We start from the raw sequence: 60,948 nt of genomic DNA, 5'->3' as shown, positions 1-60,948 counted from the left end.
AATATCTAACAGATAAGCAAAAGTACTAGAAATAAATCCTCAGACTGTGTTTAGAGGCTGCAGATCCTCAGTTTCCATGACTCAGCTGTATTTCTGGACTAACAGTCTTGTAGGAGAATGAACTATTTTCTTCTTTCAGCTTGCTGCACATTTCATACTTTACAATGCACTCTAGGAACAGAATGTGTGCTGCTGAACTGCCATATGGTATCCTGGAAACACAAGATATAAACTTGAATAAAGACAAGGCCAAAAGAAAACTGTCAAATTACACTTTATTTGTATTGACAAGATAGGCAAAAGAAAGACTTTGTGTTCAGAGATACAAATCCATTATTTGCTGACAAAATGCCAATATACCCACATTGGGTATTTCCACTTTCAAGACAATACTGAAGGGATCTTTACCAAGCAAATCTTTTATCCTTGGAGAAGGAAAATGAATGCCTGTGAAAATAGTTTCATATGAAAATTTGTTACCTGCTTGTGGCTCAAATTTTACTGTTAAGTTAATGATTGGCAGCAAATAATTACACTTGGCCTCAAAGAAAAACATATGTAAAACTGTAAGATCATTAAATAATAAGCATTAGCAGCATACCCAAAATACTTCTTGTACAAAGAACATTGCACTTGAACATACACAAGCATTTACCCTTATTTACACATTAGAATTTGTATAGAACAGCAAGACTGATATATACAGAAAAATAGTGGAAACCTTAACAGCCCCAGACGACAAAATATCTAGTGTTGACTCCTTAAATTTTCCATACAGTTTCCCAGGATGTCTCATGTGGTTTTTTTCACTATATACTATTGCATAAAAATAGACTGTACAAGAAGGTCAGTCCCCAGTTAACACTTCAGAATATTTCTATGTACTATTACATGTTCACTGCACCAGGGAACAAAGGAGTCCAGGTCAGCTCCTCATGAAAACAAAGAGAACTTGACAGGTGCTATCTACTTACTCACTGTGCTTTACCTTGTAATACAGACTGAAATCACTTGGCTGTGCAGTAACTACCCAGTGAGCTCCAGAGGCAATTCCCTACCACACAGGATCTCCCACTGTCTTGCAAGCAATGAAATTAATTTCTCCCTGCTTTCTGCACTTGGGATAAAAATGTACCACTGGATCTCTCTGTTCCTGCTTCCCTCTTGTTTGGAATTTCCCTTTGGGACACTATCAGTTTCTCCAAAGTGATCCAGTGTTAAATTCTGCATCAGATCCTGATTCTGAACATCATCAAACACAAATGTAAGGGCCTGTGGATATGTCTGATACCCCATGAGCACTCTGTCTAAATCCCGGATTCGTCTTCCATCTGCAAGCTGGTACTTGTCTCTCTTTGGTGGCTCCTTAGCAAATTCAGGTAGTGGGTAACTGATATAATCTTCATCAAAGAGGAACAAATCAGAGCTGGTCAAGATCAGTGTTTTAGGTTGAAGTGAACTAGTGTTCTGAGCAGATCCTTCAAAGTGATTTACTTGAAATGCCAACACATACAGAAGGATGTTGAGGGATGGAAGATTGGTCAAACCATCCATCTTCTCTGCCACTAGAAAAGCAAGGTCCCCAATTTCCTCTTCATTTGGATAAATAAATTTTACTCTGCTAGAGTGAATCAGTTCATAATTCTCCATTTTTCCTGCAAGAAACATACATTATTACATCTCTATTTAGTGCTATACAATAATTTCTCAATGTACTAGGATAAACAACAACCAGCTTGATAGCTGGCTGTAGCTGGAAGAATTTAAGTTTTGTATCTATTGATACATGGCTTTTGCTTAAAAACAATACTGGAATAATTGTATTTGGATTGCAGGTCTCTGCCAGAGCCCTTCTTGCATTACCAACACACTTTTCTGCAAATTTCTAACCATGTAAGTCCAGGGTGAATGCAAGAAGCCATCAGTAACTTCACTTGTGCAAGACTCTTACATACTTTTAACAATCCTGCTCACATAAGGCACATCTAAGATAATTAAATCAGGGAGTTTAGTTGAAGTATCAAATAGGAAATGACTGATGCATAAATCTCCCTCAAAAGTGTTTTTAATCAGTACAGTTTAGGTGAAGCCTAAAGTATGATGCCTAAATAAGTCATGGCATGTAGAAAAGACTCACCTGTGTTTTTACTCCCAAATTCAGAGTAGAAATCCTTGTCTACTGGTTCAGGTGAAGGAGTGCGTGCAAGCAGTGACAGGACTGCCATAAGCTGCTGGATGAAGGTGTGAGTGTTGTAACTGTCTCTTGTCAGGCAGGTGACAATGTGATCTGCAGAATGCCCTGAGGAGAACACAGAACATAATTCACTCACTGTGGCATTACCATTTCTTGAACCAACAGGCAACTGTCATCAGAAAAGATTTTTTTTTAAATTATTGTTTCTCCTGAAAACATGCATTATTATTCAGAAATCTTTCAAATTCTTGAAAACAACAATAGATTACTTACAAATCCCTCAAAAAATACATAATTTCTCTTCATTTAAAATACAATGTATACTTATGATTCAAATCTTGCTCCAGGGATTCAAGAAAATAAAGCAACAGAAAACCTCTCTTCCATCTCACTAATAAAGACATGGATCCATCTAAAAAAGACTAGAACAAAATGGAACTGGAAAAGCTTAAAGCACAAGTTGTACTCACCAGTAATTCGGAAGTATTGGTCAAACAGGCCAACATTTACTGACTGCAGGTCATTAAGTTTTAGCACAAAGCAGCAAGAGAGGTGGAAAGAGCTGTTTTCACAGTCTGAGTTTTCTTTGTTCCAAAAATCTGTTAAAGAAGTACACACGATAAAAAGGTCAAAAGAAAAAGATTGTTCTGTCCATAAGCATAATTTTTATATTACTATCTAACACTTATCTCACACTTGAAGAAAGAAATTAAGAAAAAAACTAGGTAGAGTGAGTAAACATTTCTCAAGCAAAATACAAGCAATTTTTATTAGGAGCATTTTAAAAAATAATTGTCCCATACCTGATTTAAATCAGCACATGCACTGATAACACACTTTAACTGAATGACCACCATGAGGTTCATTACCCTTCACTTTCCATTTTCATCATGAGAGAGACCATGAAATAACATCAGAGAACAGCATGGATCCCATGGCAGCTAAAAGGGTCTGAGAAGCAGACATGACTCAAGACTCTGTTTTTTTGAACATAAAAGCCTTATGCAAATAGTGACCCTTTTAACTAGGAGGTCTAATTAAAAATATTGACCAAAATTGGTTCTTAGACTGAGGACAAACACAGAGAGAGGGATTACACTGGTAACATGATTAAAGGATCAAAGTAACTATTTTACCTGATTGGTGCTCATCTGCATGAATGAAAGAATCATCCAACAGAAAGTAAATCGCTTTTGTTGAGAGAAGCACACAAGCCATCACTTCCACACTGGGAGTCTTGTAAAACAGAACTGAAGACCACATGAGGTGTCTCAACTCTTCATTTTCCACCTAAGATGTAAATTTTATTTCATAAACACATGAACTTTGATATTTCAGACAGTTTCATCACCTTAGGCCCTCAGAGAAACAACTTCAAAATCTTTAGCATCTGAACATGCTCTGGTTAAAGAGAGGTAGTGGCAAATGAGGCCACAATGGCAGCTACTGAAAATATCTTGTGTTTGTGTAAGAAAATTATTTTTCTGTTATAAGCAAATTATTCCTTGCTTTCCAACCGAAATTAGAAAAATACAGAAAAACATCTCATTTATAAGAAAGACTTTTTAGGGCAAACACTGCAGGCAGAACTTTAATCATCAGCTGAGCAGTGGCCTCCCAAACCTCAAGTCTGCTGAGGCTTTAAGTGTTTCTGAGGGTTGGATTCAAAGACCCTGGAGAGAGCACAGGAGCACAGCTTGCCACTGCAGCTGCTGCTCCAACTCAGCATCTTCCCAGCTTTCAACTTGGTGGGCTTACTGTGAACCCTTAAATGAGTCACCTGCTTTTTTATCAGCTTTTCCTGATATAAAAAGAGAAGTACAGCTTGTAACTGTGCTTACTTAAAACATTTGGAAAAGAGGTAAGGGAATAAGAAAAATGTATCTATGTCTCAAGCTTTTCAATTTGTACTCAGATCACAGTGATTTGTCACTCAAAAAGCCACATCATAAATTTTGGGTAATGTTTTTACTTTTCAATCTGATGTTCCCCACATACACTTAAATGTTTTTCAGAATCAGGTTTATCTGTTCATGTTTCTGGAGTACCTGCAGCCATGTACATGTGTTGCAGTCATGCACAGTACTACAAAAACAAGTCAGAACACTTATTTACTGATGTAGCCGAGAACCATTCCAAAATAATTTCATTCTTGTGACTTTCTTTCCTTTTTCCACTTTAAAGAAAATAGAGGAACATTCTTGGAGCAATCACATCTTCAGACATAATTAGTGTACTCTCCTGTTCAGCACCACAGATCCTGAAGGCAAAATATGCTTTGCAGGATCCCAGTTGTTGTAGCAGGGAACCCAAAATGGAATAACACACAGATTCTTGATGAAAATGTTTTCAGGTTTCCCAGAGCCTAATTCTCGTGGCTAAATTTGCTCAGGAAAGTTTTTATGGATACTGTGTAGTACAGAAAGGTCACAAAGCATGTTTTTGTACACTTGATCTATAGACCATGATACCTCTGCAATGTTGCTATGGAAAAATTCAACCAGGGCTCTTCCCTTCAGCCCAGCCACATACTGCAGAGACACAGAAACATGAATGTGAACAGGAATCTGGTTGTCTTCTGTTATCTTCTGCATAAGAAGCTCAGATGGGTATAAGGATGACAATGTCAGATGAGGCTTGCAGAAACTAGAAAAGATCCAGAATATAAATAGTCAAAATGTAAAGATCTGCACAGCTTTTTCCCTTCAAAAATATTTGTATTTAATTCAAAAATTAAAACTAGATAACTTCCATTTTTAGTAGTTTAAATTATTTATATCTTGACCATAGCTGTCAATTTGCTGTAACTTCAGCCTGCAGGGACATGAAATAGGAAGTTTCCTTCCATCAGAAATTACGTTGCAGCAACAAAACACAAAAAAAAAGGTGGACTGCTACAGTCCAGGATAACCACACTTACACCAGACTAGTACAATGCAGAAGTATTTCATCAATACTACAGTCCAAACCCAACCACAATGACAGCAGCAAACACAGGGGTCAGGCCACATCAAGCACTGTGCCAGAGACCTTTCACAGGAACCATTACCTGGCTGCCTGACTGTGTCTGTTTGCCTCCACAGCATGATTTCTTACAGCATCCAATTTGCTTGAAGCTTTGAAAATAATAATAGTCTTAACATCCTGGAGCAGTGTCCTTAGAAGGCTGTAGATTCTTAGAAAGTGGAATTTCTCATGAGGTAGAACAAACACTGCTGTAACAAATCTGTATCCAACAAGCAACTCCAGCACGTGTCCATCCAAAAATGAACCCTTCTGCTGTGTGGCACCATGAGTTGGATGCAGCACAAGTGATGCCAATGGAATTCTGTTCAGCTTAAATACACTTCCCAACTCCTCTGTGCCTGCCCATTTACCTGGCAGTAAGCTGAAATCCACCTTTACAATGTACAAATGCTGGGGCGTTAGAAATATCCAACACGGATGGACCACACAGGGACTCTGGTCAGAAGATTTATAAACTGAAGAATAAAGTGCAGAACACAAAGTATTCTTTGACCATTCCTTGTTATTGCCAGCTGACTCTGGTTGATGCAAGACTTTCTGAACATTGGTTTTATTCCCATAAACAAGATATGTTGGGAAACAACCTTTTATTTCAACATCTTCAGCTGAAATGCAATTCAATTCCATGAGCTGACAGAGAAATTCTTGGAGATTTGCTTTTCTACAGTACCATGTGGAGCTTGGTAACACTGATGTATAGTGTTGAGAGCAACACGTTTGTAAACAGGAATAAAAGTCTTGAAGATTCTGGGAGTCTGAAACAATAAACAAGCAGTGGTCACTGTTTTTCAGCTTCAGAGTTAAACAGATTTCTGGCAGGAGAAAGCCAAATTCTATTAGATCAGTGTAAGGAAAAAACAGTGTTAGTTTCAAGGCAGAAGGGATGTGCTGGCAATTTTCTCTCAATTCCTGATGAGGAATCTCAAACACAGCTAGCATCTCATCGGTCAAAACCAAACAGGAAGCAAACTGTCTGAGTCCTTTATGAATGTGAATTGAAAAGCTCCAGAGAATTTTGACTATGTCAACACTCTCCACTGCTATGTTGTCAGATGATTGAGCATCCAAAGTAGTGCTGAACTCAAAAGTCTGATCTCCTTCATGAAGTCCCATTTCAAAATATCCATCTGCTTTGTCTGTGGCTGTGGAAGTACCCACAGGGCTTCCTTTATTCTCTGTGGGAGAGGGGGCAGATTTCTGCACAGCCTGCACTATCGAGGCAGAAAGGTGCTGGATAAAGTCTTGGTTGGTGGCAGTGTAGGACATACAATTAAAAGGCAAGATGATGGTGTTAGAGGGGTCAGGCACCGCACAGTGTTCTCTCTCCAAACTTCAAAAGAGAGAAGAAGCCACAATAAGTACAAACTTGAGTTTAAAAACAGTTATGGCTACCTACAATTCAGGGTGCTGCTTTTCAGAACTTTGATATTTGCTCTTGCTAATACAGTTAAATCAGTGTAATTTTGTAGAACATCTTTGTACTGCATAGCCATTGATTTTAAAGGCTGGTAGTGTGTAATTCTATAGAAAGTAAATACTAAAATGTTGAACTCCTCTTTCCTTTCCCATCCCCAGTAAGCACAACCTCATGACCTAAAGGACTAGACAATGCAGCTATTGCTGGTTTTGAAACCACCAGCTGCATTCCAGGGTTCAAAGGTTAAAAACATATTTTTGGTTCAAAAACCCAGAGGCAGAATACAATGAAAGAGACTGTTTTGACTTAAAGGCTGTGTTTAAGAAAACAGTTATCACCCAAAAGCTAACAAGGATTTAAAGTAGAATTTATTTATGTAGCTTACCACACATGATGACCACCACCATACTCTTTGCATGAAGCCAATGAAGAGGCAGGTGCCTAAGGAGAAGAGAGCAACATCAGGAAGCTGTAAACTACTTAAGAGTTCAGCACACATGAGAAGCAAAGTTAAAGCTGGCTTATGCTTTTTAAACTGGCCAAGTCCTGCTGTTTTCACAGGGAGTTTAACAGCCACCCTTTGAGGACCCAAAAATAATGTTTGCTTTAGGCTGGGCATTCAACTAAGGCAGAAGAAGAATGAACTCTGCTGCTGACCTGAGAACAGATCCAGCCTGTGACCCAGGCATTTCAGCATTCTACAAACTTTTAGTGAATTAGTGTAACATGAAGCCAAACACTAAGGGAACCTGACAAACACCAACTACACTGGTAGCAAAGGAAGAGACACCAAGTCTTCCTGTCTTATTCCTTGAAGCCATGCATATGAAGAGTGCTTCCAATACCACAAATGAAATCACAAACCAGAAGTTATCAGATAGGAGGAGATTGAAGAAGACAAATTAAGGCCATTGCCTATTGACAGAGAGAAGATTCTTCTGCTCTACCAGCAAGAGAATAGCCTTTCAAGAACTGATACTGTAATATGATAAGACACAATTATTACACTCAGCATCTAAATGGCTGTTAAATGATGTTATAGTAGTACTGGGTAAACATCTCAAAGCCACAGTAGCAACAGTTCTCTGCAACTCTGGTAAACTTGGATTCTGCATTTAATTTACAACCTGGACTGAACACCCTTGAATCAAATTTGGGGCTGCCTCCTTTTCCATAAAATAGCTCTGAGAAGCAAAAAAACCTTTGCTACGGATTACTATGATAATATAAGTTTAACATCAGAAATAAGTGTGCAAAAGCTTTTAAAAATGCTATAATATAAACAAAAGTGTGGCAATTACCTGAATTTTACATCTGGAGTCTGGTATTTCAAAGCATCTCTGGGGAACTGTATGGTCTGTAGGAGTCGAATCACTGGATTGCAAAAAACTGTTGGCTAGGACTGTATCTTCACAAATTATTTCTAGAACAAACATAAACAACTCTTTAAATCACTGAAGCAAAGCAAAAATAAATATCTTATAGTATCTGCCAATCAAGTGGGATTAAAATTGTATAATCAAGATCTAATCATAAATCAGTAAAGCTAAAGCATACCTTCACACAATAGCCAGGATAAAAAAGCAAGCAGAATTTTAGTTTAATTGAAAAAGACTGCTACAGCTTCTTTCTCAAACTAAAAATCAATTTCAATCTCAAATTCTGGTGTAAGAAATCTTGACACAGCTCAGTTTTAACAGAACTAGTCAGCTGCTAGGCTGGCAGAGTGCTCTTCATGAACTTTATAGCACACTCACAAATTTCTGCAAGCTTCAATCAAACAATATCTGTAATATCTCTGTACATCCTTCAACCAGACAGAGAAGCTCTGATCTCAAATGCCACTTAAGATATTATCTCACCTTATTTGGAACCTTTTTCAAGGGTTCAAAGCTGAATCATCAGTAAAAACTTATAATGAGTGAATACAAGGCAACATTCTCAGGGACGTTTGACTTTTTGCCAGTTTGATATTCACAGCATCAAACTGGCTCAACAGAGCAAATCAATTTTCAGCATTGCCACTGAACCAGCCAGCTCAAGTATTTAAATATGAAAATGACAACAAAATTACAGTGTGGACATGTTTCTGGCTTGAGCATAAAAAATCTGTATGTTATCTTTCTGGATTGATGGTAAAGTTCAGCAGATTACACCAAGACATCTCATGGTCAGAGGAAACACAAGAGGTATTTATTACTTGAACAAAATACTGTGTTAGCAAGAAGGAAACTCAAATTGACAGGAAAACCAGAACATGACAGCATTATTTTTGATTTTCTGTTTCCTATATAAATATTTAATCTTTTTCCACAAGCCATTTCCCAATGACATTAACTATGAATAATATGTTACGGAAACAGATGGTGTCTAGAAAATACAGAGAAAACAATGCATAGAAACAGCACATCAGGAAATTAATTCCATTATTCATGACTTAAGGTCTATCAGTGAAATCAATTGCTCAGCATATTTCATTTTCTTTAAAATAGATTTCTCAAAACTGGTATTTTGAAAACAACCCTTCATACTTAGATATGTAGCAAATAATAAATTTTTATTGTTGAAGCTGAGAAATAGCCTGCACAGCCCTCATTTTCCCATTATTTATAAAAGCCTTCCCCAAAATTCTGCTGAAGGAATCTTATGGAAAAGGACTACAGTAAATAAGCCTTGACCCTTATACCACTCCATAGAACTCCTAAGTCCTTTAGAAAGATCTATATTTTCTTTTATCTCAAGATTTGTTTGCTCCTAAACATTTACTGTAGTAGAAAACAAATTGTTGATAAATAATTTAAACAGTCCCAGGGGTTGCTGACAGCAAGCCATATTTTTACAGCAAGTCCTGTATAAAACTGCAGGTTGTTACATATTTACAGAACTGAGACAGTTTGTCAAGTGCTTAATATTTTAAAGCAAGCATTTACTTGATTTTGGAAAAACTGGCATTTTTTCTGCAGATGAAAAGTTAGCTAGAAGGGCTACAAAAGCAAAGTACACAAATAGCAACAAATGTGTATCAAGGTGTCTGCGCCCTCATCAAATGCTGTCAGAACAGTTTCATTTTTCTAGAGTGAACAAAGAAACCTCTGCTGATTCTGCAGAAGTCACAGCAATGGATTTTTTCCAAAAATCAAGCTCCTCAGGGATGCTTCTCTCCCTTATCCACCAATCCACTGATTAATGGTAAGAGGAAGCTGTGCCCCCCCTGCCCCATGCCAAGAAATTGAGAAGATAATCCCAGCTCTTTTAGATGGGTATGAAGTTTTCTCTCACTGTGCATATTCTACTGCACTATTCAATCAGACAAAAGCCAAAACCAGCAAGTATTTATTTTTCTCAGTCACAAGTGAATATTCACATAAGTCAGTCCTATGGGCTAAAGAAGAAAGTTAAGTCATTCTTCTAAGTTCCTAATGCAGCAGGCACATTCATTTGAAACACAGAGTAAAAAAACTTGAGGTGAGGTCAGCAGGTACTATAGAGCACAACAGATGTGCTGAAATCACCAGCTCAGCCAGAACACTAATCCCACAGGTGTCTTTTACTCATCTCTTTTCTCTATCTTCCCCCTGGTGTGACAGAAATGCAGCTCTTGCAAAAAGCACTAATGGAACATATGCTGCTTGAGCTCACATTTTGCAGACCAAGAATGAGTAGTGAAGCAATTTTAAAATATTTCTCTCTATGCCACAGTTTTCCATTAAGGCATGACTCTAAAACTGGAAGTGGCATCTAGTCCTCTGCAGGATGATGCAGTAAAAAGTCCTGTACCCAAATTCTCACTCCAGATATTTAACCACTACTGGGAACTACAGGTAGGTTTTGCTGAGTCACATTCCATACAACTTTCACTTTCAAAGCCAATTCTACCATGTCTTTGTGCTTGTCTTGAAAGCCCTAAATCCATGCACATAATATTCATGTATATCAATGCAGCTTAGAAAAGCAGAACCAAGAGGCTCAGCCCAGCAGCACGATACATACATGATTACCTTGGCTGGAGCTGACAGGACGAGGCAGAGAGGGAGAGGAAGGACGAACAGTAAGAGAAGAACAGTTTGATTTGGAGCTGGCAGCAGTGAGCCTGGAGTCCTCACTGATCTAATAAAGAAAGTACGCAGCAATTAAAGAAAAAAAACTAAATACACAGGACACATGAGATCCTGAACTAAAATAAGCCCACACAACCTTTCTCAATTTTAGTAAAAGGAAAGTTAGTGCCAGCTTTTTTATTTTTCTTTTTTGGTTTTTTGGTGGGGGGTGGTGGTGGTGGTCACCTCCTCTAAGTCTCAATTTTCACACTAGGTGGAATTCCACTAAGAATCCTTTTAGAGAAGTCATTCTGATCACTGACTAATCACTGTATTGACAGAATTGGCAGCGTCACAAGTTGAAAGAATCAAACTGGATTTCCACATTGTATGGACAGAACCTCTTCTGTCCCTACACTGACTTCCAAACCAAGACTAACCAAGTACACAGCACACAGCCAGGTATGAGGGAAGGCAAGGAGAACTCAGATTTCTGATTCTCTCCCACTGCTGAATACCCACAGGAAGAAAGTTTGGGGAAGTAATTTCAGTACTCTGCAATGCAAGCAGTAAAATCACAGCTCTGAAACACTTGTGTAAGATACAAAATATGGCTGTTAAGGTCAACTGTGAATTCACTGTGTACACCATTAAGTAATTTTATCTTCTCCTCCTACTTCCTCTCTCCTGAGCCAGCCCACAAATAGAGGTCAGATAACTACCAAAAATACATTGAAAACTACATAGGAAAAAGAGGCAACATTAAAAGTTCATATCACATTAAAACACAAAGCATAAAAATTTTAATGCTAAGGAAAATTCACTGCATTCTGCTTACATCTAACCTGTAGAAGTAATTTTGTAAGCTGCACATTCTACTTTTCTCACAGCACCAGACTCACCTTTTTATCAGAGTTGCTGAGTTTGTATTTCACCTCCTTTGCTTTTTGAATAGCTTTTAGCACTTCTACTGTGTCCAGTTCCTTTTCTGTGGTAACAATGTTATCCAAACAAACCTAAAAAAAAAGTTAAAATATCTAAAAGTATTGCAAATGAGGCATTCTCCAATTTTTACTAATGGAATAATCAAAAATTGCCATGGCTCAATGCAAACCATGTAACTATTACACAGAAACAATTACCACATTAGACCTTGAGCTAACATCACTTTACTGCAAACTCAGCAACATTTGGTAAGTGTAACACCATTCCAGCACAACAGTGTTTCAATATTAACAGACTGTTACCCAATGAGGCAGGGTAAAATCTCATTTGGATCCGGGAGCACTGCTGAATAACATTAATAAGGTTTCGCTCTCTAAACACTTTCTCCAATGCACACAAAAAACTCCTCAGGTTTTCAGAGCATTTGCAGCACTTCCCTGCCCAGGCTGAAGGGAGGGTGAGAAGGGCAGCCCTGGGCTCACCTCTGAGGCCCTGTCTCCAAACTGAGCCAGGACTTTGGTGCGGTAGTCAGGGATGATGCTCAGCGGGTTGCTGGATAACATCACCTTCTCCAAGCATGGCAGGCCGCCGATATTTTTTACTTCATCAATCTGAAAGTATTTGAGAATAAAAGCATGAATACACACTGGCAAAATGAAAATGAGCACACAGACTGAGCATTTCTTCCATAGATTACATACAAACAACAATCAGGAAAAATCACTACAGCCACTTTTATTTATTTGAAGTTTGATCCACTAAAATAAATGGCTTCTGATCTAACACACATTTTGACACCAAAAGTCAACAGTTACCTGTTCTATTTTGTTGTTGCTCAGATCCAAGTTGACTAATGAGTACAGTTTGTTAAGACCACACAGCCTTTCCAGCTGATTTCCTGCTAAATTCAGAGTTTTGATGTTTCCCAGTTTTGTGTGAACACCTTCCAGTGATGTAAGTTTGTTGTAGGATAAGTCCAGGTGAACAAGGTTGTACAGATGCTACAACAGCACAGAAAATTCACCAATTAAAACTGAACAAAGATGCTATCTTATGTCTGGCTCATTGTATTGTGCAACAGTGTTTTCATGCTGGACACTACATAGCATGAAAGACACGACCTGAAACTGTTCATTACAAAGGTTAAAGCTTGTAGAAATCTAATTTCCTCCTCTGCATTTTTACCAACCCACGCATACAGCTGGTAGTGAATGAATTTAGTTAAGAACTAAATGTATGTCGATATTGGCAAAGAAAATAAAATATCCAGGAGCAGTTAAGAAATGCATCACTAAAAGAGTACTTGATGTTACAAAGAAGCAGCTGTTTGGGCTGAAACTACTCTCCATGAAGATGAGCAACAAAATTCTGAAGTATGAAAATCTGTGTTCTAAGCTCTTGGGCACTTGGGTAAAAAATTCACCTTCAAATGCATCGCTTACCTGTAAATTTTCCACCAGAGACACCCCATTGTGACTCAAATCCAGGAACTCAATCTTTGGAATTAATTTCTAGAAGGGAAAAAAACCCACATGTGTTAAATGCACTTTAGTTTTAAGTCAGACCACACTTCCTTCAGTATCTGTTGACCAACAAAAGCAATGGAAAGGTCTTATCCAACACAGTCTCTCTTCCCAGCTTCTGGCATTAAGAAAACATTCTGTGTGATTAGGGTCAAAAAAGGGCTGACTCCTGCTCTTAAGAAAACCAGGTTACTCTGAGGAGCACCATTCAGTTTTAATCTAAAACCTGGTTTCTTACTGAAGACAAATAATTTCTCCTAGCTTATCCCCACTAATTATAGATAAAACTCACTAATGCTGCTTTGGTCTTATCAAACAGATAAACCAGGGGATTTATGCTACACACAAACCTGGATAAAGACAGTAGTACCAAAACCCAGAGTAAATCCATTCCTGATTATACCAGCCAAGAACTACAAGGTCAGGTCACACAAACTTGTAGAAAATGCATTTTAACTTAGAAATTAATTTATTTTGGAGGTCTCAAACCTTGAACTTGATGCTGAATTCTGACATCAGTGTTTTGCATCTGCTTTAATTTGGTTGTATCTCAGAATTGATTTGCCTTGACAGGCCAGTTAAGACCTGCACACAGACTTGAAGCATCTTAAATCTACATCACAAAAAATTATGAACAAGATAATTATGCTCCAAGTCTATGATGTCTGGTTGAGCTACACATGTAATTATTTCCTGCTTCACAAGAGTAGCTCAAGTAAAAAGCTTCTTCATATTTTACCATGCTCTTGTGATGAATGTTGATTTTTTCTTAACCGCTGATTTACAAAACAAAATTCTAAAGTACTGGCAAAATACTCCAAAATTTTGTTTTCATGCTTTTCATATTGTTTTGATGTCAAGAAAGCCGCCAGCAAGTCATAGGTTTTTAAATATGCAGGAAACTCCAGCCTTGATAACCACTCCAAATTGAGCCATGAGGTATTTTTTCTTTAAAAAAAAATTTTAAAAATTCTGATTGGCTCCTACAGCCAAGGCAAACAGTAAAAGCATATTTCAAAAAGTGAGAATTCATGGAAATGCCTACAGAACACAAAATGACAAAAGTACTCTCCTTCAGCAAAGGAAATTAAGTTCTTATAGAACAAACCTCCTAAGCACTAACTTGGGTAGATAATCAACATAAAGTGCAACTGAAAATTCTCCAGAAAAAGCAGTAGAGCAAATCCAAAATCCTTGCTGTGTATAATATGCCACAGATAAGTAATATTTTTTCCACAAATTAAAAATACTTCTTACCACTGAGTCATCAATTTCAGGGATGCTGTTGTGACTCATGTCCAAAGTTGTTAAAGTTCTCCAGGTTGGAATAATTGCTGTCACTGGACAATTTGAATCCAGTGCATCCTCTGGCTCCCACTGATCAAACTCAGAGGCCTCAGGCACCAGGATTTCCTGTTTAAGAGAGGGACACCAACATTTGGCTTACATCTTCAGGGAGAGCTAATGGTTTTGGAAACTATGCCAACAATCCCATGTAAGCAAGCATCAAAAGTGTCCCTGTGAAGGGACACATCCCAACACTTCCCTCACAGAAACTTGAGATTCTGTAAGATTAGAAAACCCTTAGAGTTCCATGGTTTTAAAAACAGAACCTGCAATTAAGCAGTACAGAAAACCCCATGAACTCCAAATGGATATTTCCCCACTGTGCATGTTGGTTTTGCACATGCTTTGAACACTCACCAGAAGGAGGAACTGGCTCTTACCTTCATTGATGTTGCTGAAAACCGAACACTCAGTGTGGCCAGAGCATGCTTTGATGAAGTCAGCCCTTTGATAAGCTTTCCCCCACAATGACTGATCTATTTAAAAAAATTACATTACAAAGTCAGAAATGTTAGGACAGACAAATGAGACACAAAAGTGGTAGCTGAAAGCTTCAACAGCAGATTCTACAGCGATCTGCAAAGTAGTTACAGCACTTCCTTAAAATCTCCTGAGATTATCAGGTCAGAAACACTGACACTTGGCAAAGCTAAAGCAAGAGATTAGAGTCATAACTGGAGAAAAATGAAATTCAAACATATATTTAAACAAAGCTTCTCCACTGACCTTACACCTGGCCCACATATTCAAGGTGAAACTACCCAGGTGATTTAACAGCTCACAGCATTTTTACTGTTACCAAAAACAGATTTATTTCAAGTTATGACTCTACCTGCAGACACATTGATTTGGATATCAGATGTCTTTTTTATTATAAGAAAAAATAAATGCCTAGAAAGTGAGGACGCTAATCTAATGACCTGTAGTCAGCTAATTACAAAGACTAAGTTTAAGATTACAAAGTCTCTTTTTCTGTAGCTCAATTTGAAACAACATTACTGAAAATTGGCTACAGTCTGTCCAGGTCCTTCTCTATAGACAGTCACACACATTGTGCAACCACGAGAGCTGGCACATTTGCTGGTGTATGAGGAAAACCACAATGAACCTACAGAGATTGAAAAATCTCTGCCATTCTTGAAAAAATTCTTCCCAGATTATCACTGTTGCTTTTTGGACAGTGCTTACTTTGGGATGAAAGTGTTCATCTAGTGTCAGTCAATCCAAAACCTTTCATGAACATACAATTTCAAAAGTCTTCAAGACCTAAAATCACTTTTCCTCACATTTATGCTCACAGAAAAGGGGAAAATTGATACAATTCTGCACTATCCTCTCTGCTGTGTTAGACTCTCTCCCTCTATCGTAGCTTCTTTCCCATATGAGAATGACAATAAATCACTGACTTCAGAAATACACTTCAGTTCTCAATCAACAACTGTCTCATATCAGTGAGATAATAACATTCATGTACTAGAAAAAGTACAGCATCCACCAAAAGTGCACAGAATGCATGACAGAATTGGATAGTCTTTCTCTCTGAAAAGATCTGAAGTGGTCAAGCAGGTATTTGAAAAAATATCCATTGAAAACTGCTAGAAACCCTGGTATTTATATTGCAAGCAGAGCAATGAAAAACATCTGTAAATTATCAAGCAAGCAGCACTACACCCAAAAAAATTAATGTCAGGGTATTTTCACAAATACTTGACATACTTTTTTTTCCAAATAAAAAGCATTTTGTAATAGAGGATCCTACTATTACCACTTGGTAATTCTTTATGGCAGTGGAAAGGCACTCATCATAGGTTTTGTGTGAATACTGAAAAGTGATTTTTTGGAAAAACACACAGTGAAAGGTCTTCTAATTTAAATGCTGTGTCCTTATTTCCAAAACTTGTGAGAAAACATTGTTTCACAAATTAAACAGTCCTGCTAAACTCTGCATTTCCCAATTCCAGGGGCAAATCAAAGCAGAGAATCACCAATTCTGAGATACAGGCAGCAGACCTGGCATTTGCAGAGCACATATGAGCAGTATCTCAGCCCTACCTCTATTTGATGAAGTGATTTGAAAATAGACAGATCAAAAGGCAAGAGATGCTCCTGAATGTTACTGGTTCCAAAAGGTCCCCCTGTTCCAGTGACCTGGCATTTAAGACATTAAAGAACTGAGTTAGTGCACACAATCCAACTTGTTCACATTCCAGTCTTACACAGGCAATGGCCCAAGGGCAGTGGCTTGGAAAGACAGCCAAAGTTCCAAGCAATTTTTGAAATATGAAATGATTCATGACACTTGCAGGCTAACTCTTCAGGAAAACAAATACTAATTGCTCCAGCTAAGTGCACTGAACTTGAAGTGCCACCTTGTGCTTGCATTCTGTAGCACATGGGGCATGCAAAAAGCAACATCGTAAGCAAAGCTGACCAAGGCTCCATTCTTAGCTGAAAATCAGAGAAAATTCACTGAAAGTCACTTCCATGAAACCTCTGAACCCTCCAAGTCAGTGTTGTCTTTAATTCCACTACAAGGGATGAAGTTCAAGATGGGTTTGAAGAAAATAAGCATTACACTGATACATCAATAAAAATGCATCTGGTATTTCCATATGGTCATAGGATTCTGGCCCCAGAGCATGTCAGCAGCATAAAAAGCAGGTGGCTTCATTATGTTTGCTGTGAATAGAATTTTGAGAGAAAACTCAAAGGGTTTTCTCTGGTTTTATGTATCTTACAAGTTCTGAATGTGCCCACTCACAGGCATTCAGAAGGGCTAGAAATTCTGCAGATGCCCATTTGTCTGAACAATAAGCTCCTCTCCAGCCAGAAAATCCTCCCTTTAGAGGATTCTATACAGACAGAGATGACAAAGGCAACTGAGGAGGCCCAGGAACACCAGCACAGCTGTGGTTTTGCTTCCCTGATCCACCATTTGACTTCAGCTTTGAACACACGACACAGTTAAAAGGCAGCTCCTCATGCAATAAAGGGGCTAAAATGAGTTTTTGAGTCATAGCAAGCAATGTTAAAAAATTTACTTTAGGGAAAGTCTAATTCATTTATTTGGTAGAAAAAAAAAGTCAAATTGTCTCCTGACAAAAACTATCTGTTCTGAGGCCATTTTACATTTATTCTGAAATGGCATTTTAGCAAGAAATTCAGGGTCACCTATGAAACTGAGGCACTTTTTAGGGTTTTATTTTTAACTTTCAGATGCAGTGAGACAGTGGGAAAGGGGGCAAGATTTATATAGATGCATATATATTCATATACAGTGGCCTGCCCATAGTGCTTGCAAAGAAAGCAAGGTTGGAGAGGTCAATATTTATTTCTTTACCCATCCCTACTGGCACTCAGCAAGGTTTTGTGGCTGCATCTATACAGAGGGCACTGCTGAAAAGACCACAACATTACACAGCAAACACCTTGGCTAGAGGACAGCATGGACTGAAGGTTGGCAGCATAAACACCTATTTAACATTGACCTCACCTTTAGATACTTGAGTCTACAAGTGAAGTCCAGAATATGCCCCAGATCTGTTTTGGCATCTCCATTAGCACAGGTAGGTTTGCCCTGCAGCAGCTGCTGAGTGACAGCATACAACTGCAAGGGCCTGATGGTGAAGACTTCTCCAGCCATTAAGAGCTGCTCTCCTGAAAAACAGAGTAGCTGATCAAACACAATGTTGCAAGGCTCACACAGGAATAAATGGTACAAAGAAAATGTAGTGATACACATTTGTCATTTGTACTCTAAGATGAAAATTGAGGTAGCAAAATAATTTTTTTAACACCAAAATAATTCAGGTATTCAAGTGGGCACTCATGATACAGGCCTGAAGTTCCTAATGCAATTAATGGCAAATTTCCCTCAGTATTAACAGGACTGGAATCAAAGTTCCTTCACATAATGCAAGAGTTGTGAAACTTTTTCTGAGATATCTCTAAGTTTATAGCAGTTAGGTTTTTTCTATTAAGAAAACACAGCACTTGCTATCTAAAATACAGACCTCAGATCTTTTGCTATGCTAAATGCAGAACTGTAGTGAACAATATGTATTTTTGAAAGTATGGGGATTTTCTCCATGCTAGTACCAAAGCAAATGCCCAGAACAGAAAATGCCTTATCTAATTATAATTTCACAATCCAATTTAACAGCAGGATCAGCAGGAAGCAGCACATAAAAGCCTCTCTGAAGGCACCATTAGCTCGATGTAGGGTACAGCAGCTGGAACACACACATGGAATGAATATTGAAAGCTCCATTTTAGGGACACCAGTTTGACTTCATGGACAAAAAAGCATCAGCTTTTGTGATAAGCAGAGTTCTCAGAAATGCTCTGAGGAGTAAAATTCCCTACAGCCTCAGTGGGATCAAGTCCAAGAGTCCAGCTACACATACATTAGTGGAAGATTACACTAATACAGAGCAGCCAGTGACACATCAATTCTCGTGTGAGAATTGTGCCAGTGAGACTGCAGGCACTAGAAAGCCAGCAAAGATTTCTTCACAAGCTTTAGATATTCCAAAATTCACTGAATGGACTCTCTGAGGTGGCTTCACCTAAAGGTAACTTTCTGACAGAAAATCTGAAATGGCATTGCTGAAACATGCTTCACCTTTCATGCCTACCACACCTCAGCCAACTGGAATTATAAAGTAGCATCTTGCATGTCCTTCAAAACAAAAATAGCAGGGATTAATCCTTTCACATGCCTCCTGCTGTTAATGGAGCAGCTGGAGCTGTTGTAGTTACAGTTAAGAACATTTCATTTTCATCTGCCAGCCTCAGAAAAGCCACCCTTAAATTAACTGACCAGAAGGTCTCCTGTTTCCTGAATTCTGGAAGAATAATATTTAGGTATCCAAAGTGATCTCTTGCATTTAGTACACAGACTGTCAGGACTCACTGACAGACCAAGCTTCCTTACAAGTTACACACTGAGACAGAGCTTAGCTCCTGATCACCACTGCCACATGCTGTCCCTTAAGGACACAGACTAAGAGGCCCTTTGCAAAACATACATTTACTAATTTCTTGTTTCCAACAGTGGCTGCAAGACTGTTGCAGCTCCTCACAAAACACAGCTTGAATTAAAGTGCAAGCAGCAAAAAAAAAAAAGACAAAAAGAAAGAAGGAGGAGAAAAAGTATCAGTTGGATATGGAAGAGCAGATCTCTCATTGTCTGGAGGTAAAATATGAAAGATATGTGAATGCATGAACAGAGAGGAAAACATTCCTGGAATGAATGCTGCAAGTTCCTTACCTTTGTGAAAGAGCTCTTCAGCCAATGCAGCAGTGATTCCATTGATCTCCTGCAAACAATAAACCATTGCAATAAGTGTTATTTACATACTTATGGTTCCAATTTTTAATTTGGACCTTTAGTGAAATATCCTTTATTTGCTGTGGTAGAGGACAGTTTTTTGGGGTTTTTTTAACTGAAATCAGGGGTGACGTTTTTATAGATTTCTTTGTAACTTGAAAATTATTCCTAGAAATTACTCGACATTGTTTTATTTCATAGGATTTTCACTTCCAAGATGAAAGAAAGTGAATTACATTTAAAAAATTCATTCTGCACACATTAATAAAAGGGCAGCAGCAACTATAACAAGTTATTACTAGCCATCATTAGCCCAACTTGGAAGAAAGCTCTTTTTGAAGAAAATATTACAAGTCTAGTGCTCTTCACATTTTAACATTAAGACCAATCTAATGCCTCAAACACTCAACATTTCCTCAGAACATCACTACCACAGAGAATGCTTTAGATTAACATGTCTACAGAAAAAAAGAGATGTAAAAAGTAAGTAGTCTTCTGGACTTCAACTCTGCTATGCTTGCTGCAAGGTAAAGCAAACCCCTCCTCTCCTCATCACCCCTCTTCCCCTCCTGGACCCACCTGGGTGCTCAACCTCCATTCCTGGCACTGATGGCTCCAGCATGAAAGACTGAAAACTCAGTGCAGGGATCTGTACTTCCTGAATCTGCAGGTGCACAAAGATCAGTACAAGTATTTCCCACCTGGGCACACCTCTCTTCACAAAAAGTAAACTCTCTGTGCAAGTCCAGAAATAGTTCTGAGCACTTCCAACAGCTCCCTTTCAAAGGCCCACAAAAAGAACAAAATAAAACTGTGAGGGTGAAGCTTCCCCTAGTGAAACATCTCATTTTAAGGTAGCTGCAAAGTATGAACAGATATTGTGGATCATTGCCACATGAATATTTCATGAGTTTACTTTGCTGACAAATACCTCATGATTCATACCAAGGGAATACATCCACAGGACATCTGCAGCAGACAGCTCAGTTCATTTGATGAGACAAGGATTTTAGAACATCACATTCTTAGTGCAACTGAAACCCCATTCACTGAGGATGAACAAAGCCTCCACGCCATAGTTTGAGAACAGCAAGCTCAAAGCTGTATTCCAAACAAAATTAAACAATTCTGATTCACGTCTGAATAAGCCAGTTACACTCATCTGGCAAGCACAGACTTAATTGAAAACTCTACTCTGTATCTCTTTTGTCATCGGGGACACAGAGCCAAAATTTTTTTCCTACATTTATAATTGGAACAAGATTATGACTTACACTGTTCAGTGACTAGCAGGCAAAAAAAAAAGGAACTCTATTCCTCTGTCAGATCTACAAGAGACTTCTGTCTTAGCTGTAACTACTTGAATGCATCACACCCACAGAAGTCCATTGTTTGCAGATGTCTGAACAGCAGTTTGTGGGTACTCAATGCTTTTCCTGCAAAACCTTCTACATGTAAGTTAACAAACCCAAACTTCTAAGATGACAAAGACCATGCAACAAAATAAGCATCCCCATGTCACTGCAGAAATCCTTTTCAATGTCAAAGTAACAGTAAAGTTCTATATTGCTGTCACATGCAACTGTTTCTCTTTGCTGGGCTGTATCCAAGAACAACAAAAGGTTTCAAAGTGACTTCAATGTATCAATGGCTGGTATTGCACCTCCATTTAGTTCTATTAACCTGGGAAATGAAATTAAATAATCCTTACTGGAAATATTGCAAAAAAGAATAGACAAAAATATTGTAGCCTTCCTACATAAATTAATGAGGCAATATCAGGCATTATAATAGCTCCAGTATGTACATGGGTTGTCTGGTAATGAAGACATTTTAAAAGAACAAAGTTCTGCAGAAAGGTAATTTTTTTCCAGTAGAATTACTGTGGTAAATATTTAGCTTTTCTCCTGAATAATTAACACATTTTTGGTAAATATTTAAAAGTATTCTAAAGTTCCAAGCAAAAAACAATAGAGTTTACAACCAAGTCAGATCCCCCGAAAGCAAAGAAATGCAGATTGAACAACATCTTTGCCCTTAATATCCAAGAGCATTTAGAAACAGGGAAGCATTCATATCCAAATACTGCTAGCTCTATGGAAAAGCAAAAAAAGATTACATTACAAGAGATAAACAATAGTCCTGAGAAATAAGTCAGGGGCAAGGAAGAACTGCTTGCATAAAAACCATGTGGAAGTTACAACGCTGAAACTTTAATGAAACAGACATCATCTACAAGATAGAGCACAGAACAGAAAAATTATGCAATTTGCTGGTGACCACTGGAATTTTGGTTTATTTGAACAGAATTCTCCCTACATTGTCAGACATTTTGAATAAATTTAAAACCTCAAATCCATTTCAGAGGGCTTGATAGTTACAAATCTGTGCTTCTCTCTCAAGTCTGCAAGGCAATAGCAACAGTGTGGAATAAACCTTCAACTATTTTTATCTAAGAAACTCTGAAGTCTCACCAGGATAATTATGTTCATGTAACATAACTAAACCAGGCTTTCTTTTGTTGCTAAAACTTAATTAACACCTAATGGATCACTGATGACTAATTTCTGAAGCTATGAAACCCTGAAGGGCCTTCTCAAGACATCCCACCCCAAAGCAGTTACTGCTCCTTCTTTCCACTCAGTTCTCCAGTGCTTTTTCCTCTTGATGAAATTCCTTCTCCCCCTTACAACATGATGCCATATTGCAAAAAAAACCTAACTATACACAAGAGATGAGCAAATTGCAATCTGAACATGAAATCAAGTAATTGCTTCTTGCTTCAAGTATCCTTTACCGTAACATTCTGTCTGCTGGAGCTATTTCTCCAAAGGCCACTCCATCACTGTGCTTCCACAGAGAAGCATCATTTCTCTTCACTTGGGCTACTGGAAACTGTTTCAGTGTGAACCACAGCTCCAACCATTAGCCACTAAGTAGGAGGGTGTGGATCCATTATGCAATGTTCATTTGAGAGCCAGCACTCTTGACTTCAGCCTAACCAATTCAGCCTCACATTTATTCACAGCTTCCAACTCTCCTGCCAGCATTTATTTTTTTCTTTTTAGAGTCCCTGCCCACACTACTTCCCAGCACAGTGTCTACTGCAATAAAAAGCTGTGTCAAAAATCTTAAAAATATGCTTTGTTATATTGTGCAAAATGTTGAAAAAGAACCATTTCAGCAAACTCATGAAGATTCCACAGAATTCTCCCCAAGTCAGAGAATTAGGAAAAGAGACTCAGGCCTCTATTCAGACACTAAAAACATAAACTTACATATAAATGGAAGTGTAGGAAGTGTGACAAAACTTTTGGAGCAGTAACAGGGAACTTGAGCAGCAGAGTTTGTAGGTAGATCTCCAGTTCCTTTTGTCTTTTCTCCACAAGGCTTTTGGAATTTTTTCCAATCATCTTCTTTGGAGGTAACAGATTTTTATCTATTTTCTTCTCTGAAACAAGCTGAAAGACAAAGACCAGAGCTAATACCTGACACACCACCTGAACTTGCACAAAAGATGCAATGGAACACAATAAGTGCATGTTGCCTGATGCTGGGAAGATCCAAAAATAAATTACTTCAGTAAATTTGTCTACTGCCTTCAAAGTATTAGGTATTTTCAGAAAGAGCATTTTGTCATGGAATGATCAGAGTAATAACAGTGTCAGCTCAAAGAATCACTCTCAGTACCAGGGAAGAATGCAACAAATATGATAAAACAACAAAATAACCAGTGCATTTCTGAGAAAGCAGAACACTCATGACCAAAGTAGACTTTTCCTCATTTTTGTTTTTTATCAGCACTGGCTGGTAAATATCCCATGCTACTTTAAGGATGTTTTTATCATCCACTGTGATGAGACTTTGGCCACCAAATCAGCTGATCATAAACATCCTTAGCAAAAAGTTCACTGACTCCAGCCTGAACTCTCCTCTCTGACACAGCTTCCACCCAAGGCTGAAGCTGTCCAGGTCAACCTCCCCCAGTTCAAGAGGGGAGTGTAACAGGGGCAAATAACAATGTTCTCACAAAAAGGACTGAGTCTGCAGTTCAGATGGCATCTGGCAGATATTCTCTCTTTATTGAAGAAAGAAATTATGTAAATCACTCTGTAAAACAGAACTACAAGAACTGTACAAAGTTTTGTAAGATACCAAGGTCACAGTTTTAACATTCTTACCTTTTCATGCAGGTCATGGAAATCACTGTAACGATGTTTGACTGTCCACTGATGATTGCCAACACTGACCTGAATAATGTACACCTGAAAGGATGAAATTCAAGTAAGGGCACTGCAAAGCATTAAAGAGAAGCTGCCTGTGAGTCCTGCTGATTGATGGAGCACTGAAGGTGGGTAGATATTCTGCAAGGATCAGAGCTAAGGAAATGCTAACCCCAGGTGTGAGGGGGCTTTGCTGATGGGGGATACCTGATCTCACTACAAAGGTGCTCCACAACAAGAACATGCAGATGTCTCAGTGTAAAGCAATGGCTTTTTTTTGCAACCCAAAGGTTGATGGACCAAGAGCTCTAAGCTACTTCTTTTCCCAAAAATTTCTGCTGAGGTTGGTCCTCATAGCTACCCACAAGCCTGACACAGCAGCATCCCTTCTTCCATCTACCAAGTTCCACAATGGGCAGAGGAACTTGGCAAGCATCCTGCTGTCACTTCAGTTAAGCAGAAATCTGGAGCTTAACCCTTGAGAAAACAGAACAAATCCTTTGGCTGGGTGGATGCTGTTTTATTCTTTTTGGGGTAAAGCACACAAGACATCTCCCGGAAGAGTTACTGAGCCCAAAGAATTATTGCAATTATCTAAAGCAACTAAACATCTAATACAAAAGTAAGTATTTTTAGCCATGCATGTACTAAACAAAGATTTTCATTCTAGGTGACTTTCTGGACTGAACAGTACTGGTTTTGCAGAAAACTCAGCCTACCTTTCAATATGCCAGAAAAAAGCCATCCCAAAGACATTTTAGAGGTACAAGCTAAAACACAAGCTGAAAACAAACAAGGCTCTGCAAAACCAGTTCCACAGCTACTTGAATACAACAAATTAAATAAACTATCTTATCCAGTCCAACTGTACTCTTTGGGGAAAACACCAACTTGTAATCAAATCTTGAAAGCATTTAATACAGTTAAGAACTTGCTTACTACCACAGATCACCCAGAGCTGACTCATAGCTGCTATGAGGATGATACATATCTAGTTGCTAAACCCACATGAGAAAACAAAAATCAGTAACAGCTTCAATCTGTTACATAAAAGACCAGTTTTCACTTACTGCCAGTACAGAGCAGCACAATGTCAAGCATTAAATAGAATGCCACCTGTATTTTAGAAGATGAACTAGAGTTGATGCCAGTTTTATTTTTGTAAGCATCTGACACTGGCTCATGAGCAAACCCCAAACCAAGATGTCTGACTCGAGCACGCAGTGAGTGACACAGCAGAGCTGGGATGAGCACTGAAAACACAGAAGAATGCCCACACAGAATTCTGGACTCAATTAGGGCCTGTGCCTGTTCTCCTGTCATGTTGTGTTGGGAAACAGCAGATCAGGATTAATCACTGTGCTGGTGACAAACCAGAACAGAAATAACACCAGCGTTCAAAAGCACCTCACAATGCCGAGGAAAGCAAGGAGAAACTCCAAGAAATGAAACTTAGAAGTAAAGAAGTACTACATTTATAAGCCATAATAAAAATACCAATTGTTTTGAAAAGATGACTGTGCTAAACTATGGCAGAGCAAGCAGCACATCTAAAAGCAATGCACAGTGAGTACACAAGGCATGAAACCTAAGATTAGACACTGGAAATTCAGTAACTTCACATGTCCCAACTGACACTCACCAGGTGAGCAAGCAAACCCCTCCTCCCTGCATAAAACACAGAGTGAATTTGTAATAAAGGTTTAATATCCTTTTGCTGAAATGGCAAGCACTGACCACTTCTAGAAACACAGCACTTAGTGAAATGGACAGTCTGGTGGGGAAATTAACTGTTCAAGTGAGTGTTTGCACGCACTGATACAATTCCTTAGGTTAAGTCTTTAAAAAGCTGTAGCATTTCCCATCTAGAAGGCAGCCAGAGCAGGCAGTACATATTCACCCCCCAAACAGCATCAGCATGCAGAGACAGCAACTGATTTCACATCAATCCACAAGCTGCCCTTATCTTGAAGAATAAATATATAAACGCAATAGGCTGATGTGTGTATTAGACTTGTCTTAATATAGAAATAAATCATTTTGAAGCAAAAAATCCCCTTAGATATGTCACTGTTTTAGGAGTTTAAGTTCAACACCAACAAATTTTGAGTGCACTAATACAACAAGGCTGACAGCTGAAGTTAAGGTCCTCCAAGGGCTGCCTGTCACACCAAGTGCTAAAGGAATACAGGGATAGATGGTGACATCCCCACTCTGCACTTTCTTGCAGACATAAATAAATACACCATGTGAAATCCCCACCCATCCTTACACCACAAACCACACTTCTATTGAGCTAAAACACAAAACCCTTTATGTTCACAGGATTTCCTCCTCCACCTGTCTCTACCAAACCCTTCTGCATTAAAAGTTTTGTCCATCTTTCTATAAATCAGCTCTTTTGGTTATGTTCTACTTTGCAAAGTGTTTGACATATTTGCAATGCTATATATATTTTTTTTTTTGTTTTCTAGCAAGCCATTTCAAGTTCTTTGCAGTTAAGAGCCCACATCACCAAAACAGCATCCCTTCATCTTGTTAAATACTGAGGGCTGAAAGACCTACTAAACATTTTAAAGCAGATATTAAATGAGTAACAGTGACTCCAGACTGCTTTTTGTTCACTTCCTATACAAAACCTGCCTGCCTTGCTTTACATGGAGAACTGGCATTTCTACATTGTGTCTCATCCCACTGCACATGCTTCAGTACTGTAAAAAAACCAAATAACAACCCAACACTTAAATGACAGAGCTCTCCACAGGAAGGCTGGGACACAGGTGTGACTACAGCCAGCAGGTCCCAAATTCCAGAGCAGTGATGCAGCCACATCTCCTCCTCCTGCCTCATCATGTAGGCAGTTTACAGCCATTCAAGGAAGCAACAGCATTTCCTTAAATATCAAAGTTAGTATTTATGTTAAAAACAGCTGCAAAAACCAGGAAAAGCAGGAAGGGATTTTTAGGCCAAACAAATGCATAGCAGGAAACAAATGAAGCACTGACAGCCCTGAGGCCTTCTACTCAAACCCAGTCCTCAGTCAGCATCAGCTGCACCAGCACACCCAGGAGAAACCCTGGAGAAATGCTCACAGCTCAGTAACCCAACAGCAAACACATCAACCAGGGCAGCATTTTCCCTGCTGGATTTACCCATACCTTGCCTTTCATGCCAAACACTCCAAGGAGAATCATATTTTTAAAAGTACCTTCAACATCACACAGAACTGTGGGGCTCCCTGATGTATTCTACAGGATCTGATACCACAACTGTCAAACAGATGTCATGACAGCCCCCTTCTATTGAGAGTGAGCTCTGAAACACAGAGTGCAACAGGAAGCTCATCTGCCACAAGAAAAACAATCTTTTAAAAACAAGGATGTAAACAGGATCACTGCCACCTGAGCACATGGTAATGGATGAAGATGCAGGTTGCTACAGCTGTATTTCCTCTCTTATCTTGACCAAATTTGACTGACTTTTACACCATTTAAAAGTCTCTATCCTGGTGCAGGTCTTTGTCATGCCCTTAAGCTCCACTCACCTAATTATGAACACTAAACACATGCCTTTTTTTAAAAAAAAAAACTTTTCAGCTTGTGACAAATTTTGTAAAACTTCTGCTTTTATTTAAAGATCTAGTCCCACATTTCTAATGGCTTGGGCCTGTGTCACAAAAGCTGACAAGCAGCCTTGGAGTCCTGCTAACAGCTTCAGGAGGTTTACACACAGGCAAGCTTAGTGCAAACACGTCTTCAAAAATGCAGCAAGAGAATCAAAGCAGGACCAAATACTGGTAAATCCTGTCTTTCATACACTGTACTTTTAAAGCTCCCAAGAAAAATGGCATTAAAGTAGCATGGTATTTCCATAACCACTAAAGAAAGAAATCTGGTCTGGAAAAAATAAACTTCTTTAGGCTTAGCTGCAGCAGCTTAAAATGTTATCCTCAACTATCAGCCAATCAGATGAACACCACCTGCAGAGTTACACACCTGAACTCCAGCTCAATCCAGAACATGAATGGTGTCACCCAAGGGTGGCCCTACCACAGCACTTGTCTGCAGGCTGAAGCAGCAAAGGAGCTCCTTTCAGCTCCTGCACCATAACTTCCAGAGGGATAAGGGGGCAGATGACACTGGCATTTTGTCACCTGAATACACCTGATTTTCTCATTCACTGGTATTGCATAATACTGATTGAAATTTTCAACACCAGCACTGCTGAGTCTTGGTTCACACCTGCCATGGAAGTTTCCAGTCCCCAGCCACAGGTCTCACTGTGCCTCTCAGTGACTGAGGGCTGAACCACATCCTAACACACCCTCAGTAATACCTCAGCAGCAGTGGTACCATTTCTGAGAACACACACCATACAACTAAGAGAATGAGCTCAGGCACTTCTCAAAAATTCATTTCAAGCTTGCAGTCAACTCCTTCACCAAATGCTCCACACGTTTCTGCCTGTAAATTTGGCATCTCACCACCTGAAAGTCATTCCCACAATCGTGTTCCAATAGGCATCACCTGGGAAGGAGTTAGGCTCTTCATGTGCCCCAGCTGTGTAAGCTCTGTCCTATTAACAACTCAGAGACCACTCTCCTGTTGCTCTGTGTTCCCTGGATACCTTTACAGAGGCAGGAGCATGAAGCATTACTTGTATCCATCACACAACTTTCCAAATACTGTCTTTCTAAACCATTGCTCCCCTTTCCCTTTTCTTTCTCACAGCAGGAAGCCTGTCATCCGTGAGCATTCTACCGAAAAAAGGTCTTTCAAATCACGCTAAAATAAGGCAGAAGGAGAAAACATTTTTTAGTTATATAACTAAAGGGTGGTGTGCTCGGGGCATTTTCCATGTGCAATTACACTGAGGTTTGCTTTAGGATGAGCTTCTTCCTGAAAAACAGACCAATTAACTCTTGGTAGAATGCGACCAGATGAAAAACAAGTTATATATCAAAAGCTTCATTCCTTCCCCAAATTAAACACTGCTGGCAATTTTGTTTTTTTTTTGTGGGATAAAAGAAAAACTGTCTATCCTAAATCATCTGATTTCCTCTGGAAATAAGATCAGAGGGGTTTTTTAATGATAATTGCATGCAAAGGAAAGATTTTCTGCTTTGTTTAGTCCAGCTTTGAAAGCTATGTTTACTCGACAGCCATCTCCCATAAACATACGCACATACACAGAGATATATACGGGCAAGAACGCGACACTTGCCCGCGGAGCCGCCGCCTCTCCCGAAGGACCGAGGCTACGCGGAGCTCGGGGCCGTTTCTCCCGGCGGAGCCCGGCTCCCCACGCGGCTCCTCTCCCCGAAGCCCCTCGGAAACTTGTACCAAATGCCTCGCTCCATCCCCAGCGTGGGCACAGCTCCGGCCGGGCACAGCTGCCGGCGGCAGCCCGGCCCCGAGCCCGGCCTCACCCGCTCCCTGGCAGCGCTGAGGCGGCGGGGCCGCTGCCCCATCCCCGCACGTCCTCCCCGCTCCGCACCGTGTACGTCTCCACCAGCTCAGAGCCCAGGACTCGGGCCTCCCGCGGGGGCTCCTCGCCGTCCTCGCCTCCCGCAGCCGCCTCCATGTCGCTGGGAGAAGCGCCGGGGCGCAGCCGCTCAGGCCGTCACGGCTCCCCCGCGGCCGCCGCCACCCGCACCCGCTGCCCGCCCGGCCCGCACTGCCGCCGCCGCCATCTTGGCTCGACCCCCTCAGGGCGCGGCGCGCTCCGCCCGCGCCCCTTTATGGGCACAGGGGGCGGGACCCGGAGCGAGGGGGCGGGGGCTGAGCGAGGGAGGGCGGTGCCCGGTGCAGGGGCGGGGCGTGATGCCGTCGGGGCGTGGCTATGGCCCACGGGGGCGGGGTCTAGCCTATCCGGACGCGCATGCGCGCTGGCTGTGCCCGGCGGGCGTCGCGCAGTGCGACGCAGTGCGATCCAATGGAGTCCAACGGAATCCAATGGAATCCAAGAGAATCCAATGGAGTCCAGCGGAATCCAGTCCAGTCCAATGGAATCCAATCCAGTCCAATGGAGTCCAACGGAACCCAGTGGAAAGCAGCAGAATCCAATCCAGTCCAATGGAGTCCAACGGAACCCAGTGGAAAGCAGCAGAATCCAATCCAGTCCAATGGAGTCCAACGGAACCCAGTGGAAAGCAGCAGAATCCAATCCAGTCCAATGGAGTCCAGCGGAATCCAACGGAATCCAATCCAGTCCAATGGAGACCAGCGGAGTCCAACAGAATCCAATGGAGTGCAGTGGAATCTAACGGAATCCAATGGAATCCAGTGGAATCAAATCCAGTCCAGTGGAGGCCAACAGAGTCCAATCCAGTCCAAAGCAATCCAGTGCAATCCAGTGGAATCCAATGGAATCGAATTCAATCCAATGCAATCCAATGGAACAGAGTCCAGTCCAATGCAATCCAATGGAAGTCAATGGAATGGAATCCAGCCCAATGCAATCCAATGGAATGGAATCCAATCCAATGGAAGCCAATGGAATAGAATCCAGGCCAATGCAATCCAGTGGAATAGAACCCAATCCGATGCTGTCCAATTCAATACAATGCAATCCAGTACAATCCAGTGACTCCAACCCAGCCCAATCCAATGCAATCCAGAGGGATGCAATCCCAGCAGTGCGGAGCTGCCGAGGGCTGAGCCCCCTCCCAGTGCTGTGGCTGTGACACTGTCCCAGCTGCTGGCAGCTTGTACTGCACATCTGTGGCCACCAAGGGAGGCTTGGACACTGTCACACCAGGCTGAGGTGCCACCTCAGTGGTTCTGTGACTGAGCTGCCCACCCGAGAACAGAGCTGAGGAGCTGGGCTGATTCCCTCAGGAACGAGCCCAGGGTGAACTCGGGGTGTTGTTTGGGGTGATTTACTGACAGCATGGACTTTACTTCCACTGTCCCACTGAGCATGGGAAGAGTTTCAAGCCTGTACACACTGAAGGATCTTGCCAGGAATTTGTAACAGAAGTGGAGAATCTAAAAGATGGCAAGCAAACTCTCCTCAGCCTTTTTCCTGAGCTGAACCTGAGTTGCCCTGAGGGAAAGTCATGCTATGGCAACCTTTCTGACAGGCGCAGTGTGCACCCCAGGAACAGAAAATTGCAGGAGAGAGGATATAATGAGTTTCTTTAGAAGTATCTGATTGTATTAAAATTGAGAGGTTATCTAGAAAGATTATGTTTTGGCAGAAGGATGCATCAAGCATCCATCAAGGCTTTGAAATAAACTCTGTGCTACATTACACACAGAAGGATTAGGTTTTGGACTGTCAAATCAAGGAGATTTGGTTAAAAAGTACCTTCCAGCAAAATGAAAGCAACATCTGTCTGCCCTACATTATGCTACCTAAGAGAGGATGCAATTAGCTCAGTATGAATTACAACAGAAGTGCAAATGCCCTGGCTGGATGTGTGGGGCTGCAGGGGCAGTGCTGGTGTCTCTCAGATGCCACCAGGACTGCAGTGGCAGATAAACAAACACACCTCTGCAAACAGAACTGGAAAACCCCATTTTTTTGGGGGGGGGGGGGCGCGGGGGGTGTTCACTGAAAAATGTTTTCCCTTGGTCAGGATGTATCCGAAGGATGATGTGTACAAGGACAAAACACAGAGAGCACAGGCAGCCCAACAGGGATTTTCTAATGCTGCCCCAGCATCAGGAACTGCTGCTGGCTCAGCCTCTTCATGAGATAATAAGTGGGTTTGCAGAGCAACTTTAATTAAGCTTCCTCTGAATGTCCTGTCTCCTTAATTAAATAAAAATTTGCAGCCCTGTCGCGGCTGTCAGGTTTGATCAGGGCCCGTCCCCACCTCCTGAAGCAGCTCCTGCCCGCAGGCACAGCGGTGGCTCAGGGTGCGACAGCCCCATCCTGGCCCACAGAGGAGAGGAGCAATGTGCCTGGAGAAGGGGGAAATGGGGGCTCCTTCAGCTAAAATATTCTGAGTAGGCTTTAGGAAGCTGTAAATTAAAGAACTTTGCTGGGTCCGGACTCTCTCTCAGGGCCAGGTGCCCAAGGCAGGGAAGGGGGATGCTGGAGCATTTTGCTGCAGTTTGGAGCCATGACACAGCCAAAGCAGCCCTGCAAACATCCCTAATCTCAAATAAAATTGCAATTTAGTTAGGCTTCTGCCTTTCATTTCCTTACAACTGACCTCCAGAATGCCTCTGCTAGTTCTGCAGTGGGTTACAACTGCTTGGAAGTGACAACCTGAAATGAAGTTTTGGAGGAGAAAAGCTCAGTAAAGCTTCCCAGTTGTCTTGGTAGCTTGGAGGGACTGACAAGTGGGACAGCATGTGAGGATGCAGCTGGAGCTAACAGGCTGTGCCTGACCCCAGTGACAGCCATGGCAGATTAAAGGCACTGTGCTGGCAGCCCTCCCTCTGCCATGGGACTCACGTGGAAGCAGCAGGACAGGGTGGTTCCCTCAGAACACCCCATACCTGCAGCAGCCCCTCCCTGTGCTGTGCATGGCAGAGGCTCTGGGTTTCCCTACCAAACTCCAATTCCCAGTTCTTTTGTAAGCAAACAGCCTGGGAGAGCCAGGAGATGCTGGAAGCTCTGTCTCCAGGCAGCCAGTAGGGAGGCAGGGGCTGGCATTGTGCCACTCGCCTGTGCCTCCTTCCCTGGCAGGAACATCACCTCCTCCTGCTGCCAGATGGGATTTCATCCTCTCCTCTGGCTCAGCTCTGCTCTGTAAGTCTCAGATGTGCAGCCTTCCCATGCCAGTGTAGGGTGGCAGTGGTCCAGATCTCCCCTCCCTAAGCACACAGAGACCCTTCTCCACATCCCAGCCTGAATTTCACCCCAGCTCTCTCCAGCAGACCTTTTAAAGGCAATGTTGAGCCACCCCTCCTGTGCTACATTGACCCTAAATACATTCTGACGCATCCCAGGGGCTGTTTTCAGGGTGACTCAGAGCCATCCCTTCCCAGGGTGGAGGGACAGGGCCAGGCAGGATTCCTCAGCCCCTGTCCTGGTAGTGCCCAGAGCTGGCACCTGCCACCCCACTGTCTCTGCAGTGAATCCCAAGGCCAGAGAAGCAGCCAGAGGCTGGGGTTTGCCTCGGGGCAGCATTTCCTTGGGAAGGTGTCTCTGGGGTTGCCCAGGAAGTTCTGGGTGGTGGTTTGGTTCTGGGGAACAGCAGGTCTCCCATCCCAGCCTGTGCCCTCACCTAAGAGCAGGCTCCAATGCCCTTTAGCAAAATAATTGCTTACCTCTGGTGCTTTTTCTGATTTTCCTGTGATAAAGGCAACCAAAATATTAAATACATTCAAATTAGGAAGACTAACTTCTTCAAAAAATCAATTCCTTAAATGTAACAATTTTCCTTTTTATTCCATCTGCTACCCCTATGCTGAGCAGAGGCAGGGCTGGGCTGAAGCCTGGGTGCCCACAGGACCACAGTTCCTATCAGCCTCTGCAGTGAGTTAATCCTTCAGGACTCAAAACCTGGGGGGATGTGATGTGGGGATGGCTTTGTGCTCACCTGCATCTCCACTTTGTGCTGACATCACCTGGTTAATGCTGCTTTGGCTTGGGCATTCCATGGGGACTGCAGGTTTTCCATGCAGCACGATTCCTCTTAAAGGTGGATTTGTAGAAAAGATGAAAAATAACAGTTGTATTAATTGCATTTTTAGTTTTGCAAACTAACTCTGACATGAGCCAGCTGGAGGTGAGACTTTGTCACCCTGTGGTGCCAGAGCCATCTGTAGCCCCTCTGGACACAAGAGGGAGTCCTGAATCGTTAAAAAGAGAGGTTTGTCTTTGGTTCCTGTGGATTAAACCACTTCTCACTGCACTGAGAAAACTGCTCATCCCTCGGAGGCCTTTGGTGTGTTTTGCTCTCCACCGTGGCAGGGTAAATCTGTGGTAAATCCACAGCCAGTCCAGGAGTGTGGATTTGAGCTATTCGCAGTGGGGACGGGTCAGCGAGCTGGCTGGGTGAAGTGAATCATGATTTCCCAAACTGCCTGATTCCATTATCCCTTGAATCAAACAGAGCTGATACCCCCATTCTGATAGCTGGTCCCCACATTTTGCAGCCCTAGCTGAAAACAGAAGACTGGGGCAAAGCTCCTTGTGTGTCTCCATGGCAATGGGGCTGCACATTCCCCCCATGCTCCCGATCTGCCCACACACATGCACCCCCTGCTCCCCCAGAGCCCCAGCTGCAGGTCCCCATGGATTTGGGGACACACAGAGGGGACGAGGGGCCCTGACACCCCCTGTTCCCACTGCCCCGGGGGACATTTGCTACTGGACCGGGATATTTTGGGACACGTACCTTTCCTGCAATACCCAATCCTATTTGGCACGGTATAATCTTTCTAAGGCAGCCCCCAGGGGGAACACTCTGGAGGTGGAGGTGACACCATGGCACGGCTCCAGCCAAGACAGCCAAGAGCCTCAATTTATCAGCAATTTCGGTGGGTCTTGCTGAAAAGTGGTGCCTTGATCCCACAAGAAAGTCACGAGGAGAGCTCCAGCTGCCGCCGAGGGGGCCGGGGCTGGGGCTGGGGCTGGGGCTGTCCCCGGACGTGCCAACGCCGGGCTGGCCGTGTCCCCGTCCCCAGGCACGCGGGCCGGGCATTCCTGGGGGGCCGGGCGTGCGGGGCTGCCGGGGCCGGCCCCAGCCCCTATATCAGCCCTGCCCCCGGCAGCGCCGGCACAGTGACAGCGACAGACCCTGTCCCTGCCCAGCCATGGATGACATCTACAAGGCAGCGGTGAGTGCTCCCCCTGGGGCGCTGGGCTGGGGAGGGGGTCTGAAATGGATCTAAGGATTTTTGTTGGGTCTGAAATGCATCTAAGGAGTTTCGTTATAGGTTCCCCAAAGCTGCGATGGCAATAATTCAGTGGAGAAATGGAAATGAGAAATAATTACAGGGCAGCAACTTTTGGTCATCTTCATCCAGGACACTGACCTTCCCTCTCATGGCTCTGGAAGTTTCACACTCCTCTTACAAGTGTGAAACTGTCAACCTGCTGTTAAATTACTTACAATGACCCCCTGGTTCCCCGCTGTAAAGCAGGAAGATGGCTCCTAGGTGAAACTATAAATCTCAACAAAACCTGCATGGCATAAGAGATGACTCTTGGTTTTAGCCCAGACAAAGCGGAGGAGGATTTCCCAGGAAAGAAACATTATTTGTATGGGTTCAAACTCACCCTTTTCTTTCTGGTGCTTTACAACTCTGCCATTGCTATGTTCCCCCACTCCTTAGCTGAGTATTTTTCAGGGTGATTTTAAAAAACCCTTGGTTTTTTTCTCAGTTCTTTCCAAACCTCCTGCTCTGCTTTGCTGCTCCCGCTCTGTGCAGAATCCAGAATGTGAGCTATGCCCCGGGGAACGTGGAGCATCCTTTGGCTATTTTAACTTCCACAGCTGCAGGCTGTGCTCACTGTGTAAACCCAAACTATTTGGTCTGTAATAAGAACTCTGCATTGTTCTGTAATGCAGACAGACAGACAGAGATGTGCAAGTGGAATAAGGACGAAAATAGATTCTGGATTGTGTGGATTGCTATTGCATCCATAACTGGATTTACAGTAAGAGGTTTTTGGTGCTTTTCCCCCTTTAAATGTACAGCTGATCAAGTTTGATTTTAAGCAAGAGCACAGAAAATGCATCATACCAGTCTTATTGTTATGCCAAGGTTTTTAGAGGGAAGAAATATAGTCCTTGGTAGGTAGCTGAAGAAAAAAAACCTCAATGCTCACACATCTCCTGTCCTTTGGTCAGCCTTGAACCTTGGAAATGGAACCCCTGTAGTGATCCTGATAGTGTGAAAAGGTTCAGGAAAGGCTGAGTCCCCCAACCAAGACCTTCAAAATGGAGAAAAATGGAACCTGTGAAATCAAAGGAAATCCAGGCCTTTCTAATTAAAGATTTTAATTAAATAAGCTCTCTGTGACTCAAGGCACAGGTCCTCATTGTATAGGGACCCATGGCCATTAATTAGGTAAATGTAGGGTTTGAGTCCTACATTTATGTTGGGCATTAATTCCCAACACCTTTACAGAGGCAAAACAAGTCCAAGACAGGCACAGCTGAGACAGATAGTTTGTGTATCTAATTCCCAAAATTTAGACTGAAAAGAAAACATTTACTTGTGGAAAAAATTAAGAACTTCAGTTTCCTTTGTCTGACTTCAAACGGAACCATAGGATGGAGAGAGGAGCTGATAAAAGCAAAATACAGCAGATCTGGCATTATCACAGCTGCTGCAGTGCTATGAGCTTAGAGCTTGCCTTCCCACACTGCAGGCAGAAAAACCTGTTCCTGCAATGATGTGGAGAGAAAAGATGAATAAGACAGCAACAGCACCCATGTCCAGAGCAAGCTATGAACAGCTAAAGAGACATTGTGACAAAAATGTCACTCTATAGCAACAATGCATTTAATTTATATACACCACATCTATCACTTCAGTACTCAAGGAGGCTTCAAAATAGAATAGTTGTATATTTTCTGCATGTTGATAGCATCTATTAATACTACATTTATGCCAAATCCTCTACATACAGCCAGAGAACCCAATAGATTTTCATCTTACCCACTCATGCCTAGATAAGGGTGTGCAAACACAAAACTATTTTGGAAATATTTTTAGGCTCTGTTAAGCGGTGCCTAGAACAGTGCCAGGAACAAGTGTCCAGATAAAGGGCTGCAAGGATAAATACCAGAGCCTGGGAACAATCAGGGAGCTCATCTTTATCTCCAGCACCTCTCTCCCCCAGGCTTATAAATAGCGACAGCACCAGGGGTGTCGTGTTACAGAGCGGGACTGGCTGTGGCCATCCTGGTGGTGGCTGCCCTTGCTCTGCCCAAAAACTGTCGACAGAGGGCCAGCAGCTGCCTGCCTGCCTTCAGCAGCACCAGGAACACACTGGGTTTGGCTTTCCTCCAGCAGAGGAGAAAAATCCTGCCACCATCCTTAGTGCTTTCTGCCAAGTCCTCACCTCCTGGAGCATGGGGAGTGGGATAAAATGCTCTGCCTGCCCCCACAGGCTCTGTCCTGCTAAGGAAAAGTGCCTTCTCTGCCTCTTGCTGCAAGCAGGAAGAACCAGCAGCTGGCTCTTGCAAAACCATTGCCCTTTGGAGCAAAAGAATCAGTTTTCACTCAAAGACACAACCTGGGTTGTGGGGTCCTGCCCCAAACAAAACCTGGCAGGGATGGGTGTTGCGGGTCACTTGCATGGGGGTGGCAGCAAGGAGACTTTAGTGGGGTCAGACAGGGCAGCCATGGGGTCCTACCTGGCTGGATATAGAGAGGCTGTTGACCAGCATAGGAAGGAAAAGCTCCTGTTCTCATGGATGCTTCCAAAGGGGCAGTTGGACAGGGTGGTGAGGGCAGCAAGTTCAGCTAGGCAATACCTGGAATGAAGCCAAAGAGAGAAAGGCACTTAAACAGGTATGGCACAGAGCTGATTGATTCCCCTTTGCTCTCCTCATTGATTATTTTCATTAATTCTTGCTATCTAATAAGCTCCCAGTGATGGTCTGTGGGGATTGAATTAGGGCAGAGTTTGGGAACAGTCTGCCAGCCCACGTCAGCTAATGCCTGTTGGCTCCACAGGCCATTCCTCAGAGATTCCCAAAACAGAATAAAGGGAATAGCAGCTCCCTTCAGAGCCAGACACCTTTGTAAGAACCCTGGCTGAGATGGAAGCAGAGCAGTTAAGCTCTGGATAGGGCAGCAGTTCCCTGAATCTAGGCCTGAAAAACAACTGCCAGGTATAGTCTTGTGTACCTCTCCCTCCCCAGGGAACTCCCCAGAGCACATCTCAGCTCTGATGTGGTGTTGGCCCACACGTGAGCAGCCCTCAGCGGTGCAGCCATCCTGCAGTGAAATAAGAAATTATCCCCAAATGGTTGGCAGAGGCATATTCTTTTCCCAGTGGGCTTTCCCTGCTTGCACAAAGGCTATTTCTGCCATGTATTAGCATCTATTACTCTAGAGAAGTTATGTTTACTTCAAAGGAGATGTGAATTTTTTTAAAGGGAAGAACCTCTTAGACTACAAAATCTTGCTGTGTCAAACGCCTCTGGCTGTACATACCCTGATCCATGAGGTTGCCTCTTGTGAGGTTTGGTTGACCCTGGCAAAGGCTGTTGAACAACCATGTCCTTTTAGCAATTAGTGATGCTGACAAAATTAAACTGACTTGGTGTCTATGTTTTCCTTACAGGTTGAGCAGCTGACAGAAGAGCAAAAAAATGGTAGGTGCACCTTCAACCTGACACCACAGCCTGAAGTGGAGCTCCCAGGCATCAACCCTGCCTGCCTCCTAAGAACACTCTGGAAAATGCTTTGGCCAGACTGGCCAAGGCAGGGCATGGCCCAGAGATTTTGATCCACCAGCATTGCTGGCAAGGCAGTTTCTGGTGTCCCACAAGGCCATGGCTGGGCAGTGCTGGGTGCACAGTCAGGGGAGGCTGTGCCTGGGATGAGCCCCTCCCTGCAGGCTCCAGCTGCAGGGCAGGACCCCCTCACCTCTCCTGTCCCCTCTCTCTCCAGAGTTCAAGGCTGCCTTTGACATCTTCGTGCTGGGGGCAGAGGATGGCTGCATCAGCACCAAGGAGCTGGGGAAGGTGATGAGGATGCTGGGGCAGAACCCCACTCCTGAGGAGCTGCAGGAGATGATAGATGAGGTGGATGAAGATGGTGAGAAGTTTGGGTTTCTTCCACTCTCCCAGGAACCATCCCCACATCTGGGGGTGTGGGGCCATCTGTGCAGTGCTGGCAGGATCTGTGCTGGGGACAGTCACAGCTGTGGGGTGCAGCCTGCTGTGAATTCAAAGGACACTAAACACCCACCAGACCTCAGCATGGCTCCTTTATGGAATTTCCAGGCAAAGAGGAACTATAGATATTTTTATTCCTACAGCGATCAAGACTGCTTGAACTGATTTTGGGGGGCACTGTGAAATTGTACAGATCCTTTTAAAAAACCAAATATAGGCTGAATGTAGGAACTGCCATTTCAGAAATGCCACTTAGAGGATATGATCAGGAAACTCTCTCACTGCTCAAGTGTACACACCCCCACATAACTAACTGTCAATACTGATTCAATCAGTGTACTGATGATCACATATAAAACCCACTGTGGGCATTTGGGCAGAAATACCACACTAAACAACTGGAAAATAAAAAAGCAGTTAAAAGTCAAGCAAAAAAGGAAAGCATCTGAGTAATTGAAAACAACACTACTGTAGTGCAAGTGCAAAAGCACACTGCATGAATACCTTCTGGAGCTTTCAATATTAATACCTAAAAGAGATGGACAGGTATCTCCATAGCAGGAACTTCCATCCTTTGGTGCTGCCAGAAGGACTTTTGCCAAGGCAAAATGACTGTGAAAGGTAAAAATTCACTTACAAGGTCAGAGAAAGGCCTAAGTCACTCTTTCCAGCATCCTGAGAGCTAACTCTTGCTGCAGGGCTGCTCTCCTGAGTTTTGGCCCTTGGTTGCTGAAGGGAAAGGTGATCCCTCATTGGCATTGCCCATCCACCCCCTGTAGCTCCAGCTGATGGCTCCAGCTGGGCTCCCCTTTCCTGCATTTCTCAAGCCCAGTATGAGAAGAGACTGAGGCATGAGACCTTGTATATTTTTCCAGTTTGACTTGTAGAGACACTGTCTGATGGCAGTCTTGATTTTTAACTTAAACAATAACAGGTTTAACACCACAACTTAAGGTTTTGGGGTTCTGAATTCATGTGGCTGTGCCGGGAAGCTGGGTGGGTCAGTCTGGTGGAGCTGCTCATGAAGTGTGGGGCTCAGTCAGGGTCCCAGTGCTGGCCAGCTGGCCCCAGACAGTCCATTCTCCCCTCAGGCAGCGGCACCGTGGACTTCGATGAGTTCCTGGTGATGATGGTGCGGTGTATGAAAGATGACAGCAAAGGCAAAACCGAGGAGGAGCTCTCAGACCTCTTCAGGATGTTTGATAAGTAAGACCCATGAGCACAGCGAAGTGGGGTGGTGGGAGGGTGCAGCCAGCCTGGGCCCCTCCCCAGCAGCTCTCTCTGGTCCTGAGCTCTTCTGTCCTGGCACAGAAACGCTGATGGCTACATCGACCTCGAGGAGCTGAAGATCATGCTGCAGGCAACAGGAGAGACCATCACCGAGGATGACATAGAGGAACTGATGAAAGATGGGGATAAAAACAACGATGGCAGGATTGACTATGATGGTAGGACTCTCTTGCATGTGGTTTGGTCACAAGCCCTTGGTCATGCCCCTGGGCAGCTCCCTTGGTCTTGGATGAGCACAAGCTCATGCAGGCAGTGCTGGGCAATACCTCTGACAGGAGCATGGGCACAGGGATGGGGGGGGTTTTTACACTTGTGAAATGGGAGCAAGGACCTGGGGCTGCCTTACCTGCGCCCTTGCTGCACTGAAGCGCTGCCACTTTTCACCAGTCCCCTCCTGGCCCCATTAACACCAGCACCATTTCTGAAGGGCTGTATCTTTGAATGTGGTGCTGACAAAATGATGCCCAGGCCATGTGGCAGCTGAGGGGGATGCTGGGCTCCAGTGACATTTCCAGCAGGAGTCACAAGGAGTCCTTGCCACAGTCAGAGGAGCAGTAGCCATCCCCCCCTTGGCCTCTCACATATCATGAGGGTGGAACAGGAGACAGGGCTGGGAAAAGCTGCCAAGACCACACTTGACAACTGGGAGGGCACTTCAGTCTCACCTCACATCTCTTGTCTCCAATGTCTTCCCCTTGGCAGAGTTCCTGGAGTTTATGAAGGGGGTTGAATAAATCTGAGGCCAGATGGACAGCTTGAATCTCCTAAACCCTCCAGCTCTGCATCTCATCTCCTTGACTCAGTCCCCTGGCTACCAGCATGAAGACTGAGTGCTGAGAAGGGTGGCCAGGGGGAAATAAAACCTGTTAATACCCAGTGCCTCAGCTGCTCATTCCTTGGAGGTTCAGTGACAGCTTCACCCCTGTTGTGTGCTCATGATTAATGAAACCACTGCTGGGGACTACTTCTGGCAAGGTGACATCACAGATGGAGCTTCAAGCCTCCAAGGAGGTATTGTGCTGCCAGTCCAACAGCAAAGTCCATCCAACAGAGCCATGGGTGCTCGTGGGGAGCTGCCATGTTCCATCTCCTAACCTTCCCATGGTGAGCAGGCTTGGGAGCTGGCACTGGTGCCTGCTGGTTTAACTGCAGCATTGGCAGCATTTTAGCAATGAAATATGAATTAAAACCCCCTTCAGCCATCACTGAGATCCATGTGCCAGAGACAGTCCCTCTCCTCCCTACTCTCACCCTGGCTATGCCAAGGGTACACACCCTCCTTCTCCCTGCCAGCCTGATTGGTACTCTGTAATGTCCAAAGAAGACCTCAGTTTGCTTTGGAAACACAAAAGCCATTACTGAGCTGGACTGGATGCTCCTTCCTGTCTCTCCCAGCCTGGTGGGAGGCAGGTACTGGCCCCTTATAGTCCTCCTGCAGCCCTGGGTGGGAGCCTCACTACAAAAAATTGAGACCCCCAATTTTCCCTGTCAAATCACATCCATCTGGGCCACTGAGAAATGCACAAGCCCACTCTGGGTCTCAGCTCCCAGGCACAGGGTGACAGCAGGGCCAAGGAGCCACAGCAGCGTCTCCTCTCACCCCAAGGAAGTGCAGCATTCCTGTGGCATTAGCAGCTCTCCCTGCACATAGCTGCCTCCTCCCATCGAATTACAGCCCCAGCACAACTCCCACATTGCAGTCGTGTTGCTAAAGTCAATCATTTACCCAAGCAAAACAAACATTGGCAGGGCAGGCACGGGACAGTGCAGGTGCAAGCCCAGGCAGTGCTGTCCTCAGCCCTGGGCTGGGCCAGTGCTCCAGCTCTGCTCCTTTCCTTCTGCCTTTCCTCCCCAAACCAGATTTATTTTTTCCCCACTCCTGTGGAAATAACACCCTAAAGGAGCTGTGACACAATCTCATTTATAGCAATGGTGAAATATTGCAGTTCAGGGAAAACAGGGATGAGAGAGGTGGTTGATTGCTTGCAAGGACATGGCTGTGTCTTTCCTCTGGACAAGCAGCACTAAATATTTTGCTAAACCAAGGCTTATAACAACAGAAAAACTAAGAAAATGAACCTGTCAGCTAGAAACCTAGGGTATTTTGGAAACAGCTCTAATGCAAACATCTCTTTGACCCACTCAAAGGGGTCTCCCCAAGGGATCCAAGCCCTTGATGCCATAGATACTGCAGGTTCAGCAGGACTACAGGTGCACCAGAAGGCAATGGAAATATGGGTCTGAGAACCCTGTGACAGGAAATGCTCCCAGGTGTTAACAGATTCTGTTTCCAACTAATCTGTAGCCTAGAGATGAAAAAGAAACATTTTCCACCTCTGCAGTGTAGCAGCAGCAGTTGTTTCCCACCTGTGAGGACACAGCATGTCCTCATGTTTTACCTCAGGCCAGGGAACCTCCAGAGTTGCCAAGAGCTGGGGTTCAGCCAGGAGCTGAGGTGATGCCAGCTGTCCCCACACCTATGGCCACCCAGCCCATGGGTAACCCACATCTGCACTCACATCACATCAGGCACCACTGACAGCCCCTTTATCTTCCTCTGTCCTGGCCAAATCCCAGCATCCAAAAACGACTTCTTCAAAATATTCCTCACTGCTTACTGATAGGCTTTGGCTCCCTGGAGGGTGAACAAGAGAGAAAATAAGGTTAACCCCTTTCCTTCAGTCAGCTTGGTGGCTTGGACCGTGCTGCGACCCAGGGAAAAGGATGGCTGGGAAGAGCCACCTGGCCCTGTGTCTGGGCTCTTCCCCCTTGCCTCAATGGCACTGGCAGCAGAAAGCCACAGCCTCACCTGCTGCCCACCCTTTTCCAAGAGTAAAGCAGGGAAAGTGGTGGCTGGAGAGAGAAGACAAAGGTTTTGTAGCAGCCAAAATTTGTCACTAGAAAAGCAGATATACTGAGACTATTTAGGCTTTTCCCATCCTTAGAACAGGAGGTTGGGAAGCCAGGAAAACTGCTGCCAGGCTGGCCTGCCTTAACACACTGCCTGTCCTCCCAGTCAGACAGCAAATGCTGCAGGGTGAGGAGCTGTGGGTGGATTCACTGCTGGCTAAAACACGGGAACAACTGCACAAGGAATGTAACACGACATGACAGGCCAGAGAGTGGGTGAGCAGGATGAAAAAACAGTGCCCCTGGAGGATCAGCCTGGCTGAGCCCCCACACAGGGATGTGCTAACAGTGAATGAAAACCACCCTGAGGAATCCATGGATCTGTGCAACTCCAAACCAGTTCACAGTTTTCAGTGCACGTGTAGTGAACCTCTGGTGCACAAAAACATTTGAGAAATGTGACACAAGTCCACATTGTCTGGGGAAGAAAAAGCAATTAACTTTTTTTTTTTTTTTTTTTTTTTTAATCAGGCAAAAAGTAATTTATGAGTGTCTAAAATAGTCCCTAGATCTGTGTGCTCTTACCTCCCCAGCAGAGATGGGAGCTGTGCAGGCAGGTGACAGCAGCCCATGCCACTGGACACTGCCACAGCTCTCAGGCCATTTCTCTGCTTGCCTTTGCTGTAGATTTAAACTCCTGCCCTAGTTTGCAGCTTTATCAGCATATTTGGGGCCCCTCCTCAGCCCTCAATAAAACTTTGCTGTGTGAACCAAGAGACTGCAGGAAGCTCAGATGAAATTTTGTACTCACTGCCCTAATAAAACCTCTGCCTAAATCTGCCAGCAGGGCAGTGGCAATGTAACATAAGCTAACGTATGTCAGATAAACACTTCACCAAGCCAAAGCCCCTGTGGTGTAGAAACACCTGCAACAGCCTTGAAACCTGGGCAAAGCAGAACTCATGTTCTGTTGCTGCTTCTTTTTGACCACATTATTCAAAGGCAGTAAAGGGGGACACAGCAACACATGTCCAGCCCTACTTTTTATCATCACTGTGAACATCAATGTCCCCAGTGAACACCTTGCTCCATCAGAGCATTTTGCAGGGCTTTGATTCCCCCCCATCCCAGTTCCGTGCTCTTGGCTTTCACAGCAATGGCTCACCTTTGCCAAACGAGATGATTTGGGATTTGGTTACACGCCCTTTGCCTTTTTTCTTTTTTAAGTCAAAGCAGAGAAAGGAGCCAAACTGGAACTTGATACTGAGTCCTCTTAATTGCAAAAGGGAGAAATAACCTGCAGCAAGTATGACATACAGCAGCAGCAAGCATGAGATGTATAAGCTGATGTACAGCAGTTGTTAAGCATTGAGATGGTTTTGAGCTCTTTGCAGGATACCAAACACTTCATCACGAGAGTTTTGCAGTTTTCAAATGTCAAAGATGAGAGAGCTCTGTGTAATAGTTTCAAGTGGGCCACAGCTGCTGGTCCCCCCTTCTGGGCTCTGTATACGTAATGCCCCCAAAAAGGATCTCCAACCCCACTTCACCAACAGAACTCACACGATTTCACAAGGCCAGAGAAAGAGGATGGAGACCCACCCAGAGGCAGACTCAGCACAAACTCCCCTCCACAGCTTCCCCTTCGGGGCTGGGGCGAGTGTACAAAGAGGAGCTGTGAACACAGGTGTCACAGGGTTAGCACATGCAGCAGGTGGTCACCGACGTCCAGGCAGCGTCCTGCAGAGCCACCACATGAGCAGGGAGCACACAACAACAAACCTGACACCTGTGGAAGCTCACAGAATTCCTGTCTCTTGCTACACAATGATGCCTGGATTAAGGTTACGTTCCTCTGGGCTGCATTTTGTCACGCAGCCGCTATTTTGGTCAGAAAGTCAGCAAGGCCTTATTTGGGAAGCTGTCCCACTGAAGGGCAGCATGAAGGGCAGTGAGATGAAAAGGCTCCTTCTGAAGGCAAGCCTGGGGGAGCTGCCTGGAGCCACAGGAAATCCAAATCTTGCCCTCTGCTTCTTAACATTCCAACATCCTCTTCTCAGCCTGACCCTTGCCTCTGTCTTCCCTCAGACTGCATCTTGTGGGTGAGCTACTCACAACACAAGCAGTCTGGGGAAGACATCATGGGGGTTGAGATGAAATCTCCCTTCTTTCCTTTTTCTTACAGAAAAGTTTTAGTGCTAGAGATTTAAAATGCACAACTTACACTGGGTAGAAGATCTGCAGACACACAGGTAAAGCTGTAGACTGACAAACACCAAGTGCTCTGTTCAGAGGTTTTTTTCCTTTCACTCTTTTAACACACATCTACACCAGACTGACCACACTGACCCTCGCTGGACCAGCCACTCCCATCTCCTTCAGTACCAGCAACAACTCCACTCTGTGTGCCCTAATCATCTAGCAAGCAGTGGAGTGAACCTTGCAATGAACTCTATCATGCTGTTGCTCAATATTAAATCTGTTTTTTACTGATACCTTTGCTGGCGATCCTTTAAGCTCCTCAAACACTTGTTTGTAACAGGCTGACAAACACCAATCTCCACAAAAGCCCAAGACATGCACAGAGCAGGAATCAGATAACTAAGGGCTAGACATCCCTGACTTTAGAACCCTCTCGACTTGTTTCAAATTAGTAAATCTCTTTATATTGCTTTGTTTAGGGGTGGGTGGGTTTTCTGTATCAGTCAAAAACAATTAAAAAGTGGGAACTAGGAGAAAATTTGTGAATTAAAGCCAGAAAGAATTCAAATTAACACACATAATTTTGGTAACTGGCTAAACTATTAAAAAATAAATTACATGGATTGGATATTCTAGTTAAAATTGTTTTTTATCCTGCAAGTGTTTAGCTGCTCTACTGCTGTCAGGTCTGTGTGAACATCCAGCCCCGGTGTGCTCTGCTGATTTACCCCACCGGGTGGACACGCACAGGAACTGCAATCTCAGAGCAGCCGGCTGCATTCCAACAGGTGCCTCATGCCAGAAGTGCAAAGCACGGCCTGAGCCAGCTTTGGGGGAGCCCTGGAGAGTGAAGTCCTTTCCTGATGGACAAAACAGTAGGACCAAAACCCGGGCTCAGCTCCTCCCGGGATTTCGCACGTTATCCCCCTCATCTCCCCAAGCCAGCACATTTCATCACAGTACTTTTGTTACTGGAGTGATTCCCTAAAATCAGTCACTATTAAAAAATGTGCATTTTGTATATTCCCAAACCCTTACACGTTCCCATGAGTAGCTCTATTAATGCTTCAATATCTACAAATATTTCAGGATACAACACACACCAACTCCAGCACAAACTGCTGTGGTCTCCAGCACCACAGCCAGCACTCCCCCTCCTATTTCCCTGGATTCCCACAGCTGCAGGGAACCACACATCAAAGCAGCAGACATGTAACAGCCCTTGGAAATTTCACCTTGCTGTAACAGCACCAGGAATTATCACTGAACTCATGGTACCTGAGAAAGAAAATGTCAGCCCAGTTTTCAAAAGCACAAGGAGGATCCAGGGACCTGCAAGCCAGTCAGGCTGCCCTGGATCACTACTCACAGGCTTGATGCACAGCTGGCAGCTAACATACAACTCAAACAAGGCCTCTCCTCAAATTAGGAGGTGAAGGCTTTGTTACATACAATTTTATTTTAAAAAATGCTGTAACACACACGCCAGTAAGAAAACTGGGTCTTCTGGTTAAAGCACATCAGTCCTTTTTCTGCTGAGCAGCCTGCTGAGCTGCCTGCTTGGCATTGTTGGCCTGCATCTTCTTCAGCCCCTTCTTGTTGTGTTTCTTTGCAAATCTCATGTTCCTCAGAAACTTGGGATCAACCTATAAAAATAAAGGAAAAATAAGCCATGTTGCAGAAGAGACATCTACAAAAACAATTATAGCTCCATATTGTTCCAATTATTCTCAAATGCAGGCTGTGACTAGTTCACACTTCTTTTCTGATTTTTCAACAAGATTATTTTAGTCATCTGCAAACAGGCTTTAATATCCATTTTCCTTAATCACCATAAACAAACAAAGAATCCCAAACCCCATCAATAAACATAAAGAAAGAACAGGATGGGCAAAGCTGCAGGAGAGGCAGGACTGAACCCTCACTGAGCTTTGCAGAAGACAAACTTTTACATCACCTCCAAAAAGCTTTGTAGACAGTGACATCTACAAAACGAATAAAATCACAACCCTCCATAACATTACTGTTTTCATTTCATAATGAAATAGAAACAGACCCTGTTGTACCATTTGGATTATCTCAGAAATATACTGTCACTTTTATGTGTTTTGCCCAGAAATGCCAATCCCTCTTATTTTGTAAATAAAATTATCTGGATTAGTATGGACAGTAAAACAATATTGAAGGAGAGAGGAGGAGAGGAGGAGGAAACCCAGCAGGACTCAAAAGGTAAAGGAACCATTTAACTGGAAAGTGTTTGTTTTACTGGAAACAGCACAGCACTCAGTGACAGCCACCAGAACAGGACAGGGACAAAAGTGGCCACTGACTAAAATGCAGTTTTATAGACATACAGGGGCAGATTTCATGTGGGTCAGAAATATCCCAGCTGCATGTCAGGCAAGTGAAAGAACTGAACCCCACAGTGGTTCTGACCCCCTGCAACACAGGCATGTCTCGAAAAAAAGTGTCAGTCAAAAAATACAAATTCTGGGTTTTTTTCACAGTTAAGCCTCAGTGACTCAACAGCCTGGGAATATCATCAGAAATACTCACCCCTTTGAGAGATTCATATCTATGGGTTTTGGGCTTCTTGATGCCATTTCTGTGCCACTTACGGGCTGTGTGGAAAACGAGACAATTAATTAAATTCCAGTTCCTGCTACTATTTAGCAGCTGCATTAGTTTCCTTTTTAAGTGTACCTGACTATCAAAATGATGTGGAATAGACAGTCTCCAGACCCTTCCAATCTAAACTAAATTTCAATTAAAAGCACATCTCTATGCTCATCCCTTTGCATGGGCTTCCAATCCAAAGATTTCAGGCAGCTCATTAACTAATGACACCTTGACAGCACCACCTCACTCATTAATAAACTGAAGCCCTTGTGGTCAGTGTCACAGGGCACTGTCACTCACTGTGCAGGACCAAGCAGAACCCATCTGCGACCTCTGCTAATCACAGCACTGATGAAAGACCCCAAACATTAACTATTTCATCACTGTGGCTATCTCTGGATTGCACAGGATCCCAGGGATGAAGCTTTTCACGAACATCACACAATGATAGGATGGCCTGGGTTGGACATAACTTTAAGGACCATTCTGTTCCACCCGCTGCCAAAGGCGGGTCTCTCACCAGACCAAGATGCTCCAAAACCCTCTCCTTGGACACTTCCAGGGACGGAGCAGCCACAGCTTGTTTGGACAACCTGTGTCATCATCCTCACAGGGAAGCATTTCTTCCTAATATCCAACCTAAGCCTACTCTGTCATTGTGAAGCCATTTCCCTGTGTCCTGCCACTGCCTGCTCTTGTGAAAGGTCGCTCTGCCTGTTTAGCTGGTGGTGACCACCATGGCATGACTCAGGTTGGAAAGGGCCTCAGATCTGAGTCCACCACCACTACCCAGCCAACTCAACTAAGGCACGTTCAACCTTTCCCTGAACACCTCCAGGTACGGTGACACCACCACTACCTCTCCAGGCAGCCCACTCCAATGTCCAGGCACCCTTACTATGAAGAAATTCTTCCTAATGTCCAAACCAAACCTCCCCTGGCACAGCTTAAATCTGCATCCTGTCATCCTATTGCTGGTTAGCTGGGATAAGAGGCCGACCACCAGTTTTCCAATATAAAAGCTCCTATTTTTCTACCTACATATTAATTCTACATTGAGCCCAAACAGGTCCCGACTCTTATCACACTCCTTCAAACCCCCCCATTCGATCCCTATGCAGCACCGCCTTATCTGCCACAAACCCCCGGGCAGGCCGTGCTGCCCTCACCGCGCCGGTCCCAGCCCGGTTACCCCGCCGGGATCCCCGCCCCGCTCACACTGGTTGTGCGTGGTGTGGTTCTTGGACTTGGCCATGGTCGCACCTGCGGGAGAAACACACACGGCTCAGCCGGGCCGGCTCCCGGACAGAGCCCGCCCGGCCCCGAGCCCCGGTTACCGCCCCGCTCCGACAGCCCCGACCCGGCCCCTCCGCCCGGCCTGGCCCGCGGATGGTGCCGGATGGGCGCGGATGGTGCCGGGACCGCCCTCACCGGAGCCGCGCTCGCCGCCGCCGCCGGACCGGAAGAGAGAGAGCACCGCGGGGGCTGCCGGGAATCAGGGCCGGGCCGGAACCCCGTGTCCTGCAGTTCCGCCCGGCACTTTCCCCGTTGTCTTCCCGAGCTGCTGCTCTGTGCCCGCACCGCCCCGACTCCCGCGGCCGCCGCTCCCGCTCCGGCTCCGTGAGGGGCCTGAGGCCGCTCCCGCCCCGGGAGGGCTCCGCCGTGGCGGGGCCGCAACACCCAGCGACGTGGCGGACCCGGTCCTGTAGCGACGCGGTTCCCCCAGCAACACGGGTCCCAGCAACACGGTCCCGCCACTAACATGTCCCCTGACCATGGCCTCTGCCGGCCGGGAGCCGAGGGAGCCGGGGGCTGAGGGAGCCGAGGCCGCCCCGCTTGGCCCTGCACGACCCCCGCGGGAGCCTGAGGCCCTCGGCCCCGTCAGAGTCCGGGCTCGGTTCATCTGCGCTGGGGCAATGTAGCCAAGCACAGGCAGTGCTCCTCAGGGCGGGTTCACTCAGTGCCGTTCATCTTTTATTTGTGTGAAGCACCAGGGGCTCGAACAGCTCTGTTGCTTTCAGACAGAAAGCTGTGGTACCTTGGTGACCCCCACAACCCCCCATGCCCAGCAAAGACCTGGCAGAGTGCAGGGGTTTGTGTTCTGACCATGCAGCCAGGTTAAAGTGTCACTCCTGCAAAAGACAAGGACTGAAGTTTGGTATTTCACTCTGTGAAAGACACTGAAATGATGGCTGTGATGGGAAAGTTTCCTCATGGAAAGGCAGACATTGCAATGGTTGCTCAGTGTGGTGGTGGAGCCGCCATCCCTGGAGGTGTCCAAGGAAAGACTGGATTTGTGGTCATGGATTGGGGCATCTCCTGTGGTAAAGTGGCACAGGAATGAGGGGAACAAGGAAGGCCAAGCTTGCCCGAGCCCCTGGGGTTGTATCTCTTGACCAATTGCAGCATTTCTGGCCAAGGCTGCTGTGATTTCAAATGGGAACCTCTGAAAAATGAGCAGATAAGACCCAGGCTCTTCTGCACTGTGGGAACAGACTGCCACCTTTTGATGGCGTTGCCTTTATTTTACTGTGAGAGGCACAAGTGAATTGCTTAAAGTGACCCAGACTGGAAAAAATAGCCCAGAGACCAAATGCCCCATGGCCAGTACAGAGAGTGAACTGGACATTGTTTCAGTGGCTGATTGCTTGCAGAGCAATGGGTATTCTGCCCCAAGTTCAGATAAACAAGCTCTTCCTATTGTAAAAACAGGGGGAAATAGATTGTCCTTGGTAATGCTGATGAGAGTGAAATAAAAATAGGCAGGAAAAAGAAAGACAATGCAATTAAATTTCAGTATTTCTCTTATTTTGAGCAAGACCTAAGATGCAAAGTGTATTTGGCCTAATTTCCCAGCCCCACCCCTATTCTGGGCAGCTGTTTTGTAAAAATAGAAGAAAATAGCAATATTATTTTACTGGCATTTTGCAGCTGGAATATGAAGGTCTGCTCAAAATCCTCCTTGATATGCAAACATCTGACTTTTTAAACTGATGTATTTTTAAATTCCTTCCACTGAAGAGAGCTCCAGTCTTAAAATATTTGTACATCACTGTGGCCAGCTAATTGCAGCCAACAGTAGAGAGAAGCCCTGACTCCTGATAACACAGAGAGCCAAGCTCAGTGGAAGACAGAACTGAATCCCAGAGGCATGTTTGCCTCCACTACATTTCAAAAGGCAGAAAGGCTGCCAGCCCCCTGAGCTTGGCCATTAGATTATGAAAGCTCTTGATCTTTTTAACTAATTTCTGAGCCTTCCTCCATAGGAAGAAACAGAAGGGTTTACTTTAGGGCTCTATCCACCCTTTCCAAGTTCTTTCAGGGTCTTGCTGCAATTATTGCTGTTGGATCTCCCTGGGAGTCATTCCCAGCTGCTGCTGGGGCCACTCAGATGAGCAGTCAGCCAGGTGGGGATTAGAGAAGCTGTGCTTAATGCCCAGGTGATGACAAGATCCATAAGCCAAATAAATAAAATAAAACTGTGGAAGAACATTCCATTTGTGGGGCGGAGTGTAACATATCCAGGGCAGTTTATAAATCACTGCAAACCAATGCAGAGTACGAGGTGAAAAGGAGGATCCAAGGCAGGACCAGGGCCTGTGTACACTGCTGGCTGATCAACCCCCTTGAATTTCTCCCGTGCCCTGATGTGTCTCTAATTAGGGTGTTACTGAGATCAATTGGCCAGTTCAAAACCTTTAGTCATGCTTCTAGTGATTACAGACTCAATTAGTGCACCTTAGCACAAGTGTCCTCTATTAAAGGAGCTGTGCTCGTTGAATAGGATGGTAATTACTCCAGCTGCAAAACAATGATGAAAAAATCATAACACAAAAATCCCACAGTGCCTTTGACAGCTGTATCTTGGTCACTGTCCTTGCATCATGCACACTCATGCTCTGAGTGTGATCTCTGGTCTGTCACGTTTTCATGCTGACACCCCATTTCAGCAGCCTCCCTCAGCTTGCCTGCTCCCTCCCGGTGAGGTGACTTTGCCCTGGGGTAAGGAATTTCTGGGGCTGCCCCATTCAGTAATGCCAGGGACTGCCCACTGTCCAGCATGGTGCCAGTGCCAGAGCTGAGCCAGGCTGAGTTTTACAGGGGCTTGAACAGAGGCTGGCTCTGGTCATTTCCCAAAACGTGAAGAAATTTCCTCCCCATTTCCGCAGGAAGAAGACAAGGAAGGGCCATGTTCATGTAGGATGCTGGGCACAGTGTGACAGCACAAGCTCCCCAGTGAACACAAAACCAGTGCAGATCAGGAGTCCAGCTGACTTTGCTTGGCACAGACCCTACAAACTGCTCCCCAGTGGGAAGCCATTGAGCCGTGGGGAGAGTGCAGGGATGCTTCTGGCTATTCCTGTTGGTTCACATGGAGGATTCCTACCCTGGGCTGCTCGGGCACTTCACCCATCCCCACTCACTCTGCAGACACCACCCAAGTGCAGCTGCAGCGTGCGGGGCTGTGCCTTGTCAGGGAGAGCACCCCGTGGGATATGGGCACCTTCACCCCCTCCTTCACCCCAGCGAGCAGACCAGGACTGGGCTGTCTGGCAGCTCCCCAGGAGTCCCTGCCCTGGCAGTGCCCGTGGCTTTGGGGAGATTTTGGGGCTGTTCCCAGCCTGAGAGCAAACAGGGCTCGGCTGTGCTGTGGAGCCGAGCGATGCCCGAGGGCAGCGAGGGCCATGGGAGAAATTCTCCGTGGAGACAAATGGCCGATACACGTCCAGAGAAGGCAGAATAGCGGGACAAGGAGGCACTAGAGGGAGCCTGAGCATAACAGATCCAGCTCCGGCTCCAAGTGGGAGAATTAGTCCCGCTCAGGGAGAAGGGGCATCACCAGCCAGCAACAGCAAGTCTCGCACAGCAGTTTCCCCCTTGACCTGGCATCCTACCTGGCTGTGCCTTTTTCCCTTCCTGACAGCTGTTCTAATTTCCTTGAAGACATAAAGACGTGGTTTCATTGATGGGAAGTGTCAGTCTACCAGCAGAGAGACAGCTGCCTCTGAGCATTTGGGATAGGAGGTGAGAAAAATCACTGGCAACTGGTGGCAATTGTCAGATGGGAGGGTGCAGGAGAAAAGGAATTCTTGCAAGGCAATGGAGAACAGAAGTGCTGATCCACAGCTGCAGATATCCCTGTGGGAAGGGGAGGTGTCACAGCACAGCCTTGCCAAGTGTTCCTGGACTGATGGCAGGGACAAGGGAACAGTAGCTGAGGTTTGTGTCCCCCTCTGGTGCATTCCAGTTAGCACCAGTTAGGAGAGGCACCAGAAGAGGCTGGATACCTGCATTCTTTTATTTTAATTTTGGATGTACCTGTTCCCAGTACATCTGAAAAGTATATCTTCTTTTACAATGTTTTCAAGGGGCCAAAATTTGGTTTTTACAGGGTACTCAGGTACAGCTCAGTAGAAATCGGAGGAGATGAGTGAGCAGGGACCAGAAACAAATCCTTCATCACCCCTGGCTACTGTTGGAGGCTTTCATTCTCCCCTCAGATCAGCTCAGACCCTACATACATATTGCACAAGTGTGTTCCTGTAAGCAGTTTCCTAGCATGAGGGTAGGATTTAAAATCAGGCAGCAGCCTGCAATGCAGCCCTGACCTTTCTCTCCAGGCCTGCCACCTCCTCCCACTCTCCCTGGAGCTGGCACTACTAACAACTGGTTTCCTCTTGTTATTTTTCCACCTCCACTCCTTCCTCCAGAGGGGAGGCCGTGCTGGTGGCCCACGTAGCAGTGACTCACAGGCTGGGACCTGCGAGGAGCCAGCTGAGCCTGGCCAAACTTAGAAACATCTCATTTTCCATTGCCTACACCCTGGATGCTGCTTCTGACTGGGTTCATCGCTGGACACCTTCTCCAGCTACCTGTGGGGTTTGGGAGGATCAGCAGGAGCTGGGCTGAGATGGAGCAGCCCTTGATGTAGATAATTCCATCTTGGTCAGTGTTTATCCAGCTTGCTTATAGCTGAAACCCACGAGATGTTCTGGCTTTTCAGGCTTGGGAAACATGTAAATAAAGGCATATATACAGGACTGCATGGTTGTTCCATTTCTCTGGAAGCATTTGAATGATTTGAGGGGAGCTTAGAGGTTTAAAAGCTGATTGTCCATCTGTGTCAATCAGCCTGGTCATCCCTAAATAAAAAGATGACAACTGCAACCACATAACCGAGCCTGGGGTACCGATGGCCTGCAAAGGTGGAGGTGCTGCTGTGGTTGGAAGCTGGGAATGGAAGCAGCTGGGTGATGACCAGCAGTGGAGCAGGCGGGGCAGGGAGACGCAGCTGCACCCGGAGGAGCAGGACCTGCAGCTCCGTGCGGGGACAGCGCCAGCAGGGGAGCAGCCGTGTGCGCGCAGCCCACGCTTGGTGCTGCTTTAACGGGATTTTCCAAAGCACTTTTTGCCCCAGTGTCGGAAAGGGAAGCTGGCCTGCCGCTTCCGAAGGCTGGGGGAACGTGTGCAGGCGATGTGGCACCTGCTGAAGCCGCGCTTGCCGAGAGCCCGGCGGCTCCCGGGGAGGGAGCGGAGCCGCAGGCACCGAGCAGCTGATGGCTGCGGGGAGGAGGCACACGGAGGCGGCGGGGAGAAACGGAGAGGGCTGACCTAAATAGATGCTCAGCTAATTTATTCATTTCTCTGCTTTATTATTTAACACAACTTCGAAACAGCTCAGGACTTCTGGTTCCTCTCAGCTGCTGACGTTGGGGATGGGGTTATTTTTTACCTGATTTTGCTGCCTTGCTCAGCAACCCCTCTCTCCCCACAGGCAGGCCAGGCACACTATGGGAAAGCTCCAAAACAACCACTTTCTAGCCCGGAGCACAGAAAGGACTTATTTAAAGTTATTTTGAGCTTTTGATTCACCTCCTGCTTAAGAAGCTGTTCGAATTTTGGCCTGCTTTACGCATTGCTAATAGGGAGATTTATCTCAACTTAGCTGGCCGAGGAGGGGATTGGTGGGCTCATACAGCACGAGGCAGCCTTCAGCCTCCACTGACATCTTCCTCCAGGCAGGCTGCCAAAGGCAGCCCCAGGCTCTGCAGCACAGGGGCTTTCAAGGATAAACCTGGAGCCTTTCTTGCTTCCAGCCAGCCTCCTCTCTCCTCAAATCCTAGCAATCCCCTGAAACACTGTCCAGGAGGAATTTATTACTAGAAGGACACGGAGCCTCAGCTGCTGGGAGAGCTGTTCAGGTTGCAGTTCACCCCACAGGCTGCACGTGTCCTCTGCGAGCCCATGTCACGTTTTAGCACTGCTGAGCTTGAACAGCCACAAGCTGAGGGGAAAAAAAATGATGCCTGTGCAGGTTGTCTGAACCCCTGCACCATTTCTGCGCAGGCACGAGGGACACAGGCAGAGCTGCTCCATATGAACCTTCCCAGGATTCAAATCATGCAGCACCCACTTGTGCCAAGCAGGGCCCTTTAATTTTTCATTACAGTTTGTCACTTGATGTATGAATTTAGGCCAGTGTTGTATACAGTTACCCAGGCCCTCTGTTGTGATTTTTAAACTGGATTATTCATCGACCTGCTTGATTCCTTGCAGATTTCTAAGCAGTAAAATGAGCCCTGATGCTGTTTAGCTTGGCAGCAGGGGCATCTCAGCTCACCCGCCTTCACACTGCTGGAGAGTTTGGTGATGTTGCTGGGAGTGGGATAGTGCAAAATAGCAGAAATGAAGCAGTCAAGGAGGCTGCAAGTTAAAGTCTTCCAAAGCAGCAGGCACTGAAGGGGAACAGTTGGGCGTGAGGCTGGGAAAGTAGGTGCTGCTTTCCTGGCACAGTCAGCTCCTTCTCTGCCCTCACTGGTTAAACTGGGGCACTGTGAATCCTGGGCAGGGTCCTGTGCTGGCAGCCCACAGGGTGTGCAGCCTGGCCCGTGTCAGGCTTTGATCGGAAGGATTTTGTGGTAGTTATTTTTAATATAAAGTGAGACTTTGGTCCAAGAGCCTTTCAAGGCCAAAAAGAATGAACGTGGAAAGGACAGAGGCAGCCCAAGTGATTTGAAGTTTCTCTTTCCCTCCCAATACCCTGGACTGGATTTTGGTGGGTGATGCCCCAGATTGCCTAATGAGGGCAGAAGGGCCCTACATCCCACACCCTCTGGTTTTGTTCCTGGGGTTTTGTTCCTGGGGTTTTGTTCCCTGGCACCTTAATTGCACAGGGCTGATTAGGATGGAGTTAAGGGTAGCTGAGTGTCACGCTGGGATTTAGGCTCCCTCATGTGGGCACAGTTTCTGCCCTGCAAGAGGAGGGAAAATCCCTTAATGAACCAGAGTGGGCAGTAGGCTTGAGGTGAGGGCTCTGGTGTGCTGCCGGCTCACCTTTATCTGCACAGGGAGGATTATTGGGAAGCCATGGTGATAAATGCTGTGGCTGAAAAGGAAAATGGACTTCCTCCCAGAGATGGTTTGTTTGTGCAAAGTGGAGAGAGAATAAAGAAGCTGCCAAAAAAGCTGACATTAAACCCACTGCTTACCTGCAGCTCATCCCATTCCATGACTGAAACCTCTCATTTGCAGCCACCTAATCCAAGATATTCTTTCTGCAAAGCAAAAAAAAAAGTAGGTTACTGCTCAAGCAGAGCTGGGGAGGAATAAAGAGACAAGCAGGGCCTGATCCTGCCAGGTTCTGTGTGTTCTGCCCTCTGAGCAGGGTTAAAACCCTGGCTAGCAGCCTGATTTGGGGGTTTTGGAAAGAACTTGCACACAATCCCTTTCCACACCTTTAGGGAAAGGCTTGCCATGCTGCAGAGGCAGGGCTGGAGGCAGAGCATGGGGGTCCCAGCCCTGCCTTCAGTTCCTGCCTCTCTAACCCAGGCACCTGGTGGCAAGGAACACAAACCAGTAATCCTCAGCACTCTTGAAGCACATCTCAAAGTGGGAGAGAATTAATGACCCTCCACAAAAGTAGGGCTGCCCTTTCCCAGCCCTCCCCGCTTTCTTTTGGATGCATTACCTGCTCCAGCCACTGGGTCATCCCACCTTTGCCGGCATGCAGAGATGCTGCACACAGGCTTTGCTCAGCAGCAGTAAAATCCTCCTCTCTGCAGCACTGAGAGGATCTTGTGCTATTTCTTTTCCTGCCTTTAGATGTGCAGAAATCCACTTGGCTTTGTCTGCTGATTGATTTTAGCCCTGGTTTTGTACCAGGATCTTTTCAGAAGGTCTTGCTAATTAAGAAATCCTGTCCCCACTGAAACCACAATGCAAACACCTATTGGTGCCCCCTGCACCTTTTTAGGGCCCACTGCAGTTCACCCTGTCTCTCTTGAAAGTCTGCTTCTCATCCTGGGTGGCAGCAATAGAAGGTTCCACAAACGCTGTCCTTGGATATTAAACACATATTACTGAGCTGCCCTTCCACAAAATCAGTGCAGAGAAATGACTGACACTGTCCTTCTTACCTAATTCAAATGAAAATCTAATTGCACCGCAGCTGCAGGGGCAGGGACTGGGGCTGGCAAACAGGTTTGGTGCAGAGTTCCCAGTTCCCACCAAGGAGCTGTGAGGTGCAGGACACCACAGGGGCTGTGCCTGGGACACCTGACTGCTTTAAATAGTGCATGTGCCCAACCTGTTCTGGAAACACCGCTCAGGGGCACCGATTTCAGCCTGATACCAGCTGCATCCCTATGACAAAATGGGCTTTATTAGGAAAATAATATGGGTTATATCAACACTTCCATTAGCCCTGCTGCCATCCCAGCCCCTGACAGCTGAGTACCAGAATAACTGAGCTGGTCCACACAGGAGAGATGCCCTGGGACACAGGGCTGCCAGGGAAGGAGAAGCACAGCCGTCCCCTTCCATATCAGCCTTGTCTCACTTGTGTTAGGGATGGCCTGATTTATGATTTGGCTTGCATTAAAACACATTTCCTTCCAGAGCAGTTTTACTCAAGCTTTTCAAACACTTCATGAACCCAAATAAATCCTTCGGAAGTCTCTGGCAGGTGGACACCTTCAAATATCCTTGGCACTCAGCAAATCTGATACATCAGAGGGGATGGGGAGGGCAGAGTGCCTGGCTAAGATCTGGAGGCAGGTGAACTGCAAGTATTTTTCACTAGAGCTCCAAAACTGCAGCCTTAAGTGTTTTAGCATAAGACATCAAGTCACGCTGACAGGTAGTCAGGGAGAGGATGCAGGACAGACCTCAGGAGTCCTTACTGTCTCCAGAATATCTCTCTTTTTCCCCCTAGTCTGCGTCATCATGCTGCCACCCCTTCAATTGCTGCAGAATCCTGAAAAATTAACAGCTAAAGGTTTTTCTTGCCTGCTCTGGCCACCTGAAACAACCTCCTATTCGGGTGGAAGCACTGAAGTGTTTCTTAAAACAGCTCTTCCTCCTGTCATTAAATATTTAAGAGAGCAGCACCAGGGGAAACCATGAGCTTTTATGGAGGCAGGATGGCACAGTGCTGGGAACCACACGGAGCCCGATTTAAATAGTAATGAGATGGCGGCACAGCTCGGTTTTATCCTCCCCTCGCTCCCCCTCTCGCCGCAGCACCCCCGGCAGCGCGGCCCCGGCCCGCTGCATGCGGTGCGTGGGGTGGGCTGGCTGCGATGCCATCGGGCTCTGCCACGGCGTCCCGGGCTGCAGATGTGCTGAATGGAATCTCAATGACCTGGGAAGGCAGCGCTTGTCAGCCCCGATGGGAACACAGCGGTGTCCGAGCCCCGGCCGCGGCGGGGCGGGAGCAGAGCGCGGAGCAGCCGTGGCTCGTCCCTGCCAGTCCCTTTGGCTCCCCCCATCACTTTCCCTGCTCTGCCCTATTTTGGGGAGCGGAGGGTGGCAGAGGGAGGGTGTCTCCTCGCTCTGCAGTTGCTGTAGCAACTGCGATGTCTCTGGCGGCAGAGCACACGTTTCTTGCAGCCAGCCCGAGTGTGAGCTGCTGAACTGAAAGCAGATTGATTTTTTTTTTTACTTGCTAGAAAAAAGCCGCCCTCTGCCCTCCCCACCCCCAGCAGCCAGAGCCCAGGAGGGCCACAGACAGCACCTGGGCACCAGCGCAGTGCCGAGCCGCAGGGATGCTGCCGCGTCTGGCTGCTCCCGGGAAATCTTCTGCACATGAATCAAAGCCTCAGCCCCTTCTTGAAACCCTCCTCTGAGCCCCTCGGCTCCTTGGCAAGGACAAGCTGCCTTTCCCTAATCCAGGCTCCAAGGCAGGGTGGGTTGCTGCAGCCATCCAGGCTCATCCCTGGGGCAACTCAGACCTGAATTCATTTCCACATGAAACAGAGAATCTGCTTTGGTGGGGAGGGACCAGTCGTGATCAAAACATTCTCAGAAGAGGAGGATCAGTATAAGCTTTGCAAAGTTACTTCCCTGGGTTATGATTTTTACATAGTGGAGCCCTTATCACGGGCTGGATTCATTTGGTGCCCATTTCCTGCCACCTGATAAGACTTCGCCTCCTAAATCCCGTTACTCCCCCATTTCCATCACCTTTGCACATCACAAGCCCTGACCTGCTCTCTCTTCATTTTCTCTCTGAACCCAGAGGAACAGAGTTCCCTGAGCCAGCTCTGAGAATGTGCTGGCGCCTCTCCTCTGAGCCTCAGCTCCTTGGCCATTGCACTGGTGTTTGATCCCGAGGCACACTGCTCCAGCGTCCCCCCACTGTGTCAGGACCATCCTGTGGCCACTGCAGGAACCCATTCAGAGCCCATCAGTCTGGTTTGAGCTCCACTCTGAATATGTGACATCTCTTTTTTCCTTCACCACTGATTTCATATTTGTTTCAAATAAAGGCCAAGGCATTCAGCAGTTCCCATCAGCAGGCAGCTGGACAGACCAAGCAAGCAAAGTTTGGTGATAAGAGTTCCATGTTGCTCATCACCCATGGCCCTGCTTGTATCTCCTTTGGGTTCATTGCAGAGTTCAGCCCTGGCCTTGCACAGATGCACGGACCTGCCCTGATTTTCCAGAATGCCATGAGCTCTGATCAGCCTTTTTACCACCTGCCTTTGGGATGGCTGCCAGGGAGGGCAGGAATTGCAAGGAGAGCTGTTCTTCATGAGAGGGGGAGGCAAAAAGCGAGTGAGTTAAGTTTCCCATGCTCAGAGTCCACCCTCTAAGCATTTCCTGGTGGGAACCAAATCTTCCTCCTGCAGGTGATCACCTGCACCACAAGATAAGAGATGAGCAATGCTCAGGCATGGGCTGTAGTAACCCAAAATAGGTTTTTTCCACTGTAATCATTACTTAAGGTGCCATTTCTAAGCCAGTGTTTTTGGGGCTGCAGCTGGAGCTTTATGTTCCCTGGGAAGTTTTCTTGAAGAACAGGTTGGCCATTTGGGGAATGTTTCACTGCTATTTTCAGCCTGGGACGTTTTCCTTTTTCTTTTTTTTTTTTTCAAAGTACAACAAAAAACCTGTCAACAAGTCACAAAAGAGTGATCTCAGGCTAAAATACGAGCCCTGGCACGGGAGGGCATTTGACTCAGAAGCCACTTCCCATCTTTGGAGACTTGAAGTATGTTCCACTTCGTCATCCTGAAGGTCTTTGGGCACTTATAAAAACAGAGTTTATTTATCCACACTCAGAACAGCCTATCTATTATCTTGAAGGCTCAATTCAGAAAGTTTCTTCAGAAATTTATTGGTTTCATTCCTACCAGTCTGAACAGAAGTTTTCCACAAAGTCTGTCAAAATACAAATGTCTCAATTCCAATTTCCCTCGGTCTTTAGCAGGACATCACATTAATTGTGTTAAAAAGCACTTTTATTAGTTACTGAGAAAGCAGGAGTCTGGCAGCTCTTCTTGACCACGAGCTATTCACTTTTGTGAAGTCTCCTTTAACAGTGCTTTGATCCAAAGCAGTGGTTTTCTCCACCAGCAAATTCAGCAGCGCCTGGAGCCAAAGGGACCAGCTCCAGGCAACGATTATTGGCTGCAGGTTTGAAGGGCTCCTACTGCTGCCTGGGCAAAGCCTTTCTGTTCCTCTGGAGGCTTCTGACATCCCCATTGTGAGAGCAAACACAGTGGGGGAGGCACGTGGTGAGCCCGAGGCCAGGGAGACCCAGGAGCACGGGCAGAAATGCAGACAGGATGGGGGAGTTCCATCCCCACCTGGGACACTTCTGGGAGGGCTCAGTGAACCATCAAACTTTGCTTTAGTATGAGTTCTGCTTTAGTTTAATTGTGCATGAGGCTGCT

The 60,948-nt window shown here is 45.1% G+C and overlaps 3 protein-coding genes across 6 annotated transcripts; 1 reads left to right on the top strand and 2 right to left on the bottom strand.

Annotated features, from left to right (window-relative positions):
• Positions 1-257: 257 nt before the first annotated feature.
• On the bottom strand, positions 258-29,749 carry NISCH (nischarin). Of its 4 annotated transcripts, XM_059479822.1 has the most exons (21): positions 29,542-29,749; positions 24,004-24,087; positions 23,101-23,283; positions 19,763-19,811; positions 17,984-18,147; positions 16,543-16,638; positions 14,871-14,966; positions 14,401-14,556; positions 13,063-13,131; positions 12,436-12,621; positions 12,103-12,231; positions 11,578-11,691; positions 10,637-10,745; positions 7,940-8,061; positions 7,024-7,079; positions 5,244-6,551; positions 4,666-4,840; positions 3,331-3,484; positions 2,665-2,793; positions 2,138-2,299; positions 258-1,655 (listed from the first exon to the last, which is right to left on the bottom strand). In XM_059479822.1, exons 1-21 carry the CDS (start codon positions 29,626-29,628, stop codon positions 1,027-1,029), a joined length of 4,257 nt encoding a protein of 1,418 aa, XP_059335805.1. In that variant the 5' UTR covers positions 29,629-29,749; the 3' UTR covers positions 258-1,026. The 4 variants fall into 4 exon arrangements, 3 of the variants coding, with proteins under 3 accessions (XP_059335805.1, XP_059335806.1, XP_059335807.1); XM_059479823.1 differs by lacking the exons at positions 23,101-23,283; positions 24,004-24,087; positions 29,542-29,749 and adding an exon at positions 20,402-20,478; XM_059479824.1 differs by lacking the exons at positions 258-1,655; positions 2,138-2,299; positions 2,665-2,793; positions 3,331-3,484; positions 4,666-4,840 and having other exon boundaries at positions 5,851-5,976.
• A 4,854-nt stretch (positions 29,750-34,603) lies between these two features.
• TNNC1 (troponin C1, slow skeletal and cardiac type) lies at positions 34,604-40,978 on the top strand. The gene is made up of 6 exons (XM_059480112.1): positions 34,604-34,787; positions 38,254-38,284; positions 38,583-38,729; positions 39,901-40,015; positions 40,121-40,257; positions 40,802-40,978. Exons 1-6 carry the CDS (start codon positions 34,764-34,766, stop codon positions 40,831-40,833), a joined length of 486 nt encoding a protein of 161 aa, XP_059336095.1. The 5' UTR covers positions 34,604-34,763; the 3' UTR covers positions 40,834-40,978.
• A 5,613-nt stretch (positions 40,979-46,591) lies between these two features.
• RPL29 (ribosomal protein L29) lies at positions 46,592-49,285 on the bottom strand. Its single transcript, XM_059480300.1, has 4 exons — positions 49,202-49,285; positions 48,989-49,033; positions 47,708-47,772; positions 46,592-46,797 (listed from the first exon to the last, which is right to left on the bottom strand). Exons 2-4 carry the CDS (start codon positions 49,023-49,025, stop codon positions 46,672-46,674), a joined length of 228 nt encoding a protein of 75 aa, XP_059336283.1. The 5' UTR covers positions 49,026-49,033; positions 49,202-49,285; the 3' UTR covers positions 46,592-46,671.
• Positions 49,286-60,948: the final 11,663 nt, after the last annotated feature.

The sequence above is a fragment of the Ammospiza nelsoni genome, chromosome 11, assembly GCF_027579445.1.
Source record: "Ammospiza nelsoni isolate bAmmNel1 chromosome 11, bAmmNel1.pri, whole genome shotgun sequence".
Lineage (NCBI taxonomy): Eukaryota > Metazoa > Chordata > Aves > Passeriformes > Passerellidae > Ammospiza > Ammospiza nelsoni.
The sequence above is the reverse complement of the archived record's forward strand: the minus strand, read 5'-3'. Positions and strand labels throughout refer to the sequence as shown.

Coding starts and splice junctions, on each gene's coding strand:
- NISCH (XM_059479822.1), bottom strand. CDS start 29,628: ATGGAGGCGGCTGCGGGAGGCGAGGACGGCGAGGAGCCCCCGCGGGAG. Junction 24,088..29,541: donor AGCTGGTGGAGACGTACACG/GTGCGGAGCGGG, acceptor TCATCCTTTCAG/GTGTACATTATTCAGGTCAG. Junction 3,485..4,665: donor TCCATAGCAACATTGCAGAG/GTATCATGGTCT, acceptor TTTACATCTTAG/GTGGAAAATGAAGAGTTGAG.
- RPL29 (XM_059480300.1), bottom strand. CDS start 49,025: ATGGCCAAGTCCAAGAACCACACCACGCACAACCAGT. Junction 47,773..48,988: donor CCACACCACGCACAACCAGT/GTGAGCGGGGCG, acceptor TTTTCCACACAG/CCCGTAAGTGGCACAGAAAT. Junction 46,798..47,707: donor GATATGAATCTCTCAAAGGG/GTGAGTATTTCT, acceptor TTATTTTTATAG/GTTGATCCCAAGTTTCTGAG.
- TNNC1 (XM_059480112.1), top strand. CDS start 34,764: ATGGATGACATCTACAAGGCAGCG. Junction 38,730..39,900: donor AGATGAGGTGGATGAAGATG/GTGAGAAGTTTG, acceptor TTCTCCCCTCAG/GCAGCGGCACCGTGGACTTC. Junction 40,016..40,120: donor CTCTTCAGGATGTTTGATAA/GTAAGACCCATG, acceptor GTCCTGGCACAG/AAACGCTGATGGCTACATCG.